The sequence below is a fragment of the Macrobrachium nipponense genome, chromosome 35 (genome assembly GCF_015104395.2).
Source record: "Macrobrachium nipponense isolate FS-2020 chromosome 35, ASM1510439v2, whole genome shotgun sequence".
NCBI lineage: Eukaryota > Metazoa > Arthropoda > Malacostraca > Decapoda > Palaemonidae > Macrobrachium > Macrobrachium nipponense.
In genome coordinates, this window is record NC_061096.1 from 55932554 (window position 1) to 56004642 (window position 72089).

The 72089-nt window shown below is 37.9% G+C and overlaps 1 protein-coding gene and 1 long non-coding RNA gene across 3 annotated transcripts in view; one reads left to right on the plus strand and one right to left on the minus strand.

Annotated features, from left to right (window-relative positions):
- LOC135208800 (uncharacterized) overlaps positions 1–636 on the plus strand; it is a 10150-nt gene extending 9514 nt beyond the window's left edge. Inside the window, exon 2 of the long non-coding RNA XR_010313221.1 lies at positions 1–636. This exon is cut by the window's left edge and continues 7989 nt beyond it. This is a non-coding gene — a long non-coding RNA (uncharacterized LOC135208800).
- A 35000-nt stretch (positions 637–35636) lies between these two features.
- On the minus strand, positions 35637–59611 carry LOC135208802 (alpha/beta hydrolase domain-containing protein 17B-like). Of its 2 annotated transcripts, XR_010313222.1 has the most exons (4): positions 58405–59611; positions 42942–43074; positions 37716–41336; positions 35637–37679 (listed from the first exon to the last, which is right to left on the minus strand). XR_010313222.1 is itself a non-coding variant. In XM_064241333.1 (3 exons), the coding sequence occupies exons 1-3, from the start codon at positions 59046–59048 to the stop codon at positions 41253–41255; spliced, it is 861 nt and encodes a 286-aa protein (XP_064097403.1). In that variant the 5' UTR covers positions 59049–59611; the 3' UTR covers positions 35637–41252. The 2 variants fall into 2 exon arrangements, 1 of the variants encoding a protein (XP_064097403.1); XM_064241333.1 differs by having other exon boundaries at positions 35637–41336.
- Between the last annotated feature and the right edge of the window lie 12478 nt (positions 59612–72089).

The window sequence follows — 72089 nt, forward strand, 5'->3', positions numbered from 1 at the left end:
TTGAATAGCAAAGGTTATACTAGTTAATGTTATCAGTTTATTATGGTGAGCTCTGATCTGTGCGCGAGTGGTAGCTCATATAATTTTTTTTTCTTTCTTCTTGTTCACTCACCCAGGTAGACATCATATTCAATTGGCAGTATGATTAATTTAGAAACAACCGGTGAAACTTGAAGCTCATTTTGGACCACAAGTATGTGTTGCTGAAAATGTTAATTAGTAAACTTTTGCTGTGTTTTCCAGAGAGCATAATTCATATGACATATATTGTCTGTGCATCTTCATGGTAACTCAAAATTTTGTAAATTCATATTTAGATTTTATAAAAAATATATCCAGAACTTTAGATAGTTATTGCATAACTAATTTGAAAGTTTGTTAGATTTTTTCAATGTTAATTTTAAATAACAACATATGTACTGAGTTCTGAATGCAGCAATCTCTGGTATGGTTATCAGTTGTTAGCAGAAAAGGACAATATATTAATGTGGATTGAATAATTCTACTACAGTGTGAGAAAACCTTTCAGCTCTAGAACATTTTAGTGCTACCCTAACATTTATCTGTTGTATATATATATTTATTTTCTATTTTCATTGGGGACATGCTATCTCAAATGAAATTATTCATGTTGAATGTAGTTTTATTTCACCTAGAAATATTCTGTCCAATCACATATAAAGAAATCATAGATAATGTTAAATCCTTGACAAAAATAACATCAGTTGTAACATGAGTTTTTTACTATAGTGATTATGAATAATTTTTTTTGGGGGGAAAAGGTGACTGAAGATATGTTAAGTCTTTTGCTGAGTTGTCAAAGATAATGCAATACTATTTTGATGTCATCACCATTTCCAGAATCCTAGCCCATGTCATGGCTAAAATAGCTAGGCTTTTTCCCCCAACACATTTTCCTGTACTGACATTGTTGACAAAATGCATGAAATTTAATATACATGTAGTATGTGTTTGTTCCTATGGAAATACAAACCAAGGCCTTTTATGTAGAAGTATCTTTCAGCATGAGCTTGAAGCCAGTCAAAACTTGGTAACCAGGTAGTTAACCAAGGAGTTCCTCACTCACTGACAAACTCATTCATTTTTCTTTTGACTGCTGTGCTTCCAGTGCAGACTGGTTGAAAGCTTAGTGGTGGCTGAATATTCCTCATTTCCACCCAATTTATGGAGGGTTTTTTTTTTTTTTTTTAATTACTGGTCAGGTTTTTATTCTATAAATAAAAAACAAGAATTTTTGTTGCTGTGAGGGATGTGGTCACCCTTCCAGCCAATTCATGTCACCTATAGTGACAGACCCTCATACTGTATGGGCTTCCTGCAGGGAGAGAGAGCTTGCTCAAGGGCTTCCCTTTACAAGGAGTGTGTTTTATAGGACTTGCCTCCGTGGATTAAATTTGGGAAGAGGAAGAGGGACAAGAAGCATTTTCTGGGTTCTTCAGGAGGAAATACTCCCCGGTGACAACACCGCATGCATCTAACGCCTTATTACCTATCTCTTTCATATTTTTTCACTGTGCGTTTCCCTCAAGGAAGAGTAACACTAGGCCTAAACCTAAATCAGCTCATAACCTCTCACCTAAGCGGCTTCTCATGGAAGTGCTGTATCAGAAGCTATGCCACCCTTGGATGATTATGACTGTTGCTCTTGGTTCCTGCACAAAGACATCACTGCAGTAGTATTTCAGGAAGATATGACCTTTAATAACCTGCGGAACCTATTGTTAACTGCCTTCTTGAACTACCTAGCCAAGAAGGAGAGGACTTAAAAATTGGAGCCATCCAATACAGTCCATTATGTGTTTTCTGCTGTCTGCTAAGGGAGAGGATCATGCTGTAGTAGCTCTCCTGGTAGTTGAACTGTCATGTTCCGGTACTTCAGCGAAGTCTTCCATTCTGACCTCACCCAACCTAGCTCTGGTGTGTAAGACCGTCTATATGGCATGGGGTAAAGGGAAGAAATGCCAGTGGTGCTCTTCCGTGCCATCTTCTTCCTTCTCCTTATCAGACTCTTCTGCCTTCGCCCCCATCCCTGGACCCCGTTCTGCCTTGGTGGAAGGACCAAGGCCTCTCACAAGTGGTCCAGGAAACTCTGCACACACTCCCCAATATAGGGGGCAGCAGTGGTGCTCAGACGCCGCGCTTTCTGCTCTGCATGAAACAGCCCTTTTCACTGGAGCCTCTAGAGACCACACTGAAAGGGGTAAGCACAACCCATCTGCTTGGCTCAGGACAGTGCATGTGTAGAGCACTTTTCAGTGGCAACCAGGTATTGAAGCAAAAGGCAGCCTGGTCAGAGTCAGACCATGGTTCTGAGATAGTCTTGGCTGGGTCCTGTGCCTTCAAGAAAGCATTAAAAATTACCTCTCAGCCTGTCATTTCATGAAAATTGATGAAATTCAAACTGCAATTCCTTCCTTTCTATATTCTCCCATAATGTTACCCAATCCTAGGATTAGCCATGTACTACTAATTAATTTTGTCAATTACATAACCAAAACTATTTACAAATCAGATTTACAAAATTTTTTTTATCAAAGTAACCTGTATTTCCTAACAAAAATTTCTTGTGAATGTGAGCTGAAACATCTGTTTAACTTTCAGACATGGTCGTTAATTATCAATAGGTAAGGGGAAACCCCACTCGCCTGTTGGTTTGCACTCCACTTTGCCTTCCATCCCAAGAGCCAGAGTGAGGGGTGGCTGATGTACTATTTACAAAGAGAATTTCAGGTTTGTATGTTAGGAAAAATGACAAATTTTTAATATATTTGTATTTTTCAAACCTGGTCTTAACAATAAGATAAATCTTCTACCGCCAGCTGGAAACCAATTAAGAACAATCAAAGATTGTAATGCAAGGAATATGTGGCATCTGGCAACTCAGGTGAAGAGGGGTCACCGACCACGTATGAACTCTGTGATGCACCTAGTCTTTCTTCCAAGCCAGGATTATCAGAGGGGCAGCCAGAGGATGGCAATTAATGTTGAGACTTCAGGTTTGTTAGCTACAAAAAACACAAATTCATTAAAAATGTCATTTGTTCATATGCAGGACAAGCCTTCAGTCTTAACCATAAGATACTCATACTTGGATGGAGGTTTGAGAATCCTGAACTGTCTGGAGGTTCAGCACACCCGGCCACCCTTTCCAGAAGTTACAGTTAAAAGCCTGTGAGAGACAAGATACATTGGTATCTAAAAACTCAGCCCACTGGGATTAAACACAATGAGACATATCCAGATACATTGCACTCATGGAAGATAAGAACTCCATCTGTTCAAGCAATAACAATGTAGACCACAAGGGGTTTGTCACCACTCCTCCCTCCCCATGCTGGAGAGAGGAGTATGTGCTACTGAGAAGCAAATTTGTGTATGGTATGGATAAAAAAAAAATAAATGCAACACAGTATGGCCACTGCACTCACATGTATCAGACTAGTTCCAACTTGTGATGTGTCCATCCTTCAACCCGCCCATAGGAATAAAGAACAGAAAAAGAGAAAGGAGGCGGCCAGCCATCTTACTCACTTAGGTATGATACAAACTGCAGAAGATCGGGTCATTACAAGATTGTTCCCTTCGCCCCAAGAGAGAGTGACCTCCAGAGGAAAAATCTCTTATCAAGAGTGAAAGGAGGTCTCAAGTAAGATGATGGAACAGATGTCCTCTTAACCATGAAGGCTCTCTAAAGAACATGCATTAGAAGTCAGGGAGGGAGAAACTGCTCCCTTGGGAGTAGCAATAGCAGGGAGAAGGAAAGTTCCTAGGACAACCTTTGGTGTCACCAGGGAGACTTCTCTTCCTAACAAACTCCACCAACTGTTCAGATTATCAGACATTACACTCTGAACATGGACTAGTATTTTTATTACATTCGTGCTTCCTGCACCTCCAAGGGACCTATTACAAGGCCTGTCCTTACTGGGCAGTGCCTGAATACCGGGTGTTTCTTTGTAAGTGAGATGGAAGGCTGTTATGACTGATGAGTTTGGATGATCTTTATTAATGAAAGAATCAGCTGTCATTAAGTCAGTAAAGCAAACAATTTCTCAAAAACTGGCATAAGAAACAACTAGCAAAGTTGGGCAGAAGGTCTACCAGATAGATGTCTTGACATGACTGTGGCCAGAAGCAAAGTGGCATGCGAGTGCAAGCTGACAGGTTGGCAGGGCTTCCCCCTACCTGTCAATATGTATGTATGTAGTTTGTGTTTGCAAGCTAAATCCCTTTGAGAGATTGATTTGAGAAATAGGACATAGCACTGTACATGTAACTAAAAGTAACAAATTAGGTTGTTAACTGAAGAAAATACAAACACTAAATGTCAACATCCATAGTGTTATGTAATCAGCTGATAGTCCTATGTTCTATATGCTTAGTAAACCAATTTGACTGGCAGGTCTCCAAGGTTTTATATTGTATAGTGATTTCTCTTGCACAATAATATACCTTCAATATTCATAAAATTATTCAGTTTTTATACTATAATACAAGTAAAAAAGATAGGGAAAAATACATTTTATTATACAAACTCCACCATACAACACAATGAAACCAATGTACACACATTATAATGCTGATGACAGTGACAAGTAAGTTCCAATAACTTCACCCAATAACAACAAAATGAAAAGACCATGATAAGCAAAAAAAAAAAAAAAAAAAAAAAAAGTCCTCAAAAATAAAGATCCAGTCACAAAATCCTTGAAATCTTGCCTTCTCAAAAGATGAAATAAAATTTATAAATTTAATCTGTCAAAACAAAGAATTCAATAAACAAAGCTAGAAGCAAAATTTAGGAGGAAAGTAAAGTCATTAAGGGAAAATACTTTAATGGACTCAATGTCTCAAACTAACAAACACACCAAATAAAGACATTGGAAGAAAACTTAATTGAGAAAAGGAGCAAGTTCATCATACATATAAAATATAAAATATATTTTAAGGCTGTTTATCACAAGATCTAGGAAACAGCTAACTTTTATTTGCAGGCTCTAACCAGTTTTAATACAACATGTAAATGGAACTGTAGCCATCTAGTCAGGATCATATAGAGTAGTAGGTGACAAATAAGCATGTGAATATGAGGGCATTTTGCAAGTATCTGCCAAACCTGGGAGCTCAAACCAAGTTCAGCTACTAAGCTTGGAAGCTTAATGAGCTCCACCCTATCAAGAGAAACGTGCAATGTACTTGTATGTGACATACAAGTATATTTTGAAAATGTCTGGACCTCATATATAGTAGTTGTAACAATGGAATAAGTGACTACTCCACACTGTTACTAGAATGTAGCCTTTTGGGATGATGGCATGGCATGGTAAAATTGTTTACAAACTAACGTACTGTATGACATAAAAAGATGTTATTAAAAATAATAATGCAACCATTCCACATACATTCTAGGTAAATACATTTTAGAGTGCTGGTTAGGTATCAGGTTGCAATTAGCAGAATTTTTACTCAAGAGGAATCTAGAACAGGACATTATATGATATACACACAAATGTTCTACATCTTTAGTTGGTGGTTAATTTTCAGGATGCAGATAAGGTGCTGTTTACTCAAGACTGAGTTCTGTCACTGACTGAATTTCCAATGAGGTTGGATTTAGCAGCCTGACTTGGGTAGGTTGATTGGGGAGGGGGTTGTCATCATCAGGTATGCCAGTTTTAACGTGTTAATACAGGGCCATTCATTTGTCGATAAAGACCTGTGTCCATGTAGCTGTATGGAGGAGTAATTTTAGTTTATATTTGACAACATCTCCAAAGGTTGTGTGAGAGAGAGAGAGAGAGAGATTGGTGGAAGAATGAATGGGAGTGGTTAGATGGCGGTCGGAAGCATGTCTGTTGTGGCACTCTGTAGTTAGTCAATGGAAGTCTGTTACGAGAGTTGTAAACAGTGAGGCGTCTGGTCAAGTCAGTGTTGGTTTTGGCAGCAGTTTTCCTTTGGTGTTTCGTTGTTTGGGTGTTATTTGATAGATTTTGGGGTTGTGAAGTTGTTGTGCGTGTGTCTGTCTGGTTGTGGTGAGGTTAAGAAGGTTGGTGGTGCATTTTCGGTGTCTATGAGTGGTGGTTGGGGCAGGGTTGGTTTTGGCGGGTTGTTGTACTGCTGTAAGTCGTGTGGTTGTCGTGTTTTTTCAGGCGGTTGGTGTTCATCTGCATTTAGTTGTTGGGTTACTGAGTTTTGTGGGTTGTGGGTCTCGGGTGGTTGATTTGTGTTTGGTTGTCGGCGGTGGTTGTGTGTTGGCTAGCCTATAGCCTATGATCCAGTGGACGACAGCACAGCCTAGTCCTAGGTATCAGAAGCCAGCGGTGAGTACCTGTTTGTGTTTTTTGTTCTGTATGTAGGTATTGGGGCAATTGTCCTGCTGTGTTTTTTTAGTGTTAAGTGGAAAGTGTGATTGAGGGTGGGTTTGATAGCCAGACAGGTTAAGTTTATGTGGGGAGGTTACTTGTTTTTGTGATCCCGCCACATTATTTTTTGGCGCCCGAACAGGGATTGTTGGTGTGGCAGCTGCAGGACAATTGGTCTAGGCTAGTGTGTATGAGTGGTGAGAAAGTTTGAGATGGAAGGATTGAGTGAGGTGGAGAGGCTGAAGGAGGAGTTGAGGTTGGAGAGGGAAGTAAGAGGACAATTAGAAGTGGATAATGAGAGGTTAAAGGTAGAGTGTGAGAGCTGAAGAGCGGAGTTAGAGGAAATGAGAGGAATGCTAAGGAGTGCAAAAGTGGAAATGAAAGAAGAAGTGAAAGGAGCAGAAGAAAGAATGGTTGAGAAAATGGATGAAAAATTCTTAGGGATGATGAATGCAGTGCAGGAGATGATGAAAGGGGTTCATGGGGAGAGGGAGCTGTAGGGGGTAGGCCTACTGGGTCTTGTGATAGGCCAGAAGTGGTAAAGACAGTGGAAGAGCGAGGGGATGAAACTACGAGTGACGAAGGTGACTTGTTTGTGGTAGGTAAAGGGAAGAAGGGAAAGAGACAGAATAAGGATAAACCTGAGGACAAGAATAAGAAGGGGGCTGAGGAAAAGAAGACGATTAAGGGAAAGAAGGTTAGGAAGGATGACGGACAGGATGAGACTAGGACTGAATACATTGGGGAAAGGGCTGAGAGTGATTTGGATAGCGGTGAGTGGAAACAGGTGGGTAGAAAGAAGGGCAAGAAGAGCGTAATGAGGAGCATGGATGTTAGTATGGAAGTTGATTCACTGTATTCGGACGAGGTTAAGAGGGATCAGAATGGTAGTAGCGAAAGTGAGAGTGAGCGGGAAGTACGAAAGGCTGTATATATGAGAGAGATACCTAGATGTGCACAATACGAGGAATATGGTAGTAGGGACATAGGGGATTTTTTTAAGGAATATGAGAGGTATTGTGAGGCAAAGTATGGGGATAATAAGAGAGTTGGGTGGCTTTTTGACGGGATTTTTGTTGAATATGTATGGGGTAATGATGAGTGTAGGGAATGTGCCGTATGAGAGTGTGAAAGCCAGGATTGTGGAACAGGCAAAGAGGATAAGGAGTAGTGTTAGATATAGGAGAAAACATGGTTTTGATGAGGTAAGAATGAATGTTGGTGAGTCGTTGTCGATGTATGTGTGCAGGTTGGAAACATTGGCCAGGAAAAAGTTTGGGGACGAAGGGATAAATGAGTGTAAAGAGTTAGTGAGGAAGTTGTTGGCGACTGTGCCTGAGAGTGTGTATGAGTTTGTAAATCTGAAACGTAAGGAGAAAATGCGATGGACGAATGAAAGGTTGTCGTGGAACGACATTTTGGAAATAGTAGAGGATTATGAGCTGGATAGGTGTATGAAAGAGAGTAGAAGTGTTAGTATTAGGACTGAAGTGGCTGATGTTATACCAGAGTTTAAGAGCTATAGGGAGGCAGTTTTGGAAGGGCCAAGGCGAATGGCAGAGCGAGTGGTTGATAGGAGCGTTAGAGCCAGTAACGTAAGTATGGTTAGCCCTAAGAGAGATCGGAGTGCAAGCGTTGGAAGATTAGGGTCGGTTAGTCGTGAACGAGAGCAGCAATGTTACAGATGTGGAAAGCTAGGGCACAGGAAGAATGAATGTCGGTGGGCGTTGGGAGCTTGCTTCGGGTGTGGGCAAACAGGGCATTTGGTGAGCGAGTGTAAGAAAGATAGGGGATGTTAAGTGTTACAGGTGTGGGCAAGTAGGGCATATAGCAAGTGGATGTCGAGGTACTCGTGTGACTGAGGTTTGCGGTAATTGCGGGAAGAATGGGCATTATGCTAGGATGTGTAAGGAACAGCGGGCAAAATGTGTTGAGTGTGGAATGGAAGGTCATGTGGCGAGTGTGTGTAGGCAAAAGAGGATGAGTCAGGTTGGGAGTTCGGGAAACTAGGTACAAAGGGGATTCAGTTGGGTGAGTCCTCTGGTGTGCGGTCAGTAAGAGTGATGCATGTGCGTGAAGGATTGTTGCATGAAAAAGGGTTTGGAGGAAGAGCTCATGAATGTATGAGTGTAAAAGTGAGGTGCAAAGGGGTGTGTTTGGTTGCTTTGATTGATACTGGGTGCAGTGTCAGTGTTCTTTTTAAGAATGGATGTGACAAGCTGTGGAGTGAGTGTGAAATTAGGAAATGTAAAGGGGAGGTACGAGGAATAGGAAATTTGGGTATGCCTGTGGTGGGAATGTTGCGTGAAAATGTAGAAATCGAAGGGGTAGTGATGGATGAAGGTGACTTTTGTGTGATCGAGGGAAGGAGTGATAAGTATGATATGTTGTTAGGATACAGGTTCCTGAAGAAGTGTGGGATGGTGGTCCATCCGAGCAGGAATATGATTGAGTTGCATAGGAAGGGGAATGTACATGGAGAGTTGTACTTGGATAGGGATGGAGGGGTAAGCAATAAAATATGGAAGGGAGTGCCGTTGGTTGCGAAAGAGAGTGTAAAAGTGCCGCGAGAAGTTGGAGAAGTTGTTAGTGTGAAAGTTGCGTGGCCCGATGGTCTTGGGATTGTCGAAGGTGACAAGTGTGCTTATGTGGTTGAGGGTGTGGATGCGAACAAGTTGGTAAGAGCGAGTGTGCATGTGTACGACGGGATTTTGGATATGGAGAATCCTCGGGTTTTTGTGGCCTCATTGCCGAGTGTTAGGAAAAAGCGAGTGCGGGGTATACGTGAGGGTGATTGTGTGGGGTTGTTGTATACGTTGGTGGATGTGGATGACGAAAGATATGTTAGGGTGCGGCAGGTGATGACAGGTAGCATGAAAGAAAGTGATGAGTGGAAGTATGATGAGTTGAGAGAAAGAATTGGGGTGGATGAAAATGTTGGTGATGACGAGAGGGAGCGGTTGATGCAGATGTTGTGGGATAGGCGGGGTGCGTTGAGTCTGGGTGATGAGGATTTCAGGGGAAGCTAAGCTCCCAGAGTTCAAGATAGTTTTGAATGACGATACCCCCATATATCAGCGTCCCGACACTTTTCTGCGCCTATTGCCCGAGAGATTGAGGAACAGTGTGAGGAACTTGAGAGAGTGGGAGTGATCGAGAGGAGTGAGAGTGCTTGGAATAGTCCCATAGTCCCAGTACGCAAGACAGATGGAAGTTTGAGGATGTGTGTGGATTACAGGAAGGTGAATGAAGTGACTGTGAAGGAGCGATTCCCGATGAATGTGGTGTCTGATTGTGTGTATAATATGCATGGGATGAGAGTGTTCACAAAATTGGATTTGGTAAGGGGCTATTACCAGATGCCTCTTGAGGAAGGGAGCAGGCATGTTACGGCTTTTTCGAGTGGTAGCTGCCACTATCAATTCAAGAGGTTAAGTTTTGGATTGGCTAATGCGCCTGCTGCCTTCCAGAGGGCGATGAATGTAGTTTTGGCTGGTTTTGATAGAAGGAAGGTGACTGTGTTTATAGATGAGTTTTGATTGCAAGTGAAACTGTTTGAGGAGAATGTGGAACTGCTTGAGAAGGTGTTAGAACGGTTGGAAGAGGTTGGAGTGAAAGTGAAGTTGAAGTGTACGTGGTTGGCTGGGGAAGTGGAATTTCTTGGTCATAAGGTGAGTGCGAGTGGTGTAAGGAAGAGTGAAAAGTTTGTGGAAAAAGTAAAGGAGTTTCCACGTCCCCGGACCGTGCGGGAGTTAAAGGGTTTTTTGGGTTTGATTGAGTTCGGGAGGAAGTTCGTTAGGGATTGTTCGTGTATAGGGAAGCCGTTGACTGAATGGACCAGGAAGAAAAATTGTACTAAGCTGAGGTGGGATGAGCGAATGGTGGGAGCATTTGAGAGATTGAAAGAGGAGGCTGCTAGGGACGTCACCTTGGCTTTTCCGGACTACAATGAGGATGCCAGTAAGCTTGAGTTGTATGCTGATGCTAGTAAGTTTAGTATGGGAGGATGCTTGGTGCAGATGCAAGAGGTGAATGGGGAGGGACAATTGAGAGTGATTGCGTATGTGAGTAAAGCTTTTAATAAAGCAGAGCTTAAGTATTCGGTGGTTGAGAAGGAGCTTGCGGCAATAAGGTTTTGTGTGAAAGCGTTGAAAGTGTTTTTGTATGGGGTAAAATTTGTCATAAGGACAGATCATCGGCCGTTAGTTTATATGATCAAGAAGGAAAGTGTGAATACTAGGATTGCGAGGACAATTGAGGATTTTGAGTGAGTTTGATTTTAGCTTAGAATATGTGCCGGGGAGTAAAAATGTGATGCTGATACGATGTCTAGGATGCATGGTAAGGACAGTGGTGTTGTGAAAAGTGACTGGGATCCGAATATGGTACCTGAGGGGTTGGTTGTAAAAGAGAGGTTTGAAGGGAATGACAGAATGTGTGAATGTTTGTTTTCAGCATTGAAAAACTTGGAAGGTAAGGGTCTGGTTGAAGAGGTACCCGGTAGTGTGAATGAGTTGCGAGTGAAGTTGATGAGTGATGTGCAGAAGGAAGTGGCATGTGCGGAGGAACAAGGTGGGCAAGGAGAAGTGTTGTATGAATTGTTGTCAGCAGTAGCTGAGTTGTTTGGAATAAAAGTGTTGTTGTATTTTGGATGGGACAGACCGGTTGAATATCGAGGAAGGTTGAGTACTGGTAATGAACGTGGGGTTTTGATGATTCAGTGCGGGGAACGTGGTTGTAATTGGTTGGTTACAAAAAGGGACTGTGAAGGGGATCTGAGTCAGAATTGTGGAAATGGGGAGTTAGCTGAGGATGAATGTGATGAGGAGGATTGTGATGTGGATAACCAGGTGGACGTGGTAGTGAATGTGTGTATGCATGGGACTCGAGGGAAAATGGTGACGTTTGTCCAAGTAAATGCTAGTGAGTATTGTAGTTTGGTTGACACAGGGGCACAAGTTTCCTTGGTGAGTGGGTCAGTGGTGAGTGAACTTGAGAGATGTGATTGGGGAAGTGAAAAGGCAGTCTACAAGTGTGAGAATACATGGGTTAGGACAAGGAATTGTTGTTTTAGTATGGGAAGAGGTACGGTTAAAGGTTAGGTTGGGAGATCTTGAGGTACTGCATAACTTTATAGTTATAGGAGAAAATGATATGCCATCTTGTTTTTTAATAGGGATAGATTTTTTGAGGATCCACGATATAGACGTAGATGTAGGAAATGGAATTCTTAGAAAGGGGGGCAGGCAAGTAGCTAGGATTCAAGATGGTAATGTGTTTGTAGCAAACTTTGTGGGTATGATTGATATTGCTAGGAGTGAGGAAGAGATTGAGGAAATGCAAAATAAGTGCCTGGAGATAAGTGTGTTGCGACAATGTGTTTTGGGAGGAGTGCGTGTGGAAGACTGGCCATGTGAGTTGGATGTATATAAGAGGGTTGCTAAACGTTTTGTGGTGTGCAAAAACATAGTGTACTTTTTGCATCAGGAAGGGGTGTATGACAGGGAAGTGTATGTGCCAGTGTTTTCTGTTGAGTCAGCTGTGAGTATGTGTTTATTGGTGCATGATCGGTTTGGGCATATGGGAAAAAATAAGTTGTGGGAATGCATGAGAGAGAGATTGTATGCTCCTGGGTTGAGTAAGATTTGTGTGGATGTGGCTGTCACGTGTGAAGACTGTCAGAGGGGAAAGTATCAGTGTGTGCATGCAAGTCCACCTGTGTTGCGATTGCAGATGAAAGAGCCGTTTGAAATGCTTGTGATTGATTGTGTTTCTTTGCCCAGGACTGCGAGAGGACACGTGGGGATGATTGTGATGGTGGATCACATGAGTAAATTTGCTTATGTGGTTCCCATCAAAGATAAGAGGAGTGAAACTGTTGCATGATTGGTGGGTCAAGTGATGTTGCCCATGTGTGTGTGTAAGCCGGCAAAAATGTTGAGTGATAATGGACCTGAGTTTGTGGGATGGGAATTTGAAGAATGTTTGAAGGAAATGGGGTATTGTGCATGTGTATTATACTCCGCATATGCCCAGTGCGAATGGGTTGGCTGAAAGGACTGTTAGGACGATGACTGAGATTTTGCGAATGATGAGTAAAGAGCGAGAAGGATTGGGATATGTATGTAGGACGTGCAGTTTGGTATATAACGCCACACTGCAGAAGAGTATAGGTATGTCTCCATGTAAATATGTGTTGAATTTTGAAAGGATTGTCAGACCGCGGTTGGGTCTGTCAGAAGGTGATCGGGATTTGTGGAAGAAAGCGAGTGAAAGGTTTGAGAGTTTTAAGATTGGGGATAAGGTGTTGAAAGAGGTGTGGTTGAGATGGGAAGAATGAATGTGAATAAAGTAAGGGAGAAATTTGAAGGGCCTTTTGAGATTTTGGAAGTGGGACCGAGTGGTATTGAGTTATGTTTTGGGGAAATTGCGAGTAGGTGGGGGACTGGATGAGGTTAGGGCACACCATAACCAGCTCCGTAAGTGGAGGGAAGTACCACACTATGTTCGGGAGAATGCGATGAGTGAGTGGTTGAGGGTGAATAAGTATGAGCCGACTGTTGGTGAACAAATTGGTCTGGGAGATCGACAGTTGGTGTTGGTTGAGTATGGAAGAAAACAGAAGAGTGTGGAGAGAGGAAGTGGAAGGGAAAAGCGTGAAACGGCATGGTAAAGGGGTTGGTGGTAGGGTGCAAACAGTTGATAAAGCGTGTGCTACGGATGACTTTGGGGGAATGAATGATACTTGTAGTGTATGTGGGTTTGAGTTGACAGGGACAAGTAAGACTTCAGTGAGAAGGAAACTGAATAGTGAGGAGGTGGTTGATAGGATGGATAAGTCTTTGCAGGAGTTTGACAGAAGTATGGATGAACTGAGTGGTTTGGTGGCCGAAATAGGGGAGATGTTCGGAACCAGATGTTGGAAGACATCGGTGAAGTAGTGAATGGAATTTGGGAGGATGGTAGTGAGGGAGATAATGGGAGTTTGAAAGAAAGTGGTTTGGAAGAAGTGAATGGCGATGTAACTGAAAGAGTGTATGATGGTCCTCAAACAAGATCCAGGGGACCTGCATCTGAGCATCCTTGGGTGTTGCGAAAGGCAATTTAGTGTGGATGTTGTGAGTGTAAGGAGATGTTGTCAAATGTAATGGGGGAGGTAATATGGAGGAGTAATTTTAGTTTATATTTGACAACATCTCCAAAGGTTGTGTGAGAGAGAGAGAGAGAGAGATTGGTGGAAGAATGAATGGGAGTGGTTAGATGGCGGTCGGAAGCATGTCTGTTGTGGCACTCTGTAGTTAGTCAATGGAAGTCTGTTACGAGAGTTGTAAACAGTGAGGCGTTGGTCAAGTCAGTGTTGGTTTTGGCAGCAGTTTTCCTTTGGTGTTTCGTTGTTTGGGGTGTTATTTGATAGATTTTGGGGTTGTGAAGTTGTTGTGCGTGTGTCTGTCTGGTTGTGGTGAGGTTAAGAAGGTTGGTGGTGCATTTTCGGTGTCTATGAGTGGTGGTTGGGGCAGGGTTGGTTTTGGCGGGTTGTTGTACTGCTGTAAGTCGTGTGGTTGTCGTGTTTTTTCAGGCGGTTGGTGTTCATCTGCATTTAGTTGTTGGGTTACTGAGTTTTTGTGGGGTTGTGGGTCTCGGGTGGTTGATTTGTGTTTGGTTGTCGGCGGTGGTTGTGTGTTGGCTAGCCTATAGCCTATATCCAGTGGACGACAGCACAGCCTAGTCCTAGGTATCAGAAGCCAGCGGTGAGTACCTGTTTGTGTTTTTTGTTCTGTATGTAGGTATTGGGGCAATTGACCTGCTGTGTTTTTTAGTGTTAAGTGGAAAGTGTGATTGAGGGTGGGTTTGATAGCCAGACAGGTTAAGTTTATGTGGGGAGGTTACTTGTTTTTGTGATCCCGCCACAGCTGTATTTTGAATAGTTTTTTTTTACAAAATAAAACATGGTATGAAGCCCTGCATGTGGACATTAAAGGGGGCTTGGGGCATTTTTTCATAGGAAAATGAACCGGTAAGTAGTACACATGATTTGGAAGCAGTACTATTTCTTAGTATCCTTGTACTTTTGGATGCAGCTTTGAGAGATTTTCCCTTGTCTGGTTGACATTGTCTGGAGGGAAGAATTTGCCTGGAACACAGATGGTTTTCCAGAATACCATTTCTGCAAGGAGATGCTAATCCCTTCTTTGCATGCAGTACACAATCTGAGGAAAACCCAGGACAACTGTGATTTCCAGTTAGGTCCCTCACATATTGCGATGAAGGTGGCCTTGACGAACTGGTGGGTTCTTTCTGCCACACCACTGACAGGTGGGTTGTAGGCAGTGGTGTAGTGAATGCTTATCCATTAACTTGGTTAGGGAGGTTCAAATCTGGAATCAAACACTGGTCCGTGTTGTACGTTATAGCATCAGGAATGCTGAATAAACGATGTGCCATTGCCTCCATTGCTACATGGAAGAACCATTCTATTGTCATGATGTATCTGCATCCAATGAACAGGGGTCTTACAATATCGACACACAAATGACCAAATTTTCATCTGGGCAGAGTGAAAGCATAGATGCAAGATTCCTTGTACTGGGTTATTTTATCCAACCTTTTTTTCCTCTTTGCCTGATGAATTAATTTGTCAAAAACTTGGTTGCTGTTCTCCCAGAGAAGTGGAAGGATTTGTGGAGTATCAATAACTTCTTCCAGATGTGGTGGTCACCAATTGGCCAGTTTGTGTGCATTAATTTAATAATTAAAAAAAAAATTGTCAAATTATTTTATTTAATGTCCTTGTTCTCACTGCTGTTAGCATTTCATTGAGGCTCTCTCGTCAGTGGTCTGTTTTGGTTAGAGAGATCATCATAAAATAAAAGTCTGACTGCACTGTCAAGAAAGTGCATTTGGCAAAGAATGCAGGAACTGAACAAGTGGATTAAGTATACCCAACTAAAAATTAATGGAAAATTGTTAGCACAAATGCACCTGCCTACTTCACTCAGATAAAGCTGCAGTGCTTGGAGAAGCATAGACCGTCAGTCATTGTTAATGAAAAAAACTGCAGTGTTGTAATAAATTATGTTTTTGTACATGAACTTTCCTGCCAGATATATACTTAGCTTACGTCTCTGACGTCACGACAGAATTCAAAACTCGCGGCAAATGCGACAGGTAGGTCAGGTGATCTACCCCACCCGCCGCTGGGTGGCAGGTGTATGACCCAAATCACAGATTTCCTGGTTTTTCTCAGGGAAAAATGCGGTCTTGCAGTTTCGACCATCAAAGGATATCGGAGCATGTTGGCAGCTGTGTTTAGGCACAGGAATTTAGATATCTCCAACAACAAAGATCTACATGATCTGCTAAGATCTTTTGAAACTTGCAAGAAACCCTCGTCTCAAATTCCGAGCTGGAACCTGGATGTGGTTCTTCGTTTCCTGAGGTCATCGAAGTTCGAACCTCCCCAGTCATCTTCTTTCAAGGATCTTATGAAGAAGGCTCTGCTTCTTTTGGCTTTAGCATCTGCCAAGAGAGTTAGTGAGCTTCATGCTCTAGAAGGAAGGGTAGGTTTCAAAGGAGATTCCGTGATTTGTTCCTTCCTTCCTTCTTTTCTAGCTAAGAACGAGAACCCCTCAAATCCTTGGCCAAGGAGTTTTGAGGTTCCAGGCTTAGCTCCCCTGGTAGGGGAAGAGCCAGAAAGAACTCTTTGCCCTGTGAGGACTTTAACCCTCTTAAGCCGGAGCCCTAAAAATCAAAAACGTCTCCCGATATGCCGGGCCTGGTTTGGAGTGAGCGCGGAAGTGGAAAAAATAATTTTTTCAAAAAATTACAGCGCGCGTACTTTTTAAGATTAAGAGTTCATTTTTGGCTCCTTTTTTGTCATTGCCTGAAGTTTAGAATGCAACCATCAGAAATGAAAAATAATATCATTATCATATGTAAATAATGCGATATATGGTAGCGAAAAAAAAAAATTCATACATAATTGTATTCAAATCACGCTGTGCAGAAAACGGTCAAAGCTAACCAGTTACTTTTTTTTGCGTTTGTATTGTACACTAAATTGCGATCATTTTGATATATACATTGTAAAACAATAAAATTAACACCGGAAAAATATTATCACAAAATGATGTACGAATTCGTAACGCGCGGACGCAAAAAAATATTTTTTTCAAAAATTCACCGTAATTTCTAATAATGTTCTAGAGACTTCCAATTGTTTCAAAATTAAGGACAAATGATTGAATATTACGATACTGTAAGAGTTTTAGATTAGAATTGCAGATTTCGACCATTTCGGACGAGTTAAATTTGACCGAATGTCGAAATTTTAATATATATATTTTTTTCATATGCACATATTTCGAAGATGGAAAAAGCTACAACCTTCAATTATTTTTTATTGTATTCTTCATGAATTTGCGCACATTTTTGATATATGAAACTCTATAAAAAGGCTAATATGAAAAGGAGCAAATATTAGGATAATGCCATGTACGTATTTCGGAGACTTGCGGCCGCGAATCGGCGCGCGGAGTGAAGGTAAATATATTTTTCAAAAATTCACCATAAATCACAATATTGTTTTAGAGACTTCAAATTTGTTTCAAAATGAAGAAAACATGACGGAATATTACTAGGCCAGTAAAGAGTTTTTAGCTTCTACAATTGCGTTTTTTCAACTATTTCGGTAGAGTCAAATTTGACCGAACGTGGTTTTTTTTCTATTTATCGTGATTTATATGCAAATATTTCGAAAAAAGAGAAAAGCTACAACCTTCAATCATTTTTAGTTGTATTCTACATGAAATTGCGCACATTTTCATATATAAAACTTTATGAAACAGCTAATTTTAAATGGTGCAAACATTTCGACAATCGCACAAAAAAAATTCTGATTTTTCGGAAGAGTACCGCGCGAACGTAATTTTTTTTTTTTTTCATAAATTCACCATAAATCAAAATATTGTGCTAGAGACTTCCAAGTCGTTGCAAAATGAAGGTAAATGATTGAATATTACTAGAATATAAGAGTTTTAGCTTACAATTGCGTTTTTTCGACCATTTCGGTAGAGTCAAAGCTGACCGAAAGTTGAAATTTTTGCACTTAACGTTATTTATATGAAATATTTCAAAACTGATAAAAGCTACAACCATGGGTTGTCTTTTGTTGTATTGTGCATGAAATTGCGCACATTTCCATATATAAAACTTTATGTAACGGCAAATTTAAAAGGGTGCAAACATTAGGACAATCGCACGAAAAAATTTATCGGAAGAGTTATCGCACGAACGTAAGGAAAAAGTTTTTTCATAAATTCACCATAAATCGAAATATTGTGCTAGAGACGTCCAATTTGTTGCAAAATGAAGGCAAATGATTGAATATTACTATAATATAAGAATTTTAGCTTACAATTGCGTTTCTCGACCATTTCTGTAGAGTCAAAGTTGACCGAAGGTTGAAATTTTTGCACTTATCGTTATTTTATATGAAAATATTTCAAAATTGATAAAAGATACAATCATGAGTATTTTTTAGTTGTATTGTGCATGAAATTGCGCACATTTTCATATATAATACTTCATGTAAAGGATAATTTAAAATGGTGCAATAATTATGTCAAAGTGACGAAATAATTTCCGAGATGTGTCACTGATACTTTTTAGTGCGATAAGAAAGAAATTCGCGCTTGCGCGCCTGCGTAGCGATTGTAAACAAAACACGCCTTGATCCGTGAACTCCCAGCATCCCCCAAGGCGCGTGATACAAAAGTTTTCGGCTGGTAGGCCTATAAGTATTTTTCCGCGAATTTTAAAAAAACTTTTTGAGCCGACGTATGATACGTCCAATCGGATACGGGAGACATTTTGACTCGACGTTTAATACGTCCAATCGGCGTAAGAGGGTTAAGATACTACCTCCAGCGGAAGAAGTCTCTTAAGGGCATTAAGGACAGACTTTGGTGCTCTGTAAAGGATCCCATTAGACCATTGTCTAAAAATGCTTTGTTCTTTTTTATTAGAAGCCTCGTGAAGGAAGCACATTGGCTTGCGGTGAGGATCACTTCAAGCTTTTGAAAGTCAAGGCTCACGAGGTAAGAGCCATTGCGACGTCCTTGGCTTTCAACAAGAATATGTCACTCCAGAATCTGATGAAAGCAACATTCTGGAGATGCAATTCAGTATTCGCGAACCACTACCTTAGAGACGTCAAGATTACTTACGATAAGTGCTTCGCGTTAGGCCCGTATGTATCGGCGGATTCGGTGCTGGGGCAGGGAGCTGAAGTATATCCTTTGTAAATTTTTTCCCCTATTGTTTGTATTGTGTTTTTTATGGTTAAAGATGAAAGAGGATGCGGTAGGCATCTCTTTCTATTCGTATTGCTAACATTAGAATGGTTAGGTGATCTGTTTGTGCTAGAGCTCCCTGCATTGGTAGTGGTCAGGCTCTGTCATTTAAGAGGGCGAATCCCCATTGACATGATCCGACTTGGATTCTACTGAGTAAGTGGATATCAAATCCCTTCGGTAGACCCAAAGAGTCTTTTCAGCTGTAGGTCACGCCCTCGCTGTAGCTCTTCAGGCTTTGCAGACTAATAGACAGTAACTATGAAGTTCTTCAGCCTATCAGGTAAATAACCAAGGTTTGTTAGTATCCTACAACATATGTTGTTTCCCCTTTTTCCTTGGTTAGCTCTGTCTTTTTCCCTCCACCAAGGGTGTCAATCAGCTAAGTATATATCTGGCAGGAAAGTTCATGTACAAAAACAATGATATTGTTTTTTTATTTTACAATAAAGTTTTGTACATACTTACCTGGCAGATATATACAATTGATGGCCCTCCCAGCCTCCCCTCAGGAGACAGGTGGAAGAAAAATTATGACTGGAAAGGGGGATTGGTTCATACACCTGCCACCCAGCGGCGGGTGGGGTAGATCACCTGACCTACCTGTCGCATTTGCCGCGAGTTTTGAATTCTGTCGTGACGTCAGAGACGTAAGCTAAGTATATATCTGCCAGGTAAGTATGTACAAAACTTTATTGTAAAATAACAATATCATATTGGTAAAACTTGGTGTGCAATCTTGTGCAGCAGCACCTGTGTACAAGCTTAAGTTGCTCTTGTGAGGCTGGGTTGATGTAAGAGTTGACAATTACCGAGGTATTTTAACAGGTTACAAGTGTTGGCTTGTTTGGTGGTTGACAGGTTGCTGGCAGTGCTTGCACCTCAGACTTCTTGGACTGAACTTTAGTTGTCATACGAGTGCTGTCTGAAAGAATATTGATGATAGCCTTATAAGCCTTTGACTGACACTATCGCAAATCACTAATCACTTTGATCTAAATACACAGTACACTGTGCATCCAAAATGGAAGCAGCTGTATGTAAAGCTTGACTTGACATATAACCCTGTGATACAGGACTGACTTGGTATTATATGATTGTTGTAACAAATTTTTTTAGGACAGGTTTATAGAGGTTTTTACAAGTTGTGAGATAAGATCACTGACTGTAGTGGTTTGGCTATTCTGATTAAGAAAATTACCTTTAGGTAAAGGCAAGCATGTTGGTCATCATGAATTAAATCGTAGGGAAATGATTGACAATTCTTAAATAGGTTAGTTACTAATTAGGAAGATATTGTTGTAAGAATTCGGTTAACCTGTGCCGACTGAAAAAAAATTTTAAATGAAACTTAGCAAATAAATCTTTGTTACCAAAAAGGAAGTCTTCCCACTCTAGGTTCATTATGGATGTGGTAGCCTTGTAGTTGTGAACTGGTGAACGTGTCATAATTCCTAATTGGACTCTAATGATTTCTCTCATGGATGGTACACATGCTACTGGGTATTTCTTGGTAGGTATATAGAGTACAGTATGCAAATTTGGCAATTGCAGAAAGTTGACAGTCAACGTAGAGAATGTGCATCTTCATTTTTGGTCAGGGTGCATACAATTAGCCAGTGATCCATTAGAATAGTAAAAAGTGCACCTTCAAAGCAACTCAAGTGTCTGGTACCCAGTTATACAGAAACGAGTTCCTGTGTGCTATAGTACTTTCTTTTAGCCAGAGTTAGTTTTCTGCTGAAGATACCTGTAGGTCAAGTTGCTCTTAACTGTTCTATTACAGCACCTGCTGCAACATTGCTTATGTCGGTTGTAAGCATCAGCCTGGTCTGGGGGTTAGGAATGCCAGTGTCTCTTTGTTGTCTCTGAAGGTGGTGATAGGCAGTGCCACTAAGAGCATTGAAGAGGAGGCAATGGTTTCTGCTATGTTTGGAAGGAATCAGTGGTAATAGTTCACCATTCCCCTAAATTCCTTAAGTTCTTTATAGAAAAAGGATTTAAGTACTTCCTGATGGCTGTCCCTTCAGAATATAAAGGACAGACAATGCTTGCCCACTCGACAAACCCCAACCAGAACCAGAAGCAACACTTCATTAGGTCAAATTTGGAAAAAAAAAAAAAAAAAAACTCCATGGATAGGGTAAGGCGATGTTTACCATGTAAGGAAGTGAACACAAAAATATGCTATTACTCTATTCGGTAAAGGCAATGAATGCAATGTTTTAACTATTAAGTTGAGCCTGGATCACGCGTCGGCGATTTGAGCCCACAACCGTCTTGATAGCTGTACAGTAATACGTACAACTGAATTACAATAACGAAATTATTATTCGCAGAGCCCGGCTCGGCAAATAAGCGTTTAGTAATTATCGGCCGAGCTCGACTCGCTCCTCTTATCACTCTAAGGAAAGTTATTCCTTGTACGTTTTGATTATCAAGTGAAATATGCTGTCTATTGGGCCCCGAGGCTAGCGTACGCAGCGAAACAATACCTCTTGCCAGAATATCCGAGCTTGCCAAGAATATTTAAATATGCAGACAAGGCGCAGCGCCGTTCCGCCACGTTCTTACTGACAGCACACAAATAATCACACCGAGCTCGGCTTGGTGAATAAGGACCTTATTCCCAGAGCCGAGCTCGGCAAATAAACGCTTAGCTCTTATTCACCGAGCCCAGCTCTGCAAATAAGGTTTGCCTTACAATAAAGTCTCCATGTTTTCTCACACAGTTGCAAAGTTTCACGATGTATGCCGAGTGATTGCGACAACTAGGTGTTGCATGTAGTTGTCGCAGTCAAGCCATGACAAATGTCAAAAGTCTCCATGTCATGCCGACGTACACAAGAGCTCTGCCGAGAGTGTCATAATGCTCTCTCGACATACGTAATGTGATTACGGCAGACGTAAGTAACAATTTCGACGTATGGGGTCCACTACAATGTATGCAATGTACTTTGCAACCCCTCAACCTGTGCAGAGGGGCGTACATAGTAGCCACACTGTGAAACGTGTTTCCCACATTAAAAAAAAAGTTCAAGGGCAGAATTTAGTGAACAAAGCTGCCATTATTATTATGTTTTGATTAACAAATATTTGGGATTAAAGTTTTTCAGTATTTTTATACACTCTTCTCGGGCCGAATCTCTCATATACACGAATAAGACAAAAAAACAATGTTAAATGAAATATATATACTTAGTAATATCAATATTTCCGCTATTTATTCAGGATTTTCACTGAATTTTCCCTAAAAATCAGAACGTTCTGCAGTATAAATGAAATAGCATTTTATATTTTAAGTAAAAATTGCATTTTAGACTTTCAGTGTTATTGTTATGTACTTTGAGAATGTCATTCTGTATAGATTAATATGGCACTGAATATGCATAAACAAATGTGTTGAGTAACATTATAAATATTTTAGAATTCAAATTTTATTATGATATATACAGAGTTATTTAAATTTATAAAATGTACGGGAATGTTTTATTGTTTTCTTATATCATCTAATCTTGCAATTGAACGGAGCCTACAGGGGAGTTAAAAGTATTACGATGTTGATCTTGTTGAGCCATGCTAGCCATATGGTTCCTCTCTGATGGCTTGGGGTACTACTATTCAGGTTCGGTAAAGCTTCGTCACACCTCCAGTAACCACTGACCAGGTAATGTCTCATTTGTTACCGAGTCTTATTGATCTGCCTCATTCTTGGCATTATAATGGATGTCTTTGTTAAATTCAAGTTGTGCAACGCACAAGCGGCCAACACCATGGACTCGAGAGCCGATACAGTCATGGCGAAGATGTACGGGGGTGTGAAACACGGATTCTGTGGGAGATAAATGGAAAATATTGATTCAATTATTAGATGGTATACAAAAGGTATTTTATGCCAAATATGTATTATTTCTGTAGAAAAGAAATGGTATAAAAGGGTGTTTCATATTAATACGCTTTTAGATAAGCAGACCAAATAAAGACTGTATAATAATTGTTAACATTATCTACCTGTTTGCTAGTATGCCAAAGGCACTGTCCACTGCACGACTTGACCTGCCCAGTCGGTAAATAAAGATGCGCTCATGTGCTGTCAGATTTTGTGCAGGGTATGGTTTTATCATAGGGCGAGACCTGTTCAACAATTTAATTGAAAAGCTCCTCTGTAATCATGGTAAAGGTCTGGTATAGTCGTGCAGTTTCAATTGCCAATTCATCACGTTTTCGTAGTAACCTTTCTCCTCTCTTCTTTTTAAGTAGGGCCTAATCCAGCATCTCCTTCTGCATAGTAATGATCCAAGAATGGCCAGTGCTAAGTCAGGATCATCTAAAGTTGTCTACTATCAGGTTCAGATATCGCCGAGTCTTCAAAACTTTCTATTCATCCATCTTGTGCCTCTGTCAGCGCTGTGCCAAATTCCCACCACCCGCTAAAATAGTATAAATTCCATCACGTTCTCGACACAGTTTACTTGCGTCACCTACATCTGATTTTGTATTATGTCATAATTACCTTATGTTTGACGCAATTGCCTTTATGTCAGACGCCGTCCCCAAGAACCGTTAAAAGTGGGTGTGTCCTACGTCATTGGCGACGTATGTGTACAACTACAGACGTCACAAATCTCATCTCGACGTACGTAATTGTATATTGAGTACGTCATACTGTTGTGTAATCAGCTGATTTTTTTTTTTTTTTTGTAGCCCTAGGCCCGTGACTGACGTCAAACCAAGCCATTATGACAGTTGCGTGATCGGCTTTAATTACTTGTAACATGTCTCAAATGTAATTATTAGTCCGGTAATGAATGAAATGTTTTCATTATTACTTCCTTGCTTGTAACATATCTCGAACGTTAAGTTCAGTCAACCCCCCATATTCATGTTGTAGAGATTTGCGGACTCACTCACATATTCAAGATTTTCCTGTGGGACCTGTCTAAAAATTATTCACGAGAGGAATCGCTCATTCGCGTGTTTTTCCGTAGATAAATATTCACTAATTAGTGTATTTAGTGTTTTTTTTTTTTTGCTAAATACATTTTTATGATACAAAAATGATTTGCCAATTTTCAAATACAGTCACCTCTCAATTAACTCGAGTTTAACTAACGCATTTTTTATTTAACGCGAGCTAGAAAATGTTTTAAAATGTTTAAAAAACATAATTTCAATCTAACGCGAGTTGGCGCCCGAGCGTTGTTTTGAAATCACCCATGCATCAGCGTCATCTAGTAGAAGCAAGTGATGCAGAGAATTTGGGAAGGACTTGGCATCCTGGAGGAGAATGATTCTAAGGTAGCGAGAAGTGCAGCTGTAGCAAGAAAGGTGATGGGTGATATAAATTACTACAGCGTGATGCTAGAGAACAGAAAGAAGATGGAAACAGACCAAACGGGAGTAATTTTTCAAGAAATAGAATCAGAAGGTGAGTGAGCGGGGAAGAAGGTCACGGTGAGTGAGGGGGTGAGGAGGGAGCCAAAGCATAGGGTGTCGACATAAAGACGTATCACAGAGCACTGTATGTATCTATTAATAAAGCGTAAGACTTTGTGTACTGTATTTATTAATAAAGCGAAAGACTTTATTTATTAATAAAGCGAGAGATTTTGTTCTGTTTTTCTTTTTTGTCTGACTTACGTAGTATTATGTTAATAATGCAGTACAGAGTTCCCCAATTCCAGGACATAACCCCTTTTATTAATGGACAAAATTTCTTATGGACAAAATATGTTTAAATAATGCGTTTTTAATTAACGTGCGCTCTCCAGGAACATAACCCTCCTGTTAAATTGAGAGGGGACACTATTGATATTGATTAATAGGTACTATATTATGTTGAATAAGATTAAATGATAATAATAAAAATATTAATTCTCCCTCTCTCTTTCTGAGATTCTTTTTTGTATGAAATAAATGATTTACTAATTTTCAAATAATATTAATGTAAATAGCAATAATATCAATTCATTAAAGAAAATACTACATATAGTGAATTATTAATAAGATTTTAGTTTATAAATTAAAAAAATTATGTAGGAATGAATGAAATCCCAATCTTTTCACAGACTTGGAGAGAGGGGTAAGAGTGGAGATGTCACAAATGTCAGGCAACCTGACAAGCAAGCATAGGGGATGTTGCATCTTAGTGTCTCCAATAATTGCTAAAATCTTGGGGTAAAAGGATATACAGTAGTACCTCGTACTTCGAACTTAATCCATTCCAGAAGGCTGTTCGAAGTACGAATTGTTCGAAATATGAAACAAATATCCCCATACGAAATAAAGGGAATCAGGATAATTCGTTCCAGCCAACTCAAAAAGTGCCCCTTTTCAAATTTTTTATATTATTAATGTGTTCAAAAGTTAAACTAAGAGCGTAAAGTAATGAAACAGTAAGTTATGTGAAGTAAAATTTTCTAAATTTTATTTTTTCTGTGTATGATTTACTCTCTGTTTGGTAAAAATGGCGCCGGTCAGCTGGGCGATTGAGCGAGGAAAGACGGGAACCCTTTGAGCAAATCGAATTGGTTGCAGTATGCAAAGGCTGATAAAATGAATTTTATTCACATATTAGGTACAAAGACAATCAAAGGAATCGATAGTCTGTGTGAGAGAGAGAGAGAGAGGTAATCAGGTGTTTACACTTGGATCTTAAGTACACGAAAGAGATTAATTATGCCTCAATACATCAAGTTACTGTTGGCAAACGGCAGGCTTTTAAAACAAACATGAGGATTTTACATACACATAAGTAATATGTCAAGAATGCAAGAAAAAGAAAAAGATAAAATAACTTTTCACAAGGAAGCCGCTTAAACAAACTATCTAAGGCATGCAGAAGCTGAAAGCGGCGCCAGTTTGTTTATTACAGAGCTTAGTTACTTTTACAGTTACTTTTACAGTAGCATAAAATCGTAAAAAGCAATTGTCACTAGACTGGTATTATACCTTAACAAAAATAAAAGTGATTTGGGCAGATCGAGTGTAAGTGAAAGAAATGGGCGAATAGTCATCCCAGATCAACTTATAAGTCAATGGGAAGCAAAGCCATTCTCTCTCTCTCTCTCTCTCTCTCTCAGCGCACCGAACACTGACTCGAGCTTTTATTTTTTTTTTTTCTTTTTACTGTATTGTATTTGTTTTCATGTTTTATCATTATGTTAAATTTATTGTGAAATAACGTTTTATTTTTTATGTGAATAGGTATTGCTTTTACGTATATATTATGGTAAATATTTTACAGTTTCTTCTCTCCTCAACAATAACACGACGAACGAAAACTTAAAATCATTAATTCATTATTCCTAAAATATATTAACGCTCCCTCCCTCTACCTCAAGTTTGCTGTTTATCACCGAAATGACGAATGATTTTGTTAATCATTTAGCTAAATTTTATTGTGAAAAGCTTTGTTCTTTCATCTACTCTTATGTTAATATTGTTCAACTAGACCGTCTCATTCGGCGCACCGAACACTGGCTCAATTAAGACTTTTTTTTTTCTGCATTGCATTTTATTATTTTCATAATTTATCATTACGTTAAATTTCCCTTTTTATGTGAATTGTTATTGCTTTAACACTCTCTTCTCTCTCCAACATATTAACGCTCTCTTGTCTCAAGTCAGCTGGGCGTGATGTCACCGCGGTTACGTAAGATTTTATACATCTTTTATGCTGTTATATCGAAAGCTAAATTTTATATTAGATGTTACCTATGGAGTTTCATTTCAATCTTTTGATATTGCAAGGAGTTATTCTCTCTCTCTCTCTCTCTCTCTCCTCGCTCTCTCTTCTCTTCTCCTTCCTTCCTCGTCTCTCTCTCTCTCTCTCTTCTTTCCTCTCTCTGGGCGTCTCTCTCTCTTCTCTCTCATAAATATGTATTTCCCTTCCATCGTCTGTCCTCCCCAAAATAATAATTAAATAATTTTATTCTTGATGGTCAAATATATGATGTTGACCATTCAATGGTGTGTGTGTGTGTGTGTGTGTGTGTAATGGCAAAATGTTTAAGATGACTGAAATATTAATAATATCATTCAAAGATTAACACAGTAATAGAATAATAATTTAAGGTATATTTGATGTAGGATGATACTTTAAGTATCACATTTGGTATTTGAACTTTCAAGATAGGCAGTTATAAGCATTTTTAAAGGGGGGGTTCTAAGTATTCGCGGATTCTAGCTATTTGTGGGAGTCTGGAACGCATCCCCGCAAATACGGGGGTTCAGTTCACTGTATAAGTTTGGCAACAAATGCAATGTTTATGTTATTCTATAAAAGTGGAGTCGGTAAACTATGCCACCAGTAGTTAAACAATTTGATTGCGAATTCACTACTGCAGTGAAATATGGAAAAACTTGAATCAGGCCCATTAATAACAAGACAATAAAATACTGTCCCAAAAGCTTGAAGGCTACCTACCCATAATTGGCATAATTCTTCACCAAAATCTGGTCTCCGACTGGTGAATTTAAGAACACAGCTGCCATCAACACTCAAGTGTTACTCTATTGCATTTTGTAAAAGTACGTTTATGCACTAACTGTAAGTGTTGTAATTACCTTTGTATCATATTTATGCACAGGCTTTGTATCATATTTATGCATGTACAACAATAAAAATAATAAATTTTTAACAAAGATTTTATACAGAAAGGCTTTAAAACTTAAAAATGTACATAATAAATTAAACAAACACTTTATGAGGGTTTTGCAGTGTTTTTGGAGGATTCACAAATGTTCGCACTAGTGTGAAGACCTTCCATATGATAATTAGTTAGGTTCCAATGAAAAGTTCACGCTATTGTGAAATCCGGCAACTTGAATTGCGTAAGTTCGGGGTAATCATTGTGTTCAAATATTCAAATACACATGAATTATCAAAAAAGTTTCAATTCTTTATTGAACATATAAAACATTATTTCATATAAACCAACAGGTAAGAGTACTGTATCATTAATTCAAACTAAATCATATAATGTTAATCTTGAAGGTTTAGTAATTGAACATTGATCTTATTTTCAAGACTGGTAAAGTAATCTTCAATGGTCTGGCCACAATACAGCTTAATTGCATCAGTATATTAAAGGATGCATTTCTGCAAATCACTTTGCAATATCAAAATGCAAAAACTAAATCAAAGCAAATTTTATATATCTAATTATTATGCACACCATTATATAATCATATGATGGCAATAGTAATAATAATGCAATCAGAATCAACGTGAACAAGTAAAGAAAAAATGCCATGATCTCAATATCTTGAGAAATATATATAAAAAAAGTAAAATTAGCAGACCTCTTCAAACTCACTAGACTATGACTTGATTGCATACATTGTAATAGCATCATAGCTCATACAATCATACAAAAATATAGTAACATGATGTTTGAATATCATTTTGCATGCATTTTTTTTCTTTTATATGGGCACCAGCACCATAATCGGGATCACATTCAAACCTCCTCTTGGATGCTTTCTTCTCTACTGTGCCTTTAAACACACATACGCACACACAAAATTAAAAATGCATTGGCTGCCATAACCCTTCCTCAATTCCCACTGGAGGATACAGTGCTCACTCCAGATCCCCTAGCTAATTTCTTGCACCTTCGGCTCTTGGCATACTTTGTACTCATTCAGTGAACTTCCATTACACTCGCTAATATAGAAATTTTTCAATTGACACCCTGGCACACGCACACTATAAAAAAAACGACACCATAACTATCATAACACAAAATTATAATATACTGTTGATAACTGTCTGCCAAGAATACACAAAATAAAATAACTACACCAATAAATATCATAGTAGCTACACACAAACTTCTTGGATAACACACACACTTTTCTATTCCAGTATTATGTTCTTGGACTACATAGTTTTTGACTCTGACGCTTCTTATAAGCAAACAAAACCAATAACATTAAAATAAACCCAGAAGTAACGATGTACTGGCGATATGGCACACGCACCGACGAACAAACAAATAACATTATCGAAATGACACCGATATGTTAAGCTTGCCTACCGTAATATATCATAGTGTTTATATTTTCTAGTCCAATATTTCGTATTTGGACTGCATAGTTTTCGTCTGTGACACTTCTGATAAACGACCAAAAACAAAAACATTAAAATACCATCAGAAATTGCAATATACCTACTAACGATATAACACTCACTGATAAAAAGCACTCACAAAATCGAAAAATCATTGACAGCAGCAATATTGTTACCTAAGTAATTACTAGTTAAGTTACTTATATAAAAATTGTGAATATTTTTAAGGTTATTAAAAAAGAACAGGTATACCAGAAATGCCAATAGATCATTTATCCAAGCGCTTAACAAATGGCGCTACATGATTGTTTGGAAACTATCCTGTCCTGAGATGCCACACCCTTTATTAATGTTGCTGCCCTATTTAATAAATTTTGAAGCTTCCTAACTTGCATTTCACATAGATTATAAGACAGGGATGCAATAGTTCACTCTTTATGACAATTAATCACAGGTTTAATATATAGTCATTAAGATTTCTTAAAGGCAATATTTCTAAAATCATTAACAGTTCAAACATTACTGATCTGATAGCTGTACCAGAAAACTGCCTACCATGGCAAATTATTCCCTCTCTCTGCCATGACTCTGATGGTCCTGCAATGTCTTTCCAAGATTATCTCCCCACACACTCCATTTTCCACGAATTCCTCCTAGCAACTCTGACCTAAAATCTGTGGCACTGTCATACAAAACTTCTGCAACAGGTCACCTCTCTAAGAATACTGCAATGAACACTGCAGTAATTCATTTAGCAGATTCTTGCTGGGGATCCTTCCACAGCTTTTAACAACCTGGACCTTGGCTAACAAGTGATAAATATAACCAGTGTTGTAGTGGGGCACATCCACAAAGAGCATTATTTTTTTATGCACCAACCTCCCCTTTTATAGACAACCACTATGTTGGAAATTTTGTCGACCTCTCTAATCCAGATAATATTGTATATGCATCCCAAACACTGAACATCTTTGTAGAGAGGTCACAGATCATAACCAATCAGAGCATTTCTTGGTATCCTTTAGTTTCCAAATTTCTTGCAGCTACTATACAATTTTTTTTTCTTACAGTAGCAAGTTAGCTCCTCAGTCTGAAAACCATCATGTTTCAACATCAAGGCAAAATAAAGACAAATCAGGAGATTTCATGTGCATGACACTTCCGCTCGTTTCTGAATCTGAATGTGTTGAGTTTATTGGACATTTTCAAGGTAACACAAAGTAAGGACCCAGCAAACTAGGTTACGTTTGGTTAGGTTATAACCCTATTGTTTATTCATTTTAATAATTAACAGTGCCTGAAGCTAGGTTATGTTTGTTTGTTTGTTTGTATGGTGCTTTTACGTTGCATGTTTGGCGGGGCCGGGTTTACAAAATTGGTGACACCCCTTGCCAGGTAAGGATGCAGCACCCTTGGTTAAGTTAAATCAAATACATCCTTGTATTTTCATTTTCCCCCACCCAAAACCCTTGCCTTCCCGCTGTGGTTTCATATAATTTAGGATATAAGGGGGTCTAGTATCTTTCAAATGGTAAAAACTTACTTTAGCCTTATCCATAATCACATTCCAGAGTTATGATTTTCATATGTTTTAATGTGTACTTTGAATACTTCTTTAGAGTCATTTCATTGAAAAATTAATATTTTTCAAGATACTGAACCTTCCCACCCTTTATATCCTCCAATTATGGGGGGGACCACCACACCACAATGGAACGCAGGGGTTTTAGATGGAAGAAAACATATGCAAAATATAATCATGTAAGTGATTTAACCAGACCTACAGCATCACAGGAGGGCTTCAACCCAGGAACCCTCACATATTCCAACCAAGGGCACTAGTGTATAAACTGAATTCAATAATAAAGATTGAAACTTACTCTCGCCTAGTATGATACTTAGGTCCATATCTGATTGGAGAGCTTTGGCCACCACAACCTAAGTCGACAAATGGCACTGTGTATAAATTAAAGGCACATCTAGGAAACAACTCCGCAGCAAGTATTTCTTTGGAAATTAAAGTGTCCTGTAGTATTTGGGTTACTTATTAAGAATTTACCGTTATTTTTGGGGGGTCGACTGTAATTAAACCCCAGAGGCTGGTACTAACATGGCATAATACATAGGACGCCCCAATCCCTATTGGCTTTTGTATTTGGGGGACCATTGCTTGCAGTCCGTGCAGAGTTATTGCCTAAAATTAACAAAATAAACATGGCTGTAACATAATCCAACCATACCCAAGCTAAGTCACTGGGTTCCAACTTGGTCAGTGAGGCCAGACCCCTGTGCCGCTAACACAATCTAGGTCAACTGAGCATATTAGAATAAATCCTTGTAGGTTAGTGAACTCTTCTGTATTTTCCTCATCCAAAATACTGGTTTCCCAATCTCATCCCTTACTTGCAGGTTATCAGGTGTTCTAGGTAGTACTACACTCAAACTGATTATAGCTAGGTACCAAACTCTAGCTGAAGTCAGACATTCAAAACACTTAAAAAAGAGAAAAAAAAATCAAATCAGCTGAAATGATGAAAAGAATAGTTCCGCACGAGCTGCAAGGAATGTAACCGCGGATACGACATCCACTAGGGATTGGGGCGTCATGTATTTCGCCGTGTTTAGTACTGGCCCCTAGGGGTTAATTACAGTCGTCCGAATAAATATTACTTTAAATTCTTGTTCAGTAAGTAAAATAACATAGGAAAACGTCAATTGTCATAGTCTAGGCCACCGCGGATTGCTTCTGTAGAAATACCAAAGTTACGCACTCTTCAGTGCTTTCTCTTTAAGGATGTTTGCTTTGTATTTATGTCATCGTTTTCCACTCAAGGAGGAACGTGGTAGATAAAATGAGAGCACTGTTCGCTTTAATCGTAACAGCGCCGAAACAATAACTACCATTATTTTCACGTATATTCGTTGAAAAGAGAAAATCTATGGTTAAAATGTTCTCGTTTATTTTGGGCATTTTCGGTCAGAGAGAGAGAGAGAGAGCGTAACCTGCTCTTGCAATGAGTTATCTTCTCTTCCAATTTGTTTCCCGCTGATAGTCACAGTAGCTGCATATGCAGGGGAAAAAATGAATTTTTTTTAAAATTTTGTCCAGGCGTTCATTTAATTTATGCTAAAAACTTAGTAAAAATAACATTCTGAAAGCAAGTACATTCCATGGAGTCAAAAATACATTTTGTAGTTACACGTGCAACAAAGTTACACTGGGTTTGTTAACTTGGTGTCGTGAATTTTATTCGATTTTGCTCGTCATATATATAATTTTCTACATTGATCGCTGCACCTAGAGGTAAAATAGCTTGTTTTTTACGTTTGGATTTCGGATTAAATATAAAATCTGTGACCACTAACTGAGGATGCAGTTTGGGTTTTCTCTTTTCACTTCAGGATATTGTGTTTAGCTTTCTTCCGCTATATCTTATCGTTCCTATGATTGGGGATGGAGGAATTTCATCCTAAATTATTTTCCTATTGTTTTGAATATTCATATAATATCGGTTTTACAGAAACAATCAGCTTTTTTCCACGATACATATTCTTCCTCAAGGAATGCTGTAATACGTCTGTCTCCCACTTTGTTAAATCTCAGGAAAATCCTTTTTATGGATTTTTAACCAGTTTTCATCATCTGATAACATGACAACAAAACTAAAGTCACTTTGTTATTTGTCTAGTTATATTAAGGCTGATTTTTGTTTTCATCAACTACTGACTTTTTTTTCTCTTCTTTTTAGGTTGCCTACATATTATATATATATATATATATATATATATATATATATATATATATATATATATATATATATATATATTTGTTTCCGAATCATTCAGTCTTCAACTTTTTAGTCTAGCAGGCGCTTTTTAAATTGCTTTGATTTAATGTATCTATTTTGTATATTTGTTGGAACCTTGGGACTCTTAGTTATAGCTTAATATGTATTTTTAATGTGTTTCTCTTTTAGCCTTGATGAGGTATCTGTGTGTTACCAAACGCGTCGGCAATAAATTATCACCTGGTGACCGGCTATCTTCTCGCCACCGTCCTTCCATATGCTGTGGCCCGCGCCTTGCGCCAACGTATTTTGTCATATATATATATATATATATATATATATATATATATATATATCTATATATATATAGATATATATATATATATATATATATACTGGTTTAGCTAAACCAGTATATATCAAGCTTGATAAAAACTTGGACGAGTTTTCATCAGCCACCCCGGACCCCGCAAAAAAAAAAAAAAAAAACAAAAAAAAAAAAAAAAAATAATAATAATAATGAGTTACGATGCCAATATTCGTCTGTAAACTCGTGGGTTGTGTGCTATACTTTCCTTTGCAATAATTCAGTTCATGAAGAATTCGTCAACGGAGTTTTGTCTTCATTAACCAGAAGTAATCACTCCACATCACACGACTTCCTTTAAACTACCATAGCCAGGGTTTATACCTTGATACTTCAATCAGGAGGTTATAAGTCTGGGGGACTTCATTTGGCCCAAATCCTATTCAGTGATGTCATTTAGGTGTATCCTGGCATCAAAGGAAGACTGCTAGATAAAGAAGTTCAGAGCAGTCAGGCCCAAATCATTATTTCAAAATACTTAAGTTGCTCTCTGGAACTACAACCAACAAGAAGGTGCTAGGGATCCCCAGGGTATAAAAAGTTTTACTTACTCTCTTTTTAATCCCAATGAACAGAACCTGTGGCACAAATCAAAAGGCGACTTACCCACCTAAATGCTGCTTCTTCCTAATTGCTCCACCTTCCAAATTCTTATTGTGTGTTAAGAATGTGAGCAGCCCTTGTCCGCAACAGCCCATCAGAATACATCATGCACATCACACTCCAAGAGCCAAATTCGGGTCCTCATCAATTTTCACATTTTAGAGCTAGTTTGTTTTTGTATGGTGCTTTTTACATTGCATGGAACCACAGGTTATTAAGCAACAGGACCAACGGCTTTACGTGACTTCCGAACCACGTCAAGTGAACTTCTATCACCAGAAATACACATCTCTCACTCCTCAATGGAATGGCCAAGAATCGAACCCGTAACCACCGAGGTTACATTGAAGAGTTGTACTTCGTATAATTCAATATTTTCATCGTTTACCTCTCTCTCTCTCACTGAGGTAACCTGGTATTGTTCATGAAGTCACAACATTTGTATTGATCATTTCTATGATTTTTAAAATTGGATTTGCTGTGGTTTTAACCATCCAATTCTTCCAAAATATCTCGGTACTATATTCTTAAAATACAAAAATGGATCAGGTGGACGCTGTCCAATTTTATCTTTTGTGTTTTACATATAGGTCCAGAATTTTATGTAAACTTGCTTTTGCACCAATTCATGAGAAGAGAATTTTTAAAGAACCTATGTGACCACAGGTAGCAAAGAAAAAAATAACCATCATGAGACATAGGTTACTCACTACAACTTAACCTCCAAGATTACTTTTGTACTATAAACATTCTTGTGTCACAACTGGTGAATGCCTTGAGAGAATTTGCATAAACATCTTGCCACCAGTACTTGAGTTGTCAATCCCTTGCGATCAGACCAAAAATGAGTATACAAGGTTTGATAATTTTTCCTACTGGGTGACCATGTCAGTTTTTTTATTCTATGGGTGAGCTGTAAAGCTCTCCATCCTCACTCTTGTTCTATGAGTAATCAAAACCACAATGATCTCCATAATTGTCTGTCCTCATAAAAAATAAGAGAGAAATTAGAGGGGCTGGAAAGTGAAAAATCCCAGATTTTTGCTTTAGAGCAACTAATTGAGACAGCGTAAGAATTAGATCTGAATATGTCTCTCTCTTACTGGCCCAACACAATGACATGGGATTAAAAGTCTGTGGGCCTTCACATCTCGAAGAAGAAGGCAATCATGTTCACTGTAGTGTTGTGTTCACCATTTGGGGAACCATCATGACATTGCATGAAGGGAAAGGGAGGGAGAAGATGTGAGGGACAACTAATTTAATTTAGACCAAATGCGTAGGGCAAAATTGTGATAGTTTAGTAATTCCTCTCTGATTCACCTCTCCCAATGATTTGGGTCTATGACGATTATTAAAAAATTCTAACACCTTTTATGATCAAGCTTGAGAAACCATGTTTTCCAGTTCTCCATGAGCAAGCTTGAATGAATACTATGTATAAAAATTGATAAATAATCATGTAAGTGATTAGTTCTCTGATATCACCACACAAGAGGAACTAAAGGCCTGTCCACACAACCGGGCCTGATCGGCGTGCTCCAGGGTTGACGGGCAAATTCTGGCAGACTTATCCGTGAATGTTGTCCACACGAGTGAGGCGATGGAGAGGTGGGCGTGCCCAACGATGCCAGTAGTGTGTTCAGTGCGTTACGATATACATGGTGCCTACGCAAAGAAGAAGATAGTGTAGCATGATAATTGCTTTGTGTGTGATGAAAAAGAAGAGAATATGGTGCAAAGAATGGCTCAGTATAAGAAATGTATATGGTTCACGTACGTCTGCCAGGGTCGAAGCTCAAGCCATCGGGCACCACCATGGTGATTTTGCTACAAGACCCATCGGGCAATTTGACGGTTTGCCCGTCAAGTGTGCCCCGTTAGAGGGGAAGTCCGCCGATCAGGCCCGATCGTGTGGACAGGCCTTAAGTGTCCATTTCTACAAAAACTGTTATACCATTAAAGAAAACATGAAGAAGCCTTAGCAACCTAATAAGCTCTAGCTTCCTTTTCATAGTGGAAAAAGCATACCAAACCACTGCAAAACTAAAAGGGAAAAATAACTCAAAATTAAAATTTCTTGTTATCTTATTTGCAAAAAAATATTTGGGAAAAAACAAAAAATATGAGATAAACATACAAAATGCAATAATGCAACAAAATGTCCTGCAATTGTTAGAGAAAAAAAAGTAAACAGGATCTATCAAAAACCTGCTACTTATCGTGAGGTAATGTACTTAAACTTCATATGTAAAATAAAAATTTTGCACACAGTTTCTAACTGAAGAGCGCCTCACGTGAAAATATGTACACATACCTATACAAACACATAAACAAATAGTCATTTTATTTAAATCCAGCTATAATCACTTAACACTGTTCCATCCAAAAAGCATACAAATCCACTGAAGCTTCAGATGCCAAAATCCTACATTGCACTTACTAGCATTACATATTCATTTTATATCTATGTGTATATTAATATAAAAAACTCTTAAGCATGAAAATCACATCATCATCAAGATAACGTCAAAAGAAAATACAATCCTAATTCAAATCAATAAAAAAATTGTCCTGTCAGTTTTAAAACTAATGAAAAACCAGTTTGCAACCCCAACCTCATTTATGCCAAAGGATGATTGCATACTCATGGCTTCACTGCTCTAATTTCGTACCTGTACGATCTGAAATAACTATACATCATCAATAATTCATTTTTTGGATCATCAAACAAAAACCATTTGATTCCTGCTACGTTCCCGTCATTCTCAACAGACCTTTTATGGGTACATCTTGCACTCACCTCAAATCTTAACTAACACAGCTTACGCTTATATCACAAAATTAGAGAGGGTAGGCTGACAAGATGCATATACAGTAATACACAGAACATAAAATAAGAGAAATTTTTTTTTTAGTTTTATAACCTTCAAACAATTAAGATGCGATACATTAAAAATCAGAGAGAGAGAGAGAGAGAGAGAGAGAAATATTTACGGTAAAGATTTTATAGTTCAATAATTTGATGGTAAATGTTCACTTTAAATTCCTCATATTATAAAAGAAATCAAGAGCATTCTATCTCATCTAGGATTAATTACTGTGGTTCTCAAGTTTTTGTTTAATTAAAGCTTGAAATACCAAATATTACCATTGTAGTACAGACCAACTGATTTTACGAAGTAAATAAGAGTAATATTTAAAATTCCAGCTCATGGAATCTGGTATACCTGTACTAGCATAGTGGCATAATTCCCTGTCTTTATTTAATTATTTTGTGTAGGTTTGTATGCATCCCTTTAAATTCTAACCTATCTACACAGTAAACCCTCATTCTGCATAGCTAACATAACTACATATAATGATTGTCAAACCACATTTTACAAATTTAGCTCTTAGCTATCACGGAGGAGCGGGGTTAATTTTAATTCGAAGTACAGAACCTGAATTCAACGGGAACACATACAGCACGGTTAAAATCAACATGTAACTCTCTTGAGAGCTTAGTTTGAATCTTGGTTGGGGCAGAGCCATCATGCATTTCCCTTTGGGTGTACATAAGTTATTGCCAAGGTAAATTCAGTGTTAATGGGTACCTATGGCTTAATGTTTGAGTATGTGAAACCTATAAATCAGTGACAAAACTATCATATAATAGCTAAATATTACAATCTTGGTACTTAGCTACTGTGGTGATGGGTTGAATTTGATTCTATGTCCATCTCCTGAATTTAACATATGTAAAGCAGTCTTGCTGTATATCTCTCATTATAGTTCTGGGGATAAATCAACTTTCTACAACTGCATCATACCCACAGGGCATAGGTTTGAATCCTAACTAGAACACATTCTCTTATAAATAACTTTCTTTGGGTGAAAGTTAATCCCAAGATAAAGTGAATTCGATATTAGGGGGTATACGTGTGGTTTAATATTAAGTGTAAAAAACTTAAGTATGAACTAATGGAAAAAAAAAAAAACTATCTTAAAACAGCCATGTGCTACACACTTAGTACTTAGCTATCATGGTGGAGAAGGATTACTTTAGATACTAAGCAAAGAATCTAACTTTGACATGAAAACATACTGCGGAGACAAAATAAAACTTGAAACCTCAATGCTAGCTAAGTGGATATCTAAATTGTCTACTTCAGTGTATGTGCCAGAATCTAGTAAATGGAATCATTAACAGTTGTAGAATTTCATTTACCAGTCATTGTATAATCCTGCTAACAGACAGATCATACCACATATATAATCCAATTTATAGACGTATTATTTGCTGTAATGGGAAACCTAATGAAATGCTATTTTATCAAACGGCAAGATTTTCAAAATTATTAAGTTGTACAAAGCTACTTCTTGTCACCTCTTTGGATGAAAAAATGCAATTTTATTTTCTTATACAGTTTGAACCTTTGCTACTTAACCTTACCAACTGTTATGTCTGATCAATCTCAATAAAGCTGTACTTTACAGACTAACCCGAGGGTAAACTAGAGGGGATTCTTCAAACTATTCTTCAGAGATTTAAACAAAGTACCTCAACCATTATATGCAATTCTGTACCACAAAATAACAATCAATTTGCAAGCAAAAAACACAAGTAATGATAAAGCAATGTCTCTTTGTTTCCACCCCCATAATGAAAGAAGCATTGCCTTTAAATCATGATATACTAAGAGTAATCTGTGAAAGCATAGACAAGGAATACAGATCAAGTAGTGAGGGCTACTAAAATGTAAAAAATATTCAACATTTTAATTTTCCTTTGATACAAATGACAGACATACACTGCTCTTTCACAACTGCACTGAATTTGATTGGAAAGAGTAAAAAATATTAACTGCTTCATTAAGAATGTGGAAAATGATACAAAGGCACACTCTAATCATTATGTAAAGTACTGCCTTGGATTTCAAACTGAAACCATTAGGTCTAAACCTTCAATAATAAAAGAAGTTCTCAACAAGGTACCAAGGGCCACACTAGATGAGGGTTCACTGTACTAATACTGAACATATATAAACATTATCTGCAATCATATCATGTTTATGATCATTACCAGCATTTACCTTAAAAAGTTCTACTTCCCATATCAATGGAACTCAACACATGTTATTGACATCTACAACCTGAAGTACACAAAACTAGTCCACAGCAAATTGTTACAGTACAAACTGCATTTGTATAATTTTAAGTAGCAGTTCCCTGTAGATGTAGTCATTGCCTCAAACATCATGTTCGGAGAAATAACTGAGCCTAGAAGTGATGCAAATGCCCAAGTTTTTTTACAGTAAATAGTAACACATGCATGAAAAAACTGGCTCTTAAAGTACAATTACCACAAATCTTATTCACTTATCTCACAAGTCCTTCCTCGGTGCTAAATTTTTAACTATCAGACTAGGAAGACAAACCACCGAGACTGCAAACTTAAAAAGAAAAATACCCAGTGGACCTCAAACACTCCACCTCAACAAATATGATATATTTGTACTTTACTTTAAACATCAGATATATATATATATATATATATATATATATACCATATATATAATATATATATATATATATATATATATATATATTAGTGTACATGCATAAATTACACATGCATCCCATACACACAAGTGTTTACATACATTCACACTTACATCATTATATATATATATATATATATATATATATATATATATATATATATATATATATATATATATATATATATATATATAATATATATATATATATACTGTGGATTACACACACATGCATATTTTCTTAGTTAAATTTTCATGAAAGGTTCATGTAACTTGCATGGAAATATTTCTATTTTAAAGCCCCTTCCCTATAAAACAAATATGAAATACATTCAAAATTTTCATGATTTATCTATGCTGAACCATACAGAGAAAATAACATTGGGTAACCATAAGCTACACTTTCACTAGGAAGTAACAAATCAGTCAAAGTTATCTAAAACAAAACTTCTTTCAGGCTGGAAATATTCTAGTAGAATATGACCCTATGTTTAGGGTTTCCACTGGTAACCAACAAGCTTATCCATACAAAAGTACGTACATTATACTTTGTGAATGTTGTGTGTGTGCATACATGTACCTTCTCTCTCCCTCTCACAAACACAATGTGTGTGTGTATATATAGTATATATGTGTATATATAGTATATATGTGTACACATACATAAATACATATATGCAGTGTTGCTGAGAAGTTTAGTAATGAGAGAGGGACCATAGTTGAATATCACCTCCATTTATGGCTAAACTTCTACCCTTGTGCAGTTAAGCTTGTATGGTTACTAGGAACAACTTTTAAGATGCAAATACTGACCATGATTTTGGTGAAATATTTAAACCAAACTTATCACACATTTCAAACAAATAAATGCTCTGCTGAGAAAGTGAACTAAATACATTTTATGTTTTATATGATGCTAGTAAATCAACTAATAATGTCACAAGGTAACAGAAGACCAAATCTTTGATAATTTGCAAGTTATAGTCAATATTACCCCACTAGTAAAACAGACATATTAAAAGACTCGTTCTAGAAGTAAATAACACTACAGGGTAGCTCAAACAAGTCTTCTGACTTCTCTATTGGTTAGTGCTTCTGCACTCCAGCCACTGAGACCTGAATGTATTAAATATGGACATAGGATACATTCAAACAAGAAAGTGAGCAGTGGGTAGGCTATACCTGTAAAGGCAAAACACTAATTGCCCTTGATTAAAATGAAGTACCAGAGTTGATCATTCTTAGTCACTGTCTTTTCTGGATACAGCAACAAATTAAGTTACAATGGTATCTCTTCACTCTTCAAATTACAGTAGTACAAAATTTGTGACAGGCCCTAACCAAGAGCAGTTCCTCTACATATGTTGCAATAAGAAAATAACTACACTTGAATCATTTCTTCAAATCACACTTGCAAAATCACTGACCTGAGATACAACAAACAAAACCCTCAAAGTTTTCCTTGATCAACCGAAGGACTTCACAAACTACAACAAAACTGAACAACATTTTATGAATGTCTTTATCTTCAAAAAACTACACTTGATAATGCCAAATGCATTGATTTCGTAAGGTGACGGACTAAATTATATGTTTAACACATTTCCTGAATCAATTTAAATTATACTAAGGACTCCAAAGGTCACAGTAATTTTTCTGTTGCTGAACTAGATCTTGAGTGCTGTCGACGGTGCTGCTGCAGCAGCGTTGTAGAGAGGGTGATAGACGAGGCATCTTGAGGTACAGTAGGTAATTCTGATTGTGGAGCAGGAGACTGACCTGTTGAGGACACTGATGGTGAGGGAGATGGTGCCGCCGATGATCTTGAAAGCTTAGGAGAAGGCTTTACTGGACTTTTAGTGGCAGTGGTGATATTTGTTGGGGTGCCACAAGCCGACGATGGGGTTTCCTGCAAAGAGAGGGTTGGAGTGGCGAGTGTGGCTGTAAGCCGACCCTCTGAGGCCATAATACCTTCGGTAGTATACATACCTTCTGTAGCTATCATACCCATGTCAGTGTCCCAACATCTCAAAAGAAGTCCTTCACTTGCTCCCCGAGATGTGGACCCACTGTAAGCAGCTGTGCTACGAGGATGATGGTTAAGCCCCCCTTGGCTGAGTTGAGGGGGGGCTTCCCCAATTCGTCAATTGACCAATTCCACTGATACAAACTGCTTCAGGCGCTCCAAGTACTGACTGTAGAGTTCTACATCATTATGTCCAGCTCCCTGTAAGGAAATTTAACATTAATTTAAATCTCTCAAAATCATAAAAGACCAATTCATAATGTCCAGTAAAATCAGCAATAAAAATTTTAGCCTAAAATACTCACATTCAAAATGTAATTTAAAGATATCTCAATTCAACACTTGAGGGGCCTGGCCTTCCAATAGGCTAAATAATGAAATCCTTAAGGTAACAAAGGCCAGTGTTTAGGCTACACAGTACCCCAAGCCAGTTAAGCAATTATGAGAAAATCTGTCATTCTTTTTTATCTCTTGTTACATACTTTTATTTCATTGTAAGTTTTCAGACGGGTCATGTGAGCAGTTAAATACAGAATAAGTACATCATTACAGGTAGGTAAAATAAAATATAAAAGTACTATATGCACTGCATGTGAGCACCAGTGCTGGATTTATGTTCAACAAGCAGCTACTATTTTGTACAGCACTTCGGTACCTCTCTATAGTAAAAAGCTAACAAACATTTAAAGGTCACACTTATGTATGCAGGACTAATTTAAGATACATTACAACAATATTGCTATTTATCTGGTACGGCATACAAATTATGAAATCCTTACACTGTTCAAAATGTCGTCTTAAGCTAATCTTGGCTCCTCCTAGGGAGAAGTTGGAGAGGATTTTGTTATTCCTAAGGTCTGAATAAAAATCTGGACCCTTATAAACAGGTAGCGCACCTCAAGATGTGCATCTACATCATTGCAGGGTTGGTTCACCCTTGGAAGACGGCTTGTTTTCAGGATATCACTCAGGAGTTTCTGTCATCTTCAGACCATGGCCAAGTATTAAGATATGCTGATAAGGCAGCTGGTGTCAACAGACATGTTAGTTCGCCGCATTTGCATCTGTGTTCACTCCCATCAACCTCAACTGGCTTCATATTAGGATGCAGCTTCTATGTTGCCATGTAAGGATTTCAATTTCATTCACACGGACTACTTCTAAAACCTACTTGAGACTCTGAAGAAGGGGTCCCTTGATTCCCATGGATCCTAACTACAAATCCTGAGATTATCTGACCAAGGGCATGGCATACATCTACTTAACTCTCAAGTAAAGGGTACTGTGTCATAGACAATGCTTCTACACAATTGTATTGCCACTGACAGAGTCCCTTGACTTGAGGTAGTCAAGATCTACATTTGAGAACCCCATCACAGCTGTACCAAGGTTTGTTCTGGGAATTTCCAACATACCAGTGGATGGTACATGCAAAGCCAATCAGATTCTTCCTTTATTGTGGTCTTTTCACTTAAATATTTGCAAGGTCTCCTGGCAGATACAGTTTATCAGACACCTTGCTAGTTCTGCTTGCCACATTATTAAATGCTACACTACTCTTAAACTACTTTCCTCAACTAAACCCAGCAGCTTGGGCAGTGGATGCCAAGGTCCTGGTAAAGTTTTGGATTAACAAAAACTTTGGACACTCCCAACTTGTGGTGTTTTCTACAGCAGAGGGACAAACACTGAATGCAAATAAAGGTTCAAGATTACAAGATGACAAAAGTTTTTGAAAAGTCTCCTCAAACTCTAAGTATCAGTGTCTCATGGTTACAATGCAAAACCAACTAATAAAGTACTAACCTCAACCCAAAGAGGTTCAACTGCTCTTGGACACCTTTCATGAATTGCCAAACCATGGCTGAAGTCCACTACATTATCCTCAGTTCCATGAATTACCAGAACAGGTGAAGTTATTTTCGGCACTTTCTCAATACTGCAAAGACAAAAACACAAATTAGTGGTATATCCTCAAAATTACAAAAATAGAGGAATGATGGGAGCTTGATGAAACTGTAATGTGAAGACATTTCTAAATAAATTAACTGCAGTCTGCATTGAAAATTTGTTGGATTAAAACAAACCTCGTAGTGCACTACAGGAACATTAGTACAGCAACAATAAAAAATAAATTTTTCATGAACTACTTAGGAAGAATCATCAACTACTGCTAAAAAACTAATTTAATGTCACTGACTAACTATGGAACCCAGTTTCAAATCATTATCGCTGTTCCTTATTGTCCTTGGTAAATTGGTTCATAAAAACCCAGTGCACTGAATTTGATGAAGGCAAATGCCAATGCAGTGTAAAATGGTACAATTTTACTTTAAACACAAAAATAAATTAGAATACTACTGTATATAAAAGCATAACGAGTGACAGCAACTTTTCACCAACACACTATGCTGGATATTTATCCTATGTACAGAATACTGTACGTACTATGCTTCACCGCACAGTACCATGCATTACATCTGCTCCCGCATTAGTAAGTGTGCTGTAAAGTAATAAATGCCATTATCACAAAATATGACTATAATAACAAAGTCACAAAGTGAAATAAAAGCAATGACCAGCTACTGGTTATCACTCCTATAATATAAAATAAAAACGATGCACGACACAATGCTTAATTTTTCAAAATGTCTTATAGCCTTCAAATGTAGTAGGTTCTCCCACTTCCTCATCTATCATATAAATGACTCCTTCCCTGAAGAGCTTCTTACTACCCAGAGAATTTTCTTAATTACTCCCCAATCAATCTGAGGGAGACCACTTCGGTCTTCATGACTTCACTTCATAAGATTTCCTACATGTACTGAAAACAGTGATTTTAAGTAATTCATTCATTACAAATTTGATGAATGTTATTACATCTGCAATGGTGATGTCTCTAGCAGTCCATTTATGGGACCAACTCAGAAACTAGGCAGTTGTTTGTAGCACTTCCACGCAAGATTTAACTGTTTTAAGGGTGCAGCAATGAAATATGTTGGAATATAAGAAAAAATATATATTACAGTGAACCTCTGTATTCGTGCACTCCAGATTCACGGACTCGCATTTTCACAGATTCCTCTCTGAAACAAGCAACCTCATTATTCACGGAAAATTTGCCTATTCGGCGTATTTTTCTAAACAAAATATCCAATTTTTTTTTTATCAATTTCATCATTGAATGCACTTTTTGTGACAAAACTATTTAAAAAACTAGGTTTAAACATTTTTAGTGGGTTTTGGTTGAGTTTTAACTAACAAAATAGACAGTATTAATCACTCATGTAGGGCTTAAACAATTCACAGATTCTAGCTATTAGCAGGGGGAGGGGGGGTTCTGGTCTGGCGTGCATCCCCTGCAAATACGAGGGAACACTGCATATGACTGCCATCGTTCAGTGACTGTGGCAGGTCCATTATCTGCTACAAACTTGTTTTTAAATTCAAAGAATTTCTCCATATTCTATTTTGTAAACAATAATTTAATTCACTGAACAATTTAGTGGTATGTAACTCACACTTCCCACATCACTGCCACAACATTATCTTCACTCTGACCTTTAAAGCACGTGGTTTGTGAAGCATGTAGACAATGCCTGGCTTGAGTAAATGACCCACAAAAATGCCACATAGGATTTCCTTTTTCAATAAGAGTATGATACCCACACCATAAACCCCTCAGCCTTTCTAGCAACCTTGATATGTGATTGATTCGCCTCCTTAAACTTTACACGATACCTGCCAATAGCATTTCTATTAACATAATTGGACACTACCTAGCATATATACCTACCAAACACTTGGTGTGAGCTATCTATCTTTTTATTGCAAAATTCCTGCTAAGTCTTCTAGCACTGAAAATAGGATATAATTTCCAATTATCATATGGAAGAACTGAGTGGAACCTTCATTATGAAGAGGCAACTGAACTCTTCAAGGATCATCTAAATCTGAAAGATTGCTGTGACAGAGAAGCCTCTCCTATCCCAGTTGACAAATTGTTCAAAGTTCCTCAAGGAGGAAGATGCTGAAGCGCTACCACTTCATCAAAGAAAGAATCCTGTTACCAGTAAAGAACTTATGACAGCTATGCTACCTAAGCCCTATGATGGGAGACGAAAAAGGGACTTTAAGTATAAGGGATGGGGTATGAGGTTGAGCAGCTCCTTCCGTGGAAAATGTGGAACAAGAATTAGTATCAAAGAGTGTGGGTATGACAATGCTGTTCCACTGCATTGCCTCTATCAGATTACCCCAGAAGTCAGAGCTATGGAATCTGGTAATGAAGTCTCAAAAAAAAAAAAAAAAAAAAAAAAAAAAAAAAAAAAAAAACAAAAAAAAAAAAAAAAAAAAAAAAAAAAAAAAAAAAAAAAAAAAAAAAAAAAAAAGCTAGCATTAGCAATAGTGGGAGTTAGGTCATGAGATGAACTCTGCTGTACTTTGTTCTCTACACACCTTTAATTATTCCCCATTCCCTTTCCATTTTCCAAGCTGAGGTTCAGAGGGAAGAATGAAGCATCAGGTAGCAAATCACAAGATACACCTTACCTCCAGCAAGATAAAAGGAGTCTTGAGCTGACCTAACCCCAAAGGATGATTGAGCTCATAAAAAGCAGAGTGGAGAGCCAGCATCGGCATACCTTTCTGAACTGATTGCACAAAGGGAATAAGCTGGGGCCCGAAAGAGTGACAGACAGCTTCTCAACATCAAGTTCTACAGAATTATACAAGAAAAACCAAAGCTGAAGAATTATGTCTTGGAAAGAACCATCAGGTTCTCCATGACTAATAAGATTCCTGAAAAAAATAAGGTAATTCTTGATGAAGAGGACAAGGAACTTCTGCAAACAATCTAAAAACCTCTCTTGGATGGAATAACATGAGTTACTAGAGAACTGCATGAAAAAGTCAATCCATGAGGGGTGTGCTTAGTGCACAACACTAGGGGAATGAGGAATTACATACCTTTACTAATGATAAGTCAGTGATCATGACAGAGGAGCAAGTGACCCTGCTTGACTGTCAGTCTGAGTATGGATCAGCAATGGACCAGAGTACATATATACTGGCATGTGACTGTCAGCTAAAAAACATGCAGCCCTATGCAGTAAACTGAACACCATGTGTAATGTACTGAATAAGACAGAGACCCAACAACAGAATACCCTTGTCGGCAGAAATAACTTTGCATACACCGGAATCAACAACCAAGACTGTTTATGAGTTATGCACAGGTCAGGAATAAATAAGCCGTACAGAGTATCAGCACAAGAACTGATGATGAAGGCTAGAACCTCCTGTCAAGCCTGAGTTTAGCAAGGGCAAGGAAGCAATAAATACCCTCCTCGTGTTTACTTACCATCCCAACTCTGACAAGGATTGGTTCAGTGAACTCTCGGTTATCCAGTTGTGTACTAATTTAAGGACTGCCACCATCAGGTAACAGGGTAAGCATGGCTGATACCCAACATCTAAATCCATCACCTTCAGGTCATCCAATAGCCCCATCTTTTGCCTCAAGCCACAACCCAGTGCATACACAGTTCTCATTTTTATGTTACACCCATCACCCTCTTCCAATGTTTTGGCAGAGTTGTCGGATATACCTTAGGCCACCAGATAACCCAATTCCATTATAGCTTCTCCTCCTACACATACCTGTGCAGTACTAAACAACAATTCCCACTGATACACAAACTTTTCTTAGTATGTACAGTTAAATGTATTCAAGAAATAATTCTTTGCAAAAGAAAATGACAAGATGAGGAAGAAAAATTCTTTTGAACATGAGGTATCACATGCAACAACTTGTAATAGCATAATGTCTGGTTTTAGGATTGTTAGCTCATGGGATAGAGCAATACTTATGCTATCCAACAGCATAAAACAATTAAAAATTTCCTCTTGCATATATCGATTTAAGAACTCTTCCATGTTGTAACTGGTTATGAGAAAGACAGATATATATGGATGAGAACTGGAGTCTTACGTCGAGACTTCACCCACAGTAGTATAGTATGTTTTATCCCAGGTAGTAGTAGTCAAGGGGTGAGGGTAGGGTTTGGGTACTGACTCAAGTGTGGAAAAGTAAAAATTTTCAGTATAAATATAAATTATGATTGGTAAAAGTTTTTACTATTAATATCTGTTGTCAGTAACAAATTTCCATTTCCATCGTGCATTGATTTTGGGGCTGCGCATAATTGTAATTGGCAAAACTATTGAAAATTCTTTTGTAAATTATTGTATCAAAAAGTGATGGATTACTGTTGGAAAAGTTAGTGATAGGTCTAGTTATTATGGTGATACAGTACGTATATAATGTAACAAAATTACAGGCAGCAATAAACTTAGAAACTTTCCCGGTTTCACCTTTCTCATAAGTAACAAAGTCTGCTAAAAAGCAGATTGTCTACAGCCTGCACTTTTATACTGTAAAGGTATTTTACAATTACTAATAGCAATTCTGCATAGTTTCTAACAAAAACTAACCTGTATGTACTTTACACTTACTATTCAGTTTAAGAGACTTATCTAAAAATTTATCATATCTAAAATGGTAGCATGTGAAAAAATAATCTTACTGTAATTTGGTAGCTAATAAGAATTATACATACTTACATACCCACAAAACTTCAATCTGGAGGGTGTGAATAATCATAATAGAAAAAAAAAAAAGCCTTTACTTCTTACATTTCAATTATATACTACTACTTTTTGTGATTTTGCAAAAATTTATGGTAAAATATTTTCCTTTTTGGTAAAGCCTTTTTTCTCTAACATGACTGTTACAATATAAATAACAATCATGAAGTAGTACACAAAACAATTTCATCTTAAGATTATGCTTGACTGGACAACGATACTGCTGGAGACAAATACTGAACTATCATGACTAATTTGAGCTAGCTAATTATGTTGCCAGGAATAAAATTTACCCAGCTATAAAAATCATAACAGCACTTTAAAAAATCTGCATCTCGGTAATCCTGGTTGAACTCGAGCAAAAAACTGTTAATGATCCTCAGTCTTAGAGAGGTGAGGATGAAGCGGGCCTCTGTTGAAGGATAGAGGATGCATAATTATGATCTTTTGATCTGGAAGTTTGTTTACAACTTGGATTACATACCCAAGGTAATGAGGGCTTTGTGAGAACTTATTCTGAAATTTAAAACTGCATAGGCTAGGCTAGTAACACATTACTGTATATAGCAACGGTTAGCCTTGGGTTTATGGATAATCAAGCATGGGCTTAGCATAGGTTTAGCCCCTTAATCACACTAGTACACAGTTGTATGCAACCCCACACCCTCCAGACCTATTAATGTTGAAAAGAAGATACTTTACATAACTGTTCTAAAAATGGTTAAATGATTCTCTTTAAATCAACACAATTTTTCCTACAAACAAGCAAAGACAAATCCTCACAGGAGTGAACTCCATGCATATGGGGTTTTTATGCTAAACTGTTCCAGTCCATCTTGCAAACTTCTATTGCCCTACTCTAAATACCTTCTAAAACACCTGTAAGGGCACCTGGCTGGAAAGCTATTATCTATAAGGAGGAACTTCTGCTAGCTATCCCTCTAAATTGACAAATGCGGCAGTTTACACAGTATGTAATCAAAACAAGTATATACACGAAGTAATATATGTACGTACAGTACTTTTGTAAACAAAAGCACACCGCTACACACCTACCTGATATCATAACAAAATAAAATCCTTTAAGAAAAATGTACAGGCAGTCCCCGGGTTACGACGGGGGTTCCGTTCTTGAGACGCACTGTAACCCGAAAATCGCCATAAGCCGGAACATCGTCAAAAATCCAAAGAAAACCTTACTTTTAATGCTTTGGGTGCATTCAAAACTATGAAAACTGCATTGTTATTGCATATAAAAAAAACCCTTCAAATATTGGTTATTTCTTCTGCTAGATGAGCGTTGTAGGCGTCGTAACCCTGGAAATAATTTATGATGAATATAATTGAAAAGCGCCTTAACCTCGGAATGTCGTAAGCCGAGTCCGTCGTAACCCGGGGACTGCCTGTATCTCTCTCACTCAAAAGAGATAATCTCTAAACAGGATAGGTTATGAAACTTAATCATTTTGTATAGTATATGGGAATGCTGATCACATCACTTAAATTAAGGAAAATCTGCTAAATATACTAAGTGAGATTTAAGCTTGTTTCGTTAACACTACTAAATGTTACCACTAGTACTACTTCTCAGCATGTATTGCATATCTACCATGTTAAATTTACTGTATACACATTCCCATGTTCTGATCCTGAATAAATATTTCCTATTAAATACACAGTTACTCACTTGAAAGGTGTTTCAACTTTGACCACTGATGCATCACACAAGTTGCAATACTAAGTTAGATCTTATCCTTCCTGTCATAACTATGTGAAGATCCAGTGTAATGTTTTTGGACACCCGCATGAACTCTAAGGTATCATGAGCTCAAGTCATATAGTACGTACTACAGTACTTCAGTCTGTCAGCCTCAGGACTGAGCCTAAGAGGCTTTCTTTTGTGTGTTTTTCTCCTCCAATGACAGGCTGATGCTTGACGCTGTATTGTGCTTTAGGTGTCCATTCAGGATTTGGATCTTTTACTATCCTTGCTCCAAGGACGTTTAGATGGATGCCTTCAAAAATAAAGTGATCATCATACAAATCTAAACTCCAAAATATAAAGGGTATTAAGGAATACCCTGCTCCAGGTCCAAAATATAAAGGGTATTAAGGAATACCCTGCTCCAGGTACTTTACTAACAGCCTGCTGTGCAGCCAAACGAACCTTTGACCTTCCTTTGGGGTGGCTCACTGTACCAGACTGGCCCTTGCAGTTACTGTATTGCTACGTCACTCATAGTAACTAAACTTCACATCCATTGACATCCTTTGGCCTTGAAGAATATTCCACAACACATGCATAATGCTACAGTAGTATATATTTACTTTTTACAATTCATTTCCCAGAGAAGGATTTCTTTATGATTGAAAAATTTTTACTTTTATCCTTTTATAGCATACTATTAAATGTCAAATGACACAAGGTTCCAAAGATACCGTACTACAATACTTTTCTATTTTTCAAGTAGTCTTACTATTTTGTTTGTTTACTGGAAATAAAAAAAGTGTGTGTGTTTGTTTTAAGAACCAATGAAGCACCTGAACTAAGATAAGAGATACCCTTATACTATGTCTTTAATGTGAGTGAAGGTGACCCCCACATCTACAGGTAAATATGCAAATGAAGTATAAATCCTAAGGATGATTCCCTTCAACTAAACCCTCCTTCCTTGTACAGCTTCCTCTCATATTCCCTGGGGTAGACTGGTCTCTCTTCAGTGTTACCTCCTTCGAATTGCCAGAGTCACTGCTGTTGGGCGAGAGCATCAAGCAGACATCCAAAGCTTGATCCATGAGTAGCGTATATATTCTAATTAAATTCTGAGAGACTTCCATCTCTTTATCCCAACCAGCCAATTATATGCAATAAAGTCAAACCTCAGTATTTGTCTAAGTTTTGTCCCAGTTTTCGTACACCCGCTTGGTTATCGTACAATTAAAAATGGTCTATCCCAAACTCGTCCGCACGACCGCGTACCTCACAATGCATCCCAAGCATTCATTACCCTGCCTGCATATGTTTCTTGTTGAATGTGCATCACCACATGAGTTCATCAGAAAAAATTTGTACTATATGATCCATTGTTTTTTGTGCTTTTCATTGAATGCAATTGCCAAATAAGCCACCATGGGGCTAAAGAATTCAAGAAAGAACTTGTAGCAAAGTCTAAAGTGGCGTATATGTGGCCAACCTCGCCAGGATGTACAGGTAAGTCCACGTCAACAATTCCATCAGAGGGAAGAAAAAGAAATCAAGGAAGCTGATGTTGTAAAAAGGGGTAAATGTGTTATAGAACACAGATCGCGAATAATCGAAGATGCTTTGAAACTGTTGGTGAGGGTCAATGAAAAACTAGCAAGAGATAGTGTTTCGGGGGCACTAATTTCCAAAATGGAGGAGGAAGAGAGGAAGGATGATGCACCTTCTCCAGTGATTAAGGACGTGTGCATGTGCAAAGTGGAGTGAGTTGCAAAGTTTTGTGAAGAAACATTACCATGTTTGCAAAATGTTCAATGACAATGCCTTGTTTAATTTTAGGCAAATCTTAAAGAGATGCCAGAAACAGATATTCTTGGACAGAGATTTTGTGTGACAGGGGTCCAGTGATTCTCAAGCTGGTCCTAGTGGCGGTGAAAAAAACAACAAAGCGAAGTAACCCCAGATAGGGCCTTGATACCTGAAGTTCCTATGGAGGGGGGGGGGGGGGGGGGGGTGGGGGGGGGGGGGGGGGGGTCTTCTTCCAAACAATGACTTCACCTCCTCCTATCCATCTTCCATATACCAACAAGTCTTCAACAAATGTAAAAGACATGCTAAATGTTCAGTTATCCCTTTCATTAGTCCTTTATACTTATTACTCATTGCTTTCTGTATGCAAAACTATTGTTAATCTATATACAATTATTTTGTTAATATTTGTTCTGTGAATGGAACAGTTTAATGGGAGTTATGTACATTATTTCTTACAGGAATTATTGCTTCAGTTTTCATATAATTCAGTTTTCGTCAGACTTTCTGGAATAGATTATTAAACAGGGTAATCTATGTGCTTTCCATAAATTATCCAGCACTGTAAGTATACATCTTGAATCCTGCTAGTCTCAAGGTCCACACTCTTGCTTCCTTTCTTATTCCCTAAATTCCATTTCTTCTCTTATTGTCACTTTTCATATCCTTTATAATTCTACAATACAGTATAATATAAAATCGCTACAGTAGTACATTACGTTTTTTCATCCTTAAGCACAATAGCACACTGTAGTACATACACTAAAGAATAGGCACATAAAACAAAATTTGAACTTACGGGTGGCAAAGGGTAGTGTTCTGAACACAATTTTAAATTGCGATACCATTTGATTGTGCATCTGAATATTTGTAAGTTGAATCTTCATAGATATGGGTGTCTATACTTTTAAATCTACAGTGAACCCCCGTATTCATGCACTCTGGATTTGTGGACTTTCATATTCGCAGATTTCTCTCTGGGAAATAACATTACCCCCACCCCCCACTTATTCACAGAAAATTTGCTTATTCAGTATTTTTTCTTATAATATCCAAAAATCCCTTTTTTTTGTTCATTCAGTGGGTCTTTCTTGAGCTTTAACTAACAAAATAGAATGCACTGCATTAAAAATGGTAAAGTTTATTGACTGTTTTTGTACTTTTGTTGAGTTTGACACTCGTGAGAAATTATTTTTCAAGTCACTAAATGCCTGCATCCAACAAAGAGATTCACACTGGGAAATTAAGGTTTTTGGTTAAGAAAAACCACTAAATCCATTTTTTCTAGTACACGGATGAATGTAACCTAGCCTAGGGCTCAGCAAGTAAACCCTAAATCAGTGTGTCCAAACATTTTCGCCTATTGTACCCTTTACTACCTTCTCCTACTGTTAGGTAACCTGCCCCCCTCACACACCATGGCTGACCAAACTCAGTTTTATTTAGGATAATCATGCAAATAGTATATTAATTATGAAAAGACTGCATTATAGGAGTGTTGGTCAATACATTCAAATTTATTACACAAATAAAAATGATTTAATAACAAAATGCTTGAAAATTACTTACACAACTTAATGTGAGATGTGAGGCTGACGTTCATGTGAGACGTTTCTGTTGTGTGTATGTTCCTTGTTTGTTCACGTACTCTCATGATCTATGTTGCGTACCCCCGGGGGTATGCGGACCCCAGTTTGGACAACACTGCCCTAAACAACCGATCTAACATAAATCAGTAATCACTAGGTGAAATACAGAATTACTCAGTAAGTTTTTGGTTTCTATTTTACCTGGGGGGGTGGGGGGGGGGGGTGGGGGGGGGGGGATCACTGCCCATGTCAACCCCCATTCCTATTGTTTAGGGTGCTGTATATCATAAATACGCCTTATCCTAGTTATTTGGTATTCTTTTCGTGTTATCCCTAAAAGGAATGAATGCCCATACCCTCCCTCCAAACTTAACCTGACTCTACAACCATGGTTTTCTACTGAGAGTCCCCCTATTAGGGTACTGTTGACCACAAATGTCAAATTTGTCAAAATTACATATACAATCATAAAAAAACTTTGAAACTGCTTACTTCCTATGGTTAATAACCATTTTCATAACCATGTAAAACTTCAAAATGACTTTTTTTTTTTTTGTAAACATGTCTTCAACACTCAATCAACACACACACATCATAAAAATGGCAATACAGCAACAATATTAGGTCTATGCTTGCAATCTTATTCATTTTAAAACAGGTGAAAGGCAGACTTTTCAATGATTCTAATTATTAATTTTCTTTACAAAAAATTGGTTGAACTACTGTACTTCTAACAACTCTACACCTAACAGTGTCGACAAAAGGAACATTCTCCGAAAATACATCACATTAATAGAGAAATAATTCTAAAGCACAACTGATCTACAGCCACTTTATGCAAATTCTAAAGGTTTTTGCAAAGATGTTATTAAAACGTAGGCTATTCCTGTAAATGTCAACAGTTAAACATAATGACATACAAGATTCCTTAAACAATAACCTTCGTGATACATCATTAGGCAGTCACAAACAACCCTTCCCTAAATTAAGCCAAAATCCAATGAACCTAAACATGATGGAATCGTATCAAAGGCTGAGTCATGAGTACAGTAATTATGAAACAGCATTAGCCTTATGATAACTGATGTACTAGTTATGGACAGAACATAAAACTACACTAAAATAAAGCCCTCTCCAGAATAACACAGCAACAAAGGAATATCATGTACAAAGTTATGCTGTATTTTCTTCTCCCACCCAATATCTCTTGGGTACACATTTAAGATTAGGCTTAAGTGAACGTAACGTTTAATGGCTTAATTACTATGTAAACATTAATTACATCTATACATGAACTGATTATAGTTTAAAAATAATTCCAATTCATTTTAAATCATGAAGAACAATTGAGAGATTTTTCTGCTGATGACAAATATAAATTAATTTTGTAAATTACCAATAATTAGAAAACTGGCATATTGGGATTATTCTTAAAGTTATTCTTCTCTACAACTCATGTTGAAAATACATGCCTTATTTATCATTCTCCTTGGTGGCAAGTAATCTAGTGATCTCAAGCCTAATGAACAGCCATCTTTCCATTTTTTTTCTTCAATTAAAACATTACCTCCAATCAAATAGCATGACACTTCATCCAATGTCAGGCTAGTGGGGTTAGGGCAAAGGCCCCAGACATACCAGAGTATGGCAAAGCAAGCTAGGAATGTAGAATGTAATCCTATTTATGTAAATAGCAAACTTGAAATAATAAAGATTGTTTGCAGGCTAACATAAACCTTTAGAAACAAATATTCCTAGTTTGTATCAACTACCAATAGCCTAAGAGTGCGAATAATTTGCCATGATTATGGTAAATATCGAAATCTCAATTCACTTATCTAGGCTACACACATTTTAGAATATTGCATGATTAAATGTCACTAATTATTACCATGTACAGGGCAGTAGTGATGGAAAACACCTATCATATAGATTACCTATCTCAAAGTCAAGCAAGGCCACATAGCCTAGCATTATCTAAGGAGCCCAACAAAGTTCGTGATAACAAATCTGTTTAATGTAACTGTGAATTTAACTTTCCCCTTAAAATGGAACATGGACATAATATTTATAAAACAAGAGTATGTAGTATAACAACTTTTGACTATAGATTTTAAGTGGCCTTTGTGATGTGAAATGACACAAAGTTTTATGATTATTTGTATTTTTTATAACATACAAATAGGATTTACTTTCAGCATTAGAGGGAACCAGCTGTTTAATTTAAAACAAGGGGGATCGTAGACATTCACTTGACTACTTATTGGCCGTGTCTCTTCTATTGCCTGCTGTTTGGCTTAATTCTTTATTACTCTTTGATTTTTTAAGATAATTTTCATTTTGGGATGTAATGCCTCTACTGAAATAATGCAACAAGTTCTATTGTTTCATTTTGTTGTTTTTGCTCTTTCTCGCTGTGCAGTTATTCCTACAGTTATACCACAAAGTTGTTTTGAACGTCACTTACTTCAACTTACGATACCCATCAATTAAAACAATAATGAGGAATCTAGAAAATTTGTTAGTTGAAACCAGAAATTATTTGACCTAGGCAGAACACACAATATAGAAATGGGTGCATACAATACAGCAAGTTGATCCCGGAGGGGATAGTATTAAACACAGCATTCCAAAGATCTTCCGTCATGTAAGTGATGGAATATGGTATGGGTTTACCCTGGACTTTGACAAAGGTGGATGATACCCTGATGGGGTCCACTGGGGTTATTTGACTGGATAATACCCTGATGGGGTCCACTGGGGTTATTTGACTGACAATACGAATTTATGGTATACAATGAACATCACATTCTAACAAATTCAGTTGATGAAATAACCCTTCTACTGCAGACTTGTTTACATTACTAAACTAATAAAGAATAATTTTGTTTTCTTTCAAGGATTATTGGCCCCTTGCTTCTGCTAATATCTGGAGTTTTGAAACAAGTAAATGCAAAATACAAAATCACATTTTGAGCACACTGCAGTAATGTAATTAGTCATATTGTGTCCACATGAACACTTATTGAAATAAGTATGTAAATATTTAGCATACTCCTTTTAAAATTAACATTTAAAGTATAAAATAAAATGAAGGAAAACTCAAATCAGTAGTGGAATGGCATGGCTTACATGCAAACACTGTTTTAACATGAAAGCCTGGAACAATCACCATATTCCTAAACTAAATTATACAAATTGCTGTGATTATAAATTAGTACTTATTTACACGTTAAAATAGCATAAAACCTGCTACTATGTATACATAATATGAACCAAAAAGGTTAATTTAAAAAATCAAGTGTATGGAAAGCAATTTTACAGCAGTTATTCTTCCGTCTTTGGATCTGCTTATTAGTTTCAACAAATACACAATAGCCAATCTGTCTCTATTGGGGTCTGAATGGGTTTACTGGAGCCATTGAAAAGGATGTGTATATATATATATATATATATATATATATATATTATATATATATTATATATATATATATATATATATATATATATTATTATATTATATATATATATATATATATATATATACACAGTATATATTATATATAATATAATAGCAGCAACTGGATCAAATCTAGTATATATATGGAAAAGAAACCCACAATAATCAATCAAAATGTTTATGATTGTGGTTTATTTTTAGTATTATGTTAAAGTTGACCTTTAACACTGTTTTCCAACACATTTCTTTGTAATTTAAAAACATGAAAAGGCTACAAATGAAGAGAAGTGCAGAGGCTTGGTTAAAACACATTTCTACTTCCTTAGTCTTCACTCCTAATACCCTATGCCTACTACATGTACTGCAGTTTTATATGACCCAACCATGACACTGGGTAGCCACTAAATTACACTCCTGTCATGCACAGGCTTTAACTTCACAAAATATGTACACCCTTAGCATAGTATTATGATAATTTAGTTTCTTACCTAATACATGAACATTTTTCGGACTGCATATCCCATGTTCTACGAATTACTGACACACGTATATACTGATGCAAATGAGTTAGTTACAGGGGTGGGTTAGTGAAGGGAAAAGTGTAATACTACTGGGATGTGGGAAAACTCAACACAAGTCAGCTGTAATAGGCTTACAGAAACGGCATAAAATTAAAAAACTATAAAATGGCCAGAACAGCTGGGAGGGAAAAAAAAAAATAACTTCATATCTACAATAAGTATTCATCACAAAACACGGAACAAAAGATGTCATACAGGAGCATTCTAACTTTATGTTCTCTAACCTACCCCATAAACCTCACCTTGGAAACCTACATGAAAGAAAATATAAGGATGCACTTTTACATCAACTTGGCCACTGGGTCTTTAACTAACAGGAAAAGGAACTTTGTGGCTCCTGCATCCTAACCCACCCCGGTGTGCTATAAAATAAGAGGTAGAATATATAAACTTGTCCCTACATTAGCCTCTAAACCCTAATGTTGGGAGGTATGGTTAAAAGGTACACATTTGTTTTCAGTTTCAATTCTAGTAAGGAATGGTACTCTTATTTAGTTAGCAGAGGCATTTATTACAAGTAAATAGTTGGGATTATGGCACTCGCTGAAAAATAAAAGTAGTTTTGGGGTACAACTGAATTTGGCACATAGCACAAAATTAATATATACGTTTGCATACTGCCCTTGCCAGCAACAATGCTTACAACAGGCTAAAGCAGCCAAGGTTACAGTAAGTGAATCAGTTCTTGGTTAATAGGCTAGGTAGTTACCTAATTATTATGTGACAGAAACAAACTGCATAGGCTACTAGGCTACATGCTCCAGATAACTGCACATACTACATGTAGCTAACAATTCCAAAACAATGTAAAGTAGCCTATATGAAGTAACAAAGCATTTCAAATAGGGTAAATGACCATGCAGCGACATAGCAGCCAACTCTCCCAGAACATGGCCACCTTCCCAAAAAAGTACTTTAATTTACCTACTAATGCCATGAGCATCAGTCAAGAGTTGTGGCCCATCCAGGCAGTACAACATGACCTCTATACCTAGTACTTTTCTCGAAGTAAGCAGTGTTTTTTCTCCTAAATTATGAAATACCTAATGGCATAATTTGAGCTCTTTTTCAGGAAGTGGCCGCGTTCCAGGAGAGGTGGCCGCTAACGTCACAGCTCGGTCATTTACCCTACCAACATCAGGACTTAGCTTAGATAGCCTAAAATAAGATGTAAGAGTTCAGTTTTAATGTTACTTGGCAGCCTGAGGAGCGAAGGGTATAGTTGGCCTATTATTCACCTCATACCATAATGAAACAAACAAACAAACAAACTTCATTCAATTACTGAAGTTTTGATTCTGTCCCATTAAGGCATTACATACCTAACTAGGCTACAAAATCACAGGCCTAATATCCACTTAAACTTAAAGAAAAAAGAAATAACAGCACAGGCTTAAATAAGCTACCAAGTAGTATACCTACTAGGTAGCCTTCGCTTAACTAGGCAGTAAAGGCAACTTGTGCGGAAGGTCAGCCTTACCTGGGAAAAGCATCGAAGAACCAGGTGCGTTTCGTGTTAAACAAAACCCTGATCCCAGACATTAATGGGGAGTGTAAAATGACAGCTCCAACTTCGTATCTAGATGCTAAGTCTATTGTTGCAGCAGTTCCGATACTCTGTCCGTAAAGAATAATATTTTCCGGGGATATTCCGTATCTCGTTCTAAGTGCATGCCAAGCTGCATCAATGTCTGAGTAAAGGTTTTTCTCCGAAGGCTTACCACTGCTCACACCGTAACCAGAATAATCATAACTAAATATATTACAGTTGATCCTGGTGCCCAGACTCAAATAAAAACTGCTCATGTGGCCCAGGTCTGCGGCATTGCCGTGGGAGAACAGGATGCAGAACCTGGCGTTGGACGAACACCTGACGAACATGCAGGCGATCTTATTGCCCCTGTTGGTGCGGGTGTAGAACACCTCGATTGTCTCTTTCTCTCTGTCTGTGAACTGCCACTCGGCCTTCTCCGTCAGGTGGAGGCTGTGCCTCGATCCAGTCTCGTCAGGAGTGAAAGAATACGTCGCCTCCGGAGGGATGAAAGCCATCTTAGCCGCGATGCTAGATGGGCACGGCGGCCAGCAGAACAGGCAACAGATATCACGGATACTCAAGCCGTTCATCGTGGCCCTGCTCAAGAATCTCCTCCTCCTTCGCGAGTTTAAAGAGTGCTACCTTCCTTCAATTGTAAACATTTACAGCACTCGCACCTCTAGGACTGTGTGTTCACGGTTTTATTTTCTTATTATAAACTTCTACATCACTATCTTCTTTAATTATCCCCATTCCCACTTCATCATACTTATCTCACTCGACACTGGACTAACTTAGCGTTAAGAATAAGAGCGTAATAACAACATTAGCGAGGACATTATGCTTTCACTTCTTCTTCCCAGTCTCACTCACACAACATCCGTACCACTATAAGTGACACAATACGAACACGTCCTTTTCAACCTGACCTCACTCGCTCACTCACTGGTTCGAACCTCCTCGCCTCACCACAATGACAAAGCAATGACCATAAAAGAGACGCGCATCGTAGAAATGAAATCATGAGATTCAATTACGCTTCAATTGTGAGAGGCATACAAAAGTAATTCGAGGAGACGCCTCTATAAAGAATAACGCAGCATGTGCATTTGCCGTAGTTTCGTATCCAGTGTCTCGAAACACACAAACGAAACGAACGGTGGGAAGGCGCGGCGGTGACTGAAACAGCCGAGCATCGCGAGAGTCGGTAGTAAATGTTCCAATGCTATTTAAGCAATACTCACTCTACTTGCTGTTACCATAGCGCACCTTATGGTTTTCGTTATTTACCATTCATTTAGACAAACTTTTTTCCAAAATTACTTCTTGTATCTCGCTTCATTTAAAATCAAAGTTAGATTAAATTAACAAAAGCTTAATCTACTCTCGATAAAGCATTTGTATCTTGATTAGTATCACCGTTCAAACTCACAATTCATTCTTTTATTTTTCTTTTCTCTGAAGAATACTAATCTGCATATTTGAGGGTGAATGTGTTACCTTCATTAATCGTTACTAAACCATTATATGACAGGTTTTGTAACCTGCGACTCTTGTAAAGAAAATTACCAAAATGTAGTGCACTTTATGCTTGTGTGAATATGCATATTTGATTAAAAACTACTTGGCAACTTGAATAACAAGCACTTATAAAAAAAATATTGAAAACCTCTTATTTAGTAAAAAAGAAAAAAAAAGTGCATTTAAATAACAAGCTGCTATGTATAATATGGGAAATTAGAAAAAACTTTGACGGTTCGAGCGTAAAGATTTGTTATTCACACAGGATGATAAATCAAAACACAACACACGTCATGGTGCCACGCAAGTACCTGTAGAATATATCAAGACGCTAAATGACCAGGTCCGCCAGTTTTATATATGGCAGTATAAAAGAAAAAAACAGGGACTCGATACTGCAAGAGCAACTAACACCACGCATTCAATCAACTTTTGTCCAATTAACGTTGTAGCCTACCTAGGATTTTATGCAAGGTAAATAAATGAGGCGATATCCAATGTTGTCTTCTCAGAGTCCTTCACATATGATGGTGAGCTTTTGCAGTAAACTGGGCATGAATCAAGGGCGCGCGATGTGGCATTATTGTTGATGTATATGTACACTTACTCAACAAATCGTTGAGTAAACCGGAGCAGCCTACAAAAACTGCCATTACCAAAGACTGCCCGAAGGCCATTTAGAAGACCTGCACCACTGAGTCCCTTTTCCCGCTCACGCAGAGGGGAGCTCATCAGTAGACAAAGTATTAGCTTTCCCCTGGGTCATGACACTCACTGCAGTAGTTGGGCGGAGACTAGTGGGAGCTTAACAGTGTTCCCCAAATACTGATTAACAACGAATATTGTGAAAATGCCACTGGGGACTTCATAAAGAAAAGACAAGTGAGCTGTCTCTGCGCGCCTACCTTGCTCACCCCTCGTAATAGGAAGGCCATGAGCTGTCGAAGTATAATGAAAATTTGTGGGTCAAATACCTTATGGAGGAAAGAATTGTCCTGAGGGGAGTAAATGCAGAGAGAATGATTACTGAGCCATTAAACTGGAGAGATGCTGTCTGAATAGAATACACTCCTGAGTTGATGGAATGAGTATTTAGAGTTAGACAGTGTGTTGAAAGTTGAACATTGATGGTGGTCACATCTGAATCATACAAGGGTGGAAAGGATAGAATGAATTTTAGTAGGCATATGAAGATAAGGAGGAAATTTGAGCGGATAAGTTATGGAAAGGCAGTAGGAGTTTGTCAGATTACAAGTGAAAAGTTGCAGTACAATGCGAAAGTGTGATTGTGATAATGACCAAAATGTGTAAGGTTTATGTCTTGGTAACGGAAAGTTTCAAAGGAATGGATGACAGGAATAATTATTCACTTTTGTATAATAGGAAAGGTGACAGAGGTAACATTAAACATGATAGGGTCATTGTATCATCTGCGCGTGATACAAAGCAGTAATATGACAGTGTTAATTATAATTCTGTCTAATAGGATTTATATATATGAAAGGAATAAATGAGCCTCAGTACAATATTGTAAAAAAACACCCACATCGTAGAAACATAAGCATTTATAGAAACTGCACGTTCATTCATATTAGCAGTTTTAAAGAAAGAAATAGCATTTCATCTAACGCTCAAAATATTCGTCGCAACACAGAGTTAAAAATTACAGGGAAGATCTTTCGCAAATTCGTCCACTGAACACGATAGGGGTAATTTAGTAATAGACTCCATAAGATATAAAGAACCGCCAATGATAAATGGGTATTTGGATAAGTTCTAGTGCTCTAAAATAGTAACCAGATCATGAGAAAATATATACATATCAATAATTCTAACAGATGTTCGAGAAACGCATTCGTGAGCATGCTTTAATCTCCCATATATATACGTACATTAAAGACGAACGAGTACACGTACATACGATTTATATTCATTCCCCCGAGAAGAAATATTCTGAGCGCAAAATGAATCGGACATGTCGAACAGATAATTGGATTTAAATCGGACGAATGCAGAATACGTATAATCACGCGTAAAACAAAAATAGCATAAAATAAAATGAAATGCTCCTGAACATCAGACTGTCAGTCTGTGACCTAAAAACGAGAAAACTATGTCTTCGTTAGAACACATATCTATAATTAATCAGACGCTTCGATGTGACGCTAAACAGCTCCTCGCGAGACATATGCAAATCCTTTGCAGGGCCGGATGCTAATTTGCGTCACAAAGGGTAACTGGAGCGTGGGTTAGGAAGGATCGGTGACAAAATCCCGCGAAACCCGGGAGTTGTTAGGTAAGGTGATGTGAAAGCAACTATCAGGCTGATAAAAACTGAATGAAGTGAACCATTCAATGACTCTGCAAAGTTTTTTTTTTGTGTGTGTGAGCGTGTGTCTGACCCCTGAGAGATGGAGATGGTTTTGCTTAGTCACCTTGGCTTAATCGCTCATTTGTAGGTCTAAGAACAATGGTCTAACATTTTTTTTTATAAGACTAACGTTATATGGAAAAAATAAGGGAAGAGAAAGGTTGAGAACTTTTTTTTATCTTTTATTAGCAAAAAATATACAATATTGTACAATTTTAACAGTATTACATGCAGAATTTTATCAAATAACTTGAGAGAAAATGTCTTTGATACAGGCTGAAGAATGCAGATAAAAAATATGAGAGAGAGAGAGAGAAAGAGAGAGAGAGAGAGAGAGAGAGAGAGAGAGTCGGCGGGGATGGGGGGCGAGGGGGGAAGACAAGAAGGTTAATGGTACATCAACAGATGTGAGTTTATTTTGTATATCATACCACGTATCTGTCGTTCTTGCCCTCAACAGCAGTTTAGGCCATTATATTCCAGTACACGATAATATAAGTTAGGCTAATTGGGACCAAAAGCATAAAAACTGATGTTTGAATTTACCGTTAAAAAATCACCGTTTTAAAGGACAGTTTAGCTCTAGCATTAGTCTTGGCATCTAGGCCCCTCGTAACAGCTACGGGTTAGAACGTTAGAACCACGTAAGCATGTCAGGTACTAGTTCCGTTATTACGTACTAGATAACTTGACACAACTTCATTGAAGTTTAAAGCGTTTTAGTGCCATTGCTAGTCTTTAAACGACAGCAGTTGACCTGACTTGCATCGCAGTGTTCTACTGAAGTGTCACTGCCTGATCTTTCGTAACATTTTTGTCAGTTCGGTTGCACCGGCGAATGCCAAGCGTCGGAAAACAAAATGGGGCCATTTAAAGACACTTTTTATTCTTAAAAGCTTTATGTACAGATTTATCTTTAAATATATGTAGGCTACATATAGTACATAAACATAATTGGATTTGTTTCTCTCCTAGGAAACTTTGTTGTGGAGTAATGCGTAGTGGCGGTTACTTAAGATCAGAGCTGAAAGCAGCTGCTTTTTACGTAGAGATCTATACTCTGTTTTTTTTCATCTGGCCATCCGCCTGTGGTGTTTTTGTATGGTAACACTGCGTCCCGGGCTTTAGATAGTTACGCTGTGTGTAAGTTTTAGGTAAATAAAACGATATCTGGGTGTACATTTGCAACTGAAAAGTGTTTTAATAATTTACTGTATGCGAATTACACCGTTGATATTCGAAACAGGATATTATTATAATCGTTGAATGTAACCATCTAAAGCCCGGGACGCAGTGTTACCATACAAAAACACCACAGGCGGATGGACAGATGAAAAAAAAAAAAAAAAAGAGTATAGGGATCCACATGTGCCGAATGATATGGGCAGATTACGGAATAGGGGCAGGTCCGTGACTTACCACGACATTACTCACATGTGTGAGAGGCAAGTGTAGTACCAAAGTCGTATGTCGCGGGTTAATCCCCCACGATCGTCCTTTGGGAGGTTTCCAGCTCATTATTATCTCTCTTTGTCAACAACACAGGAACTGTGTTTTCATTGTGCTGAAACTGGCATGTCTTTGTTTCTTTTTCTCTCTGGAATGTTTTCCAGTAGTGTTATCAGATAAATGCACCATCTTACCTACCTTATAACTCAGTCTTTAGCAGAATTCAAAAGAGGGGTTGCATACCCTGGAAGAAAATAGGAGAAACAAACAAATTAGTCCCATAAGAGGTACGTAGAAAATGTAAAGGTTTAAATGTGGATGATATAAGGCTAGACTCATAGGTGAGGTAGTAAATGAGGAGAGTGTAAAATTCGAGAGAGGGCATTTTGGCGATATGGGAGGTCAGGAAGAAAGAATAAAACAGTACGTGGTAGTAGGATGAGAAAAATGAGAGTGAAAGAAAACAAGAAATTATTTGAAACGCAATTGCATCTAAGAAGAAAGATTGCGTACAAGTATGGATAAGCTAGAAGCGAGAGTGAAAAAGAATGCTAAAATAAGAGCAGGAGGGAGAAGGTGAACAGTAGCCTTATGAAGAATAAGGAATTAATTTGCTGGAAGGTAAATGTAGAGAGAATTGTCAATGAACAAACGGCAATGCAGAAAGGCTGTTTGAACTGTACGAAGTTTTAAATTAACAGAATGATTATTTTTAGAATTTGTAGATTGGGAAGGCTCGTGGATAGACAGTTGAGTGATGCAGGTGTGGAGAGGTGATTGTATCTTTGGGAATGCTTGTGGGAGTGACTGTTGAAGATGCAAGAAGGAATTACGACGCGAGAAGGAATTGCTGTGAGTGGCTGTGACAAGACGGCGAAAGTGTGATTGAGTGGCTGACCTGGATGTGTAAGGTAAGGCTTGATGAGGGAGATATTTTTGAAGGAGTGATGAGCGGAATACTTGTTTCTGTGTATTGGAGTAATGGTGACAGAAGAAGCTGTAAAGAATTATATTGGAGACACATTAATCAGTATTATAGGCCTACCACGGAGGGTATAAATGTGGTAGTGACTGCTGTGTTTATCTTTTGTTGGAGCCACCCTCTGTTGTGTGTGTGTGAATGGATAAATGTACCCTTGTAAATATACAGTACGTAACTGCCGAAATGAAGGGGGGTGAAAACGCGAAGTGAGAAAGTGTGCGTATGTTTTATCGATTCACGTAAAGGAGGAAACCCTAACGGCAGCAGGTGAAGCAGTGGGAGGCCCTACCGGCTGGGTTCGCGTCACGCAGGGGAAAATACCGTACAGTCAGTCAAGTCAGATGGTCATGGCTGAGTCATAGTTGAATGACGCGGGTCTGCATTCTTATAACGCCATCTCAGACGGGAAACCCATGACTTCAGATTTCTTTTTGATACTCGTGCATGTGGTCGGTATTTTTCGATGCTTCCCCGTATAAAAGTACTCAAAATACAGTAGTACTATTATTTCATTTTCAAAAGATCAAAATATAAAAAAAGTTAGTTATACCGTAAGACTTTCCGACATTGTACCTTTCACTTCTGCCAACGTATCGGGTGATCACGCTACTTCACACTTGCCTGAGATCACATTGTTCATGTGGTTTAATTATGCATCTAAAATTGTTCAGATGGAGCGAGTTCTTTTCGTAACGGTTTTTCAAGCTTTATGCTGGTTTTCGTCGTCCCTGTTTGCAATGTTTCTTATTTTTCATCATATGCTCGTCTTTTGTTTTTTGTTCTTGACAACGCTGACCCAAGGACAGTTCTATCTGAGTCCTATCTTTCCAAACTCTGAAACTTAAAACTTATTTTCTTTTTCAGGTTTAGACCCGTTATTTTTATTTCTTCTTTTATTTTGGTAGGGGGCTGGGCGTGCGGTTTGCATTGGAGACTGACTAAATGAGAACAACGGCAATGAGCTGCCCGTCATATATAGGTCTAAGTATTTGAGACATGACTGAACTCAATGGCATGTTTTAATGAGTTCTCTATGCTGTAATATATTACCTACGTTAACTCAACAGCACGTTCTCTTTTATCCTGTAATTCATTCTTCACTTAACTATTTCTTTTCCACATCAGTCTAGTGTCCCTGTTGGCTCTCTCTGGGTTTGTAGCATTCTGCATTGTAGACTGGCTAGTAATGATAACAGCAGCATCGTGGTCTTATGACTTTAGACTGGATGTGCAAAACGGCAGGAGAGCAAAGATATATAAATTCCAGGCATGAAGTAGTACCTTAAAATTCAACAGCAAAGCGCATCTGTATGGCGAACAGATTCTGTCGGTCTGTTACTAATTGTAGGTTATTCGTGTCCATTAGACGTTCTTCTGCTCTAAGTTTCGTTGCATTTTCTACAAAAGAAAGTTCGTATGTGTATGAGAGAGAGAGAGAGAGAGAGAGAGAGAGAGAGAGGAGAGCGAGAGAGAGATGAGATCGAGAAGAAGATTGAGAGAGAGAGAGACTGTTAGTCTTCAGGCTAACGTGTTCATGCATACATATGTTTAGCGTCATAGTGGACTGAATCCAATCCAGATAAGGGAAGCTTCACCGTATTAAAATGAGAATCACAGTAATGCTTTTAAGATTTTTTTTTATCTTTTATTAGACAAATATCACAGTCTGACGTCAGATTTGATCTCCGTTACCTGCATCCATCGACCCTTCTGGGCGTTTTTGCTTTTGTGCTAATACTAAAAGACAACGATATTAATAAGTGAATATATAACTGGAATTTGGTAACTTCATAAAGTAATGCCCTTAGCAGATGAGTTAAGTATGATTTCATTTATAATAAAAAGTAGAATGTTCAAAACAAGATTCATATTGTTAAAAGCACTTGTGGATAAATGCCATTTATTTTCTATTTTACAATATATTAGTAGTTTTTTTATAATTACTAGTTATATTGATGTAAATATACTACAATGCATATACAATATTACAAATTGTAAGAACTGCAAATGAATAATTTCTAAATGCAAGATGTACACAAAACTCGATTACGCTGAAGAAACTGCGCATTTTTTACTTGCTTAATTATATGCTTTCAATTTCATTACTCTTGTTTTAATGCCAGTGAGGAGTAAAGACCATTTCATAACAATATGTCCAGTTCAAAACCCCTACTTCCACTTCCCTGGTGAGCAAGGGAGAAAACACATTTTCTTCTGCAGATATATACCATTAGTCTGACAGGAGATTTTCAACCACAGCAGGACCGTGGAGTTATATTTCCAACATAATGGGAAAAAGGAAAACACAGGAACCTTTAGTATGGGCAATTTTTATACCTTTAATTGTTGTTATTATTGTTGTCAACTTAACTATACTGATAAAAATTACTACAGAATAAGAGAGGGTCGAGACTGTACGACTATAGGGACGCTATGTCACGTCACGTTGTTCGGACCAAGGTCTAAGGTTCGGACCAAAGCACCTATCTATTGGTGAGAGAGGCCAGTTCCAGGCTGGACGACTACATTGCCAAAATCATCTCTTGTGGTGGACGCAAACTAAGCATATTACAATTTTACCGCAAAACTCGAAACATTGAATTGTAGTATAGACCGATGAGAGGTACCGGCTCTGCCTTAGGCCAGTCATGCCAGTGGGCCTGCCTTTGTCTGGCTATAGGCACGGTCTAGGTATATACCTAGACCATGGCAATAGGAAGGTCACGACCAGCTTGTATAACAACGTAGTGAGTGTTCAGTACACTTACCCATTTCAACAGCATCTTCTTCCCTTCTCACATCTGCATGATTCGATTGCATTGTTTCTTGGAAAGGAACGCTTCGTAATTCGAGGAAAATCTCAAGGATGGCCATTTCCCGAGCAGGTTCCGTCGTCCTCTTCTCTGAAAATGGCGGGAAAGTGCAAGAATGTGTTTCCCGGGCAGGTCCAGTTCCCTTTTCTGAAAAGGGCATGAAAACGCAAAGAATGTTAACCTTATTAGATTGCTAAGGATTCATGGCCACAGTACGGTCCAGGGCCCACAGATACTTACTATGCGCCTAGATTCGTCAATACTGGGTGTTTCGAAATTAGAGCCCCCCCACCACAGAACAAATAGAAAGTTATAAAGTTTTCTGCTATAGCCTATCTTCAAGTACATTATCTTAAGTTTTTATTAAGCTATTTTTCATTTTACATTTCTTGTATTTTCAGGCTGAGTGACTGAGTTAGATACAGCCATGGCTAAAGACTCGGAGGAAATCAGATGGATTGACCGAATCCGGGCTATAACCTTCAGAGAGGCCAGGGATGCTGGCGCATCCTTCATTTCACGTTCCTGGAAAGCTAAAAACATTAAAAGAGATGAATCCTTTGTTAAAAGAAACTGGAACAAAAATCCATATGACTGTCATTGCGAAAAGAGTGAGAATCTTGGAAGGCCTGAAGTCCTTTCTCAGGTGTCAAAAGACATCATAGCTGAGGTAGTGAGTAGACCAAGAAAGTCATTACGTAAATTGGCGCTTGAACTAGAAACAAAAAGGGGAAAGAAGAGAAGTTTTGGTGCTGTATATCTTGAATTGGAAAAATCTGGTATCAAGCCATTTCATGTTACCAGCAGGCCCAACATCACTCAGCAACAGAGAGAAGACCGTGCATGGTTTTGTGGTTCATTTCTTAAAGATTGGGATGAAGGCAACTTTCTCCATATTGCCGCATCAGGCGAATTCTCCATTTACCCAGTTAGGAAGTCAAATCATAAAAATGACATAATTTGGGCTGCAAAGTTGGATGATATCAGTGATAACGAGCATCATCGCCAAGTTGTGAAATTACCTGAATGTTTGGGAATTTTTCTCTGTTTCACAGCCAAACAGTTAATGTGGATCATCAAAGAAAAAGGACAGTCATGGGATGGCGAATACTTCAGAGAAACTGTGCTTACTGTGTTATCTGTTGAAGAAGTCACATTTTTGCATGATAACTCACCATGTTTCAAGGCTCTTCAGACACAGGAGCTGCTTCGAAACAGTGGTATCGATTTCTTCTCGTCAAGTGCATTTCCAGGTAGCTCCCCTGACCTTAATGTGTGTGAAAACATTGGTAGTATCTTAAAGGATCGTCTATAAGTGCTCACAGTAAACTATGATGGTATACCAAGCCTCGACGACCTGCGAAGAGAGGTGACCGATGTGCTTAGGGAAATGGAGTTTAAGTCTTAGCTTGTTTGCAATTTGCTGAAATCATACCCCTCAAGAATGCAGGCTGTGGTACAGGCAGATGGAGGTCACGCAAAATATTAAATACTCAGAGAGAAACTTAAATAAATACCTGATCTGAATTACTTTTGTTTTTGTCCTTATCAATTTTAGTTAATTTCGAAACACCCTACTTGCTTGAAGCTGAAATTGGCAGAGATCACACCGAGCGCCTTGATCACCCTGTGTCTGTTTTGGAGTAAGATTTGAACCACGCTTGTATTTCTATGGAAAACTTTGATAAGTTCCCTTTTGATTTCAAAGGCATGTTGGTCGTCTGTGACGCTTTGTAAATTTACGCGATTAAAACAGAAGTTTAACTTACGTAATTTTGCTGCAAAAGCTTTCCCGAATCCATAACAAGCTGTAAGAAAAAGTTGGTTCTGAAAATTAAGGGCTGCTCGATGAGCAAGAGCCCATTCTGGCATAAGGTCAGCTAAATCTAAAACAACAATCTTGAAAAGACGAAGAGAAAACCATGCTATAATAGGCAAGATGTAAAGGATACTCTGAATATTTTTTTTTCAAGGCGCCTGAATTACTGACGTATATACTGACCATATCGGCGCAAGCTTTGGTTGACAATGAAGCTAAACAGATTACAAATAGAAAGCAGCGATGTCCGGCAAAAGAGAACAAACAGTGAATTTTCCCTCCAAATGTTTTCCTTTTGAATTTCTGAAGTAAAAACAGTATAGGTCTGACAGCCGCAATATGTACAATTCTTTCCTATATAGGTAATTTTCTAATAAATATTATTTCCATTGATGCCATTCATTATCATCGGTAACTGAACCACCTACATCAATGAGTTTCATATATAACTGTCAGTGAATCTATCTCTTATTGTAATAAAATTGCGAAAATAGAGCGAATTTGATTATGTTCCATCATGATTAAGAGAAAAAATGTAGTTCGCTCTTCATTGATTACCTTATGAGGACAGAGTCACAGGCAAGTGACTGTTCTAGAACATTGAGACTAGGACAGTGGCTTTGGGGAAGAATACCAATTTGAAAACTGCCCATTTCGTGAAATCGGATATGAAAATGGTTCTTACCCGGGGATTTTTAAGGAGAAAACTGACATACAGAAGAAAAAGCCGTTCTGATTACGAATGCCCACAATCATATATATATATATATATATATATATATATATATATATATATATATATATATATATATCTAGTAGAAAGGTACTATGTCATACCTCTGAGTAAATGGGGATATAATCCACAATGACGTAAAATCCTTATGTATAGTTATATAAAAGAAATATAGTTTGTTCATACAACATAAGGATTTAACATATCCCATCCCATATAATATATAATATATATATATATATATATACTATATATATTATAATCTATATATGTAATATAAAAATTCTTTAATATTACAGTAAGATAATTGAAAAGTACACCGCGGTAAACATTCCTGTACCTAATTAGAAACTAGAATTCTTGTTCGCCTCTCATTTCTTATCATCCGCAGAGAGATCTTAACAACAATCCAATGATGTCTCAACACTGCACAAGAACAAAACCTTAAAAGAACTGCAACTTCACAGAGAATTCGGTCCTGTTGTGTTGTTGTTATTTAGGCCCAAGGTCGACGATTCGCCTGCAGAGAGGTTGAAAAACAAGGACGACTCCTAGATGTTCTCGTAACTGTTGATATCTCCCAAACAAGCAGCCACTGTGAATCTTAAAAGTCCGATTTCATAATTGTTTTCAAAAAGTAAATATATTTTGAAGGATCCTCCAGAATCAACTGATTAATTCAGGCGATGCACTGTAACCTTCCCTCGCTCCTCCCACATGACACAGCTGGAAAACTGGCTGCTTTTTGTGTCCATTTCGAAACATTGCTGCTTGTATGACTTACATCTGACATTTGAGGGAGTTGCTTCATCAAGAAACGCAGTTGACTCAGATACCTAGACGCAACTCGGCTGGTGATGAGATTTGGCCGTCAAATTTCCAAGTTTCATGCGCAGTTTCGTAGTTTCTTCTATATATATATACACACACACACACATATATATATATATAATTATATATATATATATATATATATAGATATATATATATAATATATATATTATTATATATATATTCATATCTTAAGATTTAGAAGTTATTCGATGATACTTTGTGCGCATTCTTACGTTACCGGTTTTTGCTTTCGTTGTCTATATTCCTAATATAGACTATAACTCTTCTATATTTACTTTGTTTATCTTACAAACTATAGTTCTTTTACAGAGTTACCATTTCCCGATATTAGGGATTATATTCTAGGCTAAAATTAGGTTCAGCTAGTACTTACGTCTTAGTATAAAGAGGCCTATTAGTTTGCGCATCAGATTCTCCTGTTGAGTTTCCGACTAACAATTTGTAGGTATATTTAAATGATACTCGTCGACCTCTAGATAGTTATTTACGTTAAAAATATGCATAAAGTAAATTGCCAATTTTATTTCAATATTCCAATATTAGACATTTTTCATATCTGATGTCGTATAAATATTTTTTAGTAGACCAACGTGGTTGTATAATTATGTCTTTCAAACTGTTGAATTGTTTTTAGTAGACAATATTACGCTACTCAAGGCAGTGTTCTCTCCGAGAATTGTCCTGCGCGAACCGTTCGCCCTTTGACACCTTCCTTATGGTTAATTTCTCCACGTGGACACCTTTCCCAGGGTCAACTTACATACCTATCTCCCAAGTAGTATAAAGTTTTCCCGGTGACAATCATCCTCGCGCGAAAAGTGACGCTAAAACTCTCCGTGAGTAATATACGTATGTCATCATCGCACATCTGGGAAGAATCGATGTGGTTCCAGTAAAGCTTATTTCACGTCGTCAAACGGAATGACTAAGATTTACAGAGTGTGTTGTGATTTTTTTCTATGAATAAGCAGACTGAGATGGCCCTTACAGTTTATGGCCTTCGACTGCGCAGTTGGGCGATCTCTTGTTTTTTGTGAATTAGACCCCTTCAATGCTGTAGCGTAAGCAACTGTATCATTTTTGTTATT

What these genes read in the sequence shown, in the direction of transcription:
- LOC135208802 (XM_064241333.1), bottom strand. Translation starts at nt 59,048, where the DNA reads ATGAACGGCTTGAGTATCCGTGATATCTGTTGCCTGTTCTGCTGGCCG. An exon ending in TTCTTCGATGCTTTTCCCAG is followed by an intron (nt 43,075 to 58,404) that starts GTAAGGCTGACC and finishes TTGTCTTTGCAG; the next exon opens with TATTGAGAAAGTGCCGAAAA. An exon ending in TTGAACCTCTTTGGGTTGAG is followed by an intron (nt 41,337 to 42,941) that starts GTTAGTACTTTA and finishes ATTTCCTTACAG; the next exon opens with GGAGCTGGACATAATGATGT.